The sequence below is a fragment of the Gopherus evgoodei genome, chromosome 2, assembly GCF_007399415.2.
Source record: "Gopherus evgoodei ecotype Sinaloan lineage chromosome 2, rGopEvg1_v1.p, whole genome shotgun sequence".
Classification (NCBI taxonomy): Eukaryota; Metazoa; Chordata; order Testudines; family Testudinidae; genus Gopherus; species Gopherus evgoodei.
In genome coordinates, this window is record NC_044323.1 from 62,811,226 (window position 1) to 62,866,957 (window position 55,732).

Sequence of the window (55,732 nt, forward strand, 5' to 3'; positions counted from 1 at the left end):
TAACAATACTAATTAACAACTATATAGAACTAGAGATAAGCGATAAACAAGCGATAGAAACTAGGAGAGCTAGGGACGTGGAGGACAGCTATGCCGCGCTCCACAGTTCCAACGACCGACACGGCGGTAAGAAGGAACTGAGGAGCGGGCGGGCCGGCAGGGATATATATTGGGCGCCATGGCGGCGCCACTCCAGGGGGCGACCTGCCGGCCCACTGGAGTTGCTAGGGTAAAAAGTTTCCGACGAACGTGCACGCGCGGCGCGCACACCTAACTGGAATGGATGTGAGCAATCACTCGAAGAAGAACAGAGTCATTGAGAACAAGGGGTAATACTGGAAAAAAATATTTTAGTAGCAGGAGTAAACAAAGGAAAAACTGGAACAAAAGAATCCTTGACCCAAAGTCCCTCCTGTACTAACCAATTCACAAACTGCTTTTGGGCAAGGAAAATCACTATGGATTTACCTATTTGACAGGCAGATTTTATATTAGCACAGCTAATAACCTTACCTACATTCAGCAACACCTTCCCCAAAATGCAGGACAGTAGGCACACACCAAACGCCATGCTTGCGGGTCAAATCACTAAACCCATCTGCAGTGGACCCCATGGAGAACCTTCCCACCCCACAAGGAAAAAGGGGAGTGTAACGGGGTCCACTGACCACTATGGCACCTCCTCATGACCGATACAGGAATTAGCTCTGGTAACCAGTGCATCCTGCTCTGGTGGTGTTCTGCCCATTACCTCTTCTACTCCTGGACCCACAGCGTTCTCTTCAGTGACAGAGCCCTCCAGATGTGCCACACACTGTACTCCCCCTTCCGGGGAACATCTCTGCAATACCTGTCCAGCCACTGCTCTCGGTTGCAATTGCAGTCTGTCTAGCCACTTCCCCAGGGACAAAGGAGGCAGGGAGGTGAGACCCTGTGGAAGGTCGCTGCTTGCTGCACCCCTTCTGATCCTCAGTAGATTTCTCTGAGCCACATCCCCACAGCCCCAGCACCCTTTTTGCCCTTGCCTTAGGGCCTTAGCCTGCAGATTCCTATAGCCCACCAGGAGCTACCTTTAGCTCCCTGGGTCTCTGTCTGTGGTACTGCTTTGTCCAGGGGTCCAGCTTTCCTCAGTCTGCAAGGCAGCCAGTCCTTCTCCCTCCTCAAGCTCCCGGGAGTAAGTGAAGCTGCTCTGCCCTGCAGCTCTTCTTATAGGAGTCTGCCAGGACCTGATTAGCAGCTTCCCATAGCCCTTCTCTGATTGGCTGGCTCCTGAGCAGCCCCCCTAAGGCTCTATTAACCCCTTAGAGCCCAGTCTGGGGCAGGCACCACATCACAGGGGGGGAACAACAACAGCCCGAAAACAAAAAGCAAGTTACAAAACAAGAAGACACACAGACTAACAGAAATCCAGCTAGTTAGTGCCCACAGCATGTACCAAACACAGCCTCACACCCAGGAACTCTCACAATCCCAAGAGAGAGAGAGAGACACCAGCATTCAAACACACAGTTAGCAACTTCAGTCACAAGTCACTCCATCAGCACTTCTTCATTATTATAATCATTGCTTATTACTTTATAGATCCACACCCAGGCTAAGAACTTCACAGAAACACAAAGAAGACAGGTCCCTACCCTGAGGAGCTTACAGCCTTCTAAGTGATGTATTTGGCAGTTCAGCGAGGATATAACATCCACTAAGACAGGTGGCATGCAGAAGGATGTGGGCTACAGAAGTATGATTCTGTGCTTACTCATTTTAGGCACACATACATTTTAGTGGTTGATCTATCATGTTTGTTTTTTAACGTACTCACTGTTTGCAGGCAGTCTGCAGAAGAGAGTTTTTAGGAGTGGTTTGAATTAGGCAAAGGTGGAGGCTTGGTGAACAGATCTGGAAAGGGCATTCCAATCATCAGGGATGGCTTGGAAGAAACAGGGAAGGCACCGAGATGTCTGTAAGAGACAAAGGGGGCAGGGCCAGCTTTAGGCCTATTCCACCAATTCCCCCAAATCAAGCCCCACGCCTAAGAGGGCCCCGCACCCAGTGAGAATCCCTTTCCTGGCTAGAGGCACCCTTTTAATTTTTACTCACCTGGAGGCACTTCGGGTCTTCAGCTGCACTTCGGTGGCAGGTCCTTCGCTTGCTCTGGGTCTTTGGCGGCATTTCGGCGGCGGGGTCCTTCAGTGCTGCCGAAGACCTGGAGTGAGTTAAGGACCCACCGCCAAAGTGCTGCCGAAGACTCGGAGCACCGCCCGGTGAGTGCAAGCCTCATGTGGTTTTTTACATGTGGTGCTTTTTTGTTTTCTTTTAGTCATCCCTGCAGGGGCCCCCTCGAAACTGTTCGAATTGGGCCCCGCACTTCCTAAAGCCAGCCCTGAAATGGGGTACTGATGCTGGCATTGTAAGAGCAGACAATGGAGACCATGCAAGAGGAGGCCAGGCCAGAAATATAGATAGAAACTGCTTTTCTCTGCAAACTGCCTTTTAGGAACCCAGATACTATGATGATGTGAGCCCTATAGATATGTACATACAAACATAGCACCAGTTTCCACACACACTCGTGGACATATAGAGTCCATTTCTCCTCTCATGGCAAGGCAGTCAGATGCTAAGATGATAGGTGTGCTTAAGAACCTAGATTGATAAGACAAACATTGATGTCATCATAGTCTACACTCTCTTTGCTAAAGTGCCTTGGTGGGTCATAGGGCCATACAAATAATTAGGATACTTTGACCCCCCCGGCACACAGCAATCAGACATGGGTGAACTGTGAGTCAGGGACTCAGATATCAATAAGGGGAAAGAGACAGAAATTAATATTAAAACTATAGGGAGGAAATATACTTTTTTAAAAAATGTATGTTCTAGAAGAAATCAAATAAATTACAAAAATTAGCATAGTAGTTTCAGAACAGTATAGCTCCCAGCTAAAATAAATAACCTCAGAGCTAAAATAAGCCTTTGTCCAGGACTCCAGACTAAACAAAATCTTTTCTGATTAGTTTAGCTTTCTGCCAGGCTACCAAGGCCCTCCAGAGCAAGACAAATGGCCTCCCAATGAAGGAGGAATAGTAAGATGGGTCCTGTCCAGGCAGACCATAAAGGAGACAATGTGTGAGGTCAGAGGTCCACTACTGTCAAGACTCATGTAAAGTAGGAAAAAGAACATCTTCCTGATTTTGAAAGGAATCTACTGGGTCTTTCTTTTCTTTTCCCCAGATGGCAGAGAGAAATTGGAGTTGGGTCACTGGAGAGGAAAATCTCAGGCTGTTCAGTTTCCTGCTGGAGGCAGCTGTGCATGAGAGCATGCATGGAGCACCAGAAGGGAGTTTTGAGGAGGGATTTGGAGACAGAGAGTAAGTTGATAGCTAGTCTGTCATTTGAGGATGAACTTGGGGATTGCCTTGCATAGTATAGGAGCATGACAGCTTTTTACTGTTCTATAAACTGGCTCCACACAGGGCCCATTGATCCTGTGGACAGTTGGCCTGGTGTGCAAGTGAGAGATCTCTCTATTTTTGAAGGAACTTCCTCTGCTGTAAGGGCAGCAAGCATGGCAAAGCAATTGCCTTCCCCTTCCCAATCCCTTAGCAGCCTGCTATGGCTATATATATCCCAGTTGATTACCTCCCTCCTGCTGGGGCAACAGGAATTACCATAGCCCTAGGGATCCATACACCATATAGGCCAGTCAGGCTTAGCAGGGTAACAGATAGGGGTAAGGATGGGAGGGTGAGTGGTCATATAAGCATCACATGGCTGCCTGTGGATAACCTAATGCCCCACTCCCTCATGATTTGCCTCCATCTCTATAGTTATGGAGCCCAGCAGCACTGTGCAGCAATTTCAAGTTCCACAGCCACAGGGGTAATTAAGGACTCTCTCCATCAAGGATTTATGAGGATCTAATCACTGAAATATCTGATACCTGACATACAGGAGGGCTGGCTCCAGTCACATGATAAGGGTCAAGATCCTAAACACACCATGACAGAAGTCAGCATCCTCCGATTCCAGTAACTGCAGTTACATCCTCCCTTTAAAAGAATCAAATTAAAATAAAGGGTAGAGCCAGATTTTGACAATACATTAATGAAGGAGATTATTATATTTTTGCATTTAGGAGTTTTGTTTTGATAACTGGCTGTGGCAGGAATGGGAAGTACTATAAGGACTTACATGGGAATGATTAAGGCCACGTCCAGACTACCCGCCGTATCGGCGGGTTAAAATCGATTGCTCGGGGATCGATATATCGCGTCTAATCTAGACGCGATATATCGATCCCCGAGCACGCTTATATCGATTCCGGAACTCCATCAACCCCAACGGAGTTCCAGAATTGACACGGAGAGCCGCGAACATCGATCCCGCTCCGTCTGGATGGGTGAGTAATCCATCTTAGATATTCGACTTCAGCTACGTTATTCACGTAGCTGAAGTTGTGTATCTAAGATCGATTTCCCCCCCCTAGTCTGGACCAGCCCTTACAAACAGTAGATGTGATAAGATCTCTTATGCTGGAAGAAGCTTAGGATCAACAAAAAGTAAGACAGTGGTGCCACAAGCACCAGGGGAGAGGGTTCTATAAAGTGTGCCAGTTAGTCAGAGTCAAGCTAATCAGCAGGACAGAAGTCAGTCAGCTAATAGGCTAGCAAAGCTAAGAGGCTAGCACAGCCCTGGAGACAAGTTTTTGAAATCTATAATCTTGTGAGTGTGAACACCTCTTTCCCAAACTGCTCTGAAATAAGTCCACACAGTGTATAGAACTGGAGGGAGGGATAGCTCAGTGGTTTGAGCATTGGCTTGCTAAACCCAGGGTTGTAAGCTCAATCCTTGAGAGAGCTATTTAGGGATCTGGGGATTAGTCCAGCTTTTTGAGCAGGGAGTTGAACTAGATGACCTCTTGAGGTCCCTTCCAACTCTGATACAAACACTTGCTCCCTTACTGGGGTTTGGCTTCAGTAACCTTGACTGCTGCAAAGGTTCCTACTTCAGTACTACTTATCTCACACCATAAATCTGCTTTCTCTAAAGAGCCACTCCCTGCCTCCTTTATATCTGGGTGAGGTAAAGTAGCATCTGAATGAGTCAGTAGAACCCACTTAACCCTTTACCAGCAGGATCAACAACTGATAACAGAGTGAGATGTTCGTTAACACTTCTCTGGGGGAACATTAGGCATTTCTAAACATCTTGATAGAAAAAAAGTATGCTTATGTTTATACAGAGGAATAAGGGACCAAATAATGGAGGTATAAAGCATAGGGAATTGCATTGAAGAAGATATGCTGATACGGTATTACAGAAAGTAAATGATGATCTGAATTTAGGAGCAGAAGAAATAGCAGAACTCTTTCTGATAATGATATGCATCAGATAAAACTAGACTGAAACTGTCAGCAAGTTTCTCTGGGGAAAAAAAAAAAGGCTGGCTTCAAAGAACTTAGATGTCTAGAGTCCATTTCTCCTTTGACTTGCACTGGTGTAAATCAAGGGAAACTCCGCTAAACTCAATGGAGTTACATCAGTACAAAATCAAAGAGGTGAATAAGATCCAAAGTATCAGCCTCCTTTGTTTACCTCATAAATGTTCACCAAGTAACTAAACTATTGACTCATTGGAACAATAATCTTCAAGCTCCCAAGACAGCAAGCGTTCAGTCAGAATCAAAGACAGATGTGCTCCCTGTGATAAATGAGCTCCTGGGAGCAGACAAACTGATATAAATGATCACTGTTATGCAGTCCTTGCTTAAGAGGCAATGAAACTGATTTATGGTACCAGAATCTCATATGAAGGGCTCTGCGGTGCCCTGGCAATGACCACACTTGCAGTTAACTTCCCCAGATAGACAAATGAAAGTGACACTTCAGTAATAGGCTCAATAACTGCTGAAATAACAAACCTTGGTGAGGATGACAGTGTTTTTTAACAGCTTGGGAGTCTTTCGTGAGAACATCATCTTTGTACCGGTCTTGGACTAGTTCACGAATCATATCTGTGCATAAACAAGAAAAAAAATGCTCAGTTGCCTAATAGATAATAATGAAGGGGGTAGGACTTACCATTGTAATAGGAGGTAGTAACAGACAGCCACCAGAGCTGCTGCACTGTTGGTTTAAGACAGAAAACCCAAACTTGTGGACACCAAAGCCTACCTTAGGTGTGATGCTGGCAGACCAGGTGCCAGGTCATGCCAGGGTCCCCAGGCCTCACTAAACACTGGCAAATGCATAGCTGGAAACCAGTCTGGCTTGCCTTTGTGAAAGTACTGTTAAAATAAGTATTAGATTTATAAAAATATACTCAGTGTTTAGGCTTCCTAAAATGCTTGAGAGTTGCTGCATGCATTCATCTCACTTATACTATCTGTATCCCACTTTATAAGACAGTATTTAAGTGTTTCCCCTGAAACTGTAAACTCCCTCTCCCCCCGCCCCCTCCAGTCAGGAGAGAAGCATTGGCCACGTCCAGACTAGGAATTAAAATCGATTTTAGATACGTAACTTCAGCTACGAGAATAACGTAGCTGAAGTCGAATTTCTAAAATCGAGGTACTCACCAGTTTGGACGGCGCTGCATCGATGTCCATGGCTCTCCGTGTCGATTCCGGAACTCCGTTCGGATTGATGGAGTTCCGGAATCGATGTAAGCGCGCTCGGGGATCGATACACTGCGTCCAGACTAGACGCGATATATCGATCCCCGAGCAATCGATTTTAACCCACCGATGCCGCGGGTTAGTCTGGACGAGGGCAGAGACACCAAACAAGCCACTGTGGAACATCAGAGGACAAAAGACTTTGTTGATTGCTTCCCTCCTCCCCACCCCACTCAAGAAGAGGAGATGTGCAGGTACACTCATACCATCATCTTGAACTGTGGGGGAGAGGAATAAAAATCCCTGACAAGAAGGAACTGTATCTCTTTATGCTGCTTCAGCTCTACGGGGCAAAGATTTACAAGCAAAAGCAAGGGGTCCCCAGCTGCTTAGCCTGGGTTAGTCCTAAAAGACACACAGAGCATACGTCACAGCAGCTTCTATCACCTTTTGAAACCTAAGGCTACGTCTAGACTACCCGCCGTATCAGCGGATTAAAATCGATTGCTCGGGGATCGATATATCACATCTCATCTAGACGCGATATATCGATCCCCGAGCACGCTTATATCGATTCCGGAACTCCACCAACCCCAACGGAGTTGCAGAATCGACAGGGGGAGCTGCGGACATCGATCCCGCGTGGTGAGGACGGGTGAGTAATGCGATATTAGATATTTGACTTCAGCTACGTTATTCACGTAGCTGAAGTTGCGTATCTAAGATCGATTTCCCCCCATAATGTAGACCAGCCCTAAGACTGTAACTCATTTGAGTGTGTATGTTTGTCCTTTAACCTTGTAAATAACTCATTTCTTTTTCTTACTTGATAAATCTTTAATTAATTTATTATTGGATTAGCTATGTCAAAGTTAGAATCAGGACTCACAATTTGTCAGACCACTCTGTTTTATTAGCACAGCGCTCCGCCAATAACACCCAGATAATGTGAGCGGCCATGCAAGGCCCAAACAGTCTTATTTATACAGATAAAAGAGCGGGAATTAGACAAAGGGACAAAGATATCAAAACAGTAAAATTCACCTGGGGCACAGCATGCATATCCTATTTCCTTACTAACTGTTATCGATCTAAGGCTAATGCTTCACCAATTGCCCTTAAACGGTGCAATTGTTCTATGTTAATGTCTGTATTCCTGACACCTGGTTGCAACATTCCAACAACTTTGCTTAAAGGTACAGACAACATTTCTTTAATCCTTTCTATTCTTACTATATAATTCATTCTACTTTCACAATCCCTCCTTTTGGTCAGGCGTACGCCATGACCAACCCTTACTGAGTTCCACAAATTAACCGTTCCTTATCTCTTAGTTCATCAGCGATATTCAAAATCATCATATTAGCACTCTGTTTTGGGGCAGTCATCTGTGTGGCATGTCTTACACCATTTTGGATGCAACAGGAGATTAACTGAAAGCATACAAAAATCACTAAGATTCCAAACAGGATAGTTAGGGCTCCCTGAAACAACCAGTTTCCTGTGCCAGAGAAATTGAACAGGTTACTTAGCCACTTCCATAAAGAATTCAGCTCTTCATGAGGAAGATATGCAATTTGTTCTAAGTGGCTAGCGTGATCTATTACCTCGTTGGTATTGTCAGGTATAAACACACAACATTCTTTTCCAATGAGAGCCCAGGTGCCTCCTTTGGCCGCCAGCACTATGTCTAATGCTTGACGGTTTTGGAGGGCAATCTGTCTGATCACCCCTGTTTCTTTGGCCAGGGCTCTTAAACTTTGTCTGGTTTTATTTGCCATTATTTAACTACTTAGGAGCCTTTTTGCCTGGTGTATTGCTCCCCCAAGTGGGGTAAAGGAACTGCCAATAGTCTCTTCCCAGGTGTCATTACTGTTCCATATTGTGTTAAATGGACAAGGTCCTCCAGTGAGGTCTGGGGAATTGAGTGGGATAGCCAGGACAGGAACACCAGTTTGAGATTGGGCTGGGATGTGGCTGCAGACCCAGCATTTAGAAATAATAAGGGTCTGAGCTATCCACACTTGCTGCTGGATAAAAGAATTGTCATTGTGGACTCCCCAGACCTTAAGACACCAGCAGCCGAAGAACGGGTACCACCAGAGGCGCATGTTGGAGGCAGGGCCCTTCTGGTTCTGACAACCTCAACTGGAACTGCAGTCACAGTTTTATGTCCACCAGGCAGCTTCTTCTTGGGCCTTGCTTTATGTAGTCATCTGCTTCTGGCAACCCTTACGAGAGCGTAGATTGTAAGGTATTGCAGGCTGTTCCTCTACGTCTTCTTCTAGAGCCAAAAAATTGACTCTGCGTGGTCCTGAGGTGATGATTGGTTCACTGGGGTCTGTGCATTCTTACACTGCGAAGCATGTATCCACTCTGAGGGCTTGTCTACATCAGAAAGTTGCAGCGCTGGTGAGGGAGTTACAGCGCTGCAACTTTGAAGGTGTACACATCTGCAGGGCATCACCAGCGCTGCAACTCCCTGTTTGCAGCGCTGGCCGTACTCCCGTTTTGTCTCGGGTGTAGAGGATCCAGCGCTGGTGATCCAGCGCTGGTAATCCAATGTAAACACTTACCAGCGCTTTTCTTGACCTCCGTGGAAGGAGGAAGCCTCTGGTAATCAAGCTGGTCTCCTTCCCCAGCTTGCTCTCGCGTTCCCGGAACCCCGAGCAAGCAGGTCTCCTTCCCTGCGGTTTGCAGGGGGTTCGGGAACGCGAGAGCAAACCGGGAAAGGAGACCAGCTTCGCCGCGGTTTGCTCTCCCGTCCCCCGAGCAAGCAGGTCTCCTTCCCTGCGGTTTGCAGGGGGTTCGGGAACGCGAGAGCAAACTGCGGCGAAGCTGGTCTCCTTTCCCGGTTTGCTCTCGCGTTCCCCGAACCCCGAGCAAGCAGGTCTCCTTCCCTGCGGTTTGCAGGGGGATTCGGGAACGCGAGAGCAAACCGCGGCGAAGCTGGTCTCCTTTCCCGGTTTGCTCTCGCGTTCCCCGAACCCCGAGCAAGCAGGTCTCCTTCCCTGCGGTTTGCAGAGGGGTTCCGGGAACGCGAGAGCAAACCGGGAAAGGAGACCAGCTTCGCCGCGGTTTGCTCTCCCGTTCCCCGAGCAAGCAGGTCTCCTTCCCTGCGGTTTGCAGGGGGTTCGGGAACGCGAGAGCAAACCGCGGCGAAGCTGGTCTCCTTTCCCGGTTTGCTCTCTCGTTCCCGGAACCCCGAACAAGCAGGTCTCCTTCCCTGCGGTTTGCAGGGGGTTCGGGAACGCGAGAGCAAACCGCGGCGAAGCTGGTCTCCTTTCCCGGTTTGCTCTCTCGTTCCCCGAACCCCGAGCAAGCTGGTCTCCTTCCCTGCGGTTTGCAGAGGGGTTCGGGGAACGCGAGAGCAAACCGCGGCGAAGCTGGTCTCCTTTCCCGGTTTGCTCTCGCGTTCCCCGAACCCCCCCTTGAAGCCGCCCAACAGCGCTGCAGTGTGGCCACATCTAACACCACTTGCAGCGCTGGTTGCTGTAAGTGTGGCCACTCTGCAGCGCTGGCCCTATACAGCTGTACTAATACAGCTGTAACAACCAGCGCTGCAAAATTGTAGATGTAGACATGGCCTGAGATGCCAGACAGTTTAACAGCTGTCCCTTGACTCTGGCTGTAACAATGGCCTTCACACCTTATCTTTTCCTGATGCATACATTCCTCCAAATAGATTGAGAATACAAACAGTAGTATTTTATATAGAACAAAAAGCATTGCAAATTAAACCTTGCTAAGTTTTACAATTGATAACTAAGACAATTTACATTGAGACCCAGGCCTTCAATGTTTCTCTAATTTACTTAACATAGACACAATAGAGAATCCTGTCTCTTACTACCTAAATCTTAAAACAAAGAGTTAGAGAGGGCCCAATTTGTAATGCATATGGGAAAACAGAATCTTATAGTCCCAGGGGGTCAGTTCTTTCTGCTATTTAAAAAAGGTGGCTAGCAGGATGAAATCAAATTATACTTTAATTCTTATGGGACTTTATAAAATCCTACTCCTACATATCCCCCTTTTGACACTAAGATTATTAATCGCCAGTGTCACTTCTTATTTAGTCCATGTAATAGAAAATACTGGGAGGTGATTTGGGCCTGTGGCTTTAGCTTTGTACACATTTGTTTTATCCACCAGTACATTTTAAACATTTCAATTACACACATACAATTTAAAACCAAAAACACAATTAGGGGTAGTAACATTAGTATGCCAGTAGTTGTGGGAAACCATCCAGAAAATATGTTATACCAATGGTAAGCTGTTATGTTTTTCTGTAGTGGCAATTCTTAACATGTCCCCATTTGTGTGTATAATATGAATGGTGCAGTTTTCCACATCTTTTTTTATTTTTTATTTATATATATATATATATATTTTTGGAACTATGTTACCTTTTTACCTTTTAACAGATGATTGGTAACTGTTTGCCATTCAATGCCAAGCTTGATAGAGAACTCAGCTAAATCAGTGTTTACAGTAAGCAGAGACTTTCTGTTGTTGTTGTGGCAAATAGTAAATGTGAGTATTGGTAAACACAGTACTTATATCATATTTACATTTGTCTTCTGGTGGGTTGCTAACACTTTTTAAACACTTTTCCCCAAGAATTAACACGTACACATAGTCCTTTATACAGTACTTTGGATTATCTGAAAGACAAAAATAACATTTTTCTACCCCTTTTGGAGTGGCATTGATTATTACTTAAAAGATTCCTTTCTTTTACAAATACCCTTGCTGACTGCAGGCAAAACAGAGGAATTACTGCCATATTTTCTTGTGTTTGTTTGTTCTATAGGCAGGCCAGGTTTTAATGGCTTCTACTTTTTAAGGGTTATGCGGAAATTATTCCACTGTTTAGTTATCAAATTCATGAGGTGGTGTACCTCAAGTTTTTCCTCTTATATAGCAGACCAAGTTTGTAATGTTTTCCCTGCTATGTTAAGCTTTAAGTTTATTCACAGGTAATAGCTGAGAAGCATCATTACCATATTACTTTAAAGGATTTTTCCAAAAATCATACACACTACAAGTTGTTACAGGGGTACTTACTAACATTAAAGTTATTTTAATGTTTAATATTAACAGTAACAGTAGCATCAAATCTATTAAAGGTATCTTGTTATACCATGCCTTTTATGTAGGCAATTTGTTTGTTTGCTGACCAGGTATGTTCTTTATTTGCAGCTTCTTTTGTGCTGGCAGTTCTCACCTTTCTTTATCAGTTAGGTAATTTGCATCAACACAGGCTAGGCTTTTGGATTCAAAGCCATCAGCAGAGCTCAGGCCATGTCTACATCTAAAATTTTGCAGCGCTGGTTGTTACAGCTGTAACCAGCAACCAGCGCTGCAAGTGGTGTTAGATGTGGCCACACTGCAGCGCTGTTGGGCGGCTTCAAGGGGGGTTCCGGGAACGCGAGAGCAAACCGGGAAAGGCGACCAGCTTCGCCGCGGTTTGCTCTCGTGTTCCCGGAGCCACCCAGCAAACCGCAGGGAAGGAGACCTGCTTGCTCGGAGTTCCGGGACCGAGAGAGCAAACCGGGGAAGGAGACCAGCTTCGCCGCGGTTTGCTCTCGCGTTCCCGGAGCCACCCAGCAAACCTCAGGGAAGGAGACCTGCTTGCTCGGGGTTCCGGGACCGAGAGAGCAAACCGGGGAAGGAGACCAGCTTCGCCGCGGTTTGCTCTCGCGTTCCCGGAGCCACCCAGCAAACCGCAGGGAAGGAGACCTGCTTGCTCGGGGTTCCGAGACCGAGAGAGCAAACCGGGGAAGGAGACCAGCTTCGCCGCGGTTTGCTCTCGCGTTCCCGGAGCCACCCAGCAAACCGCAGGGAAGGAGACCTGCTTGCTCGGGGTTCCGGGACCGAGAGAGCAAACCGGGGAAGGAGACCAGCTTCGCCGCGGTTTGCTCTCGCGTTCCCGGAGCCACCCAGCAAACCGCAGGGAAGGAGACCTGCTTGCTCGGGGTTCCGGGACCGAGAGAGCAAACCGGGGAAGGAGACCAGCTTCGCCGCGGTTTGCTCTCGCGTTCCCGGAGCCACCCAGCAAACCGCAGAGAAGGAGACCTGCTTGCTCGGGGTTCCGGGAACGAGAGAGCAAACCGGGAAAGGAGATCAGCTTGATTACCAGAGGCTTCCTCCTTCCACGGAGGTCAAGAAAAGCGCTGGTAAGTGTTTACATTGGATTACCAGCGCTGGATCACCAGCGCTGGATCCTCTACACCCGAGACAAAACGGGAGTACGGCCAGCGCTGCAAACAGGGAGTTGCAGCGCTGGTGATGCCCTGCAGATGTGTACACCTTCAAAGTTGCAGCGCTGTAACTCCCTCACCAGCGCTGCAACTTTCTGATGTAGACAAGCCCTCAGAGACTCTCTGTCTTAACATACAGGAATCTGAAAAAGAAAACACAGCCTATTGCGGCTCTTTTTGGAGCCCTATTAGGATTTTAATTCAGCAGCACATTTCATTTGCATTTTTTTTACCCCTTTCTACAATACAGGCACATGTCCGTGGGAAAATGCACCTTCCTTCTATACTGTAACGTTTTAAAAACATTAGCCATAACAATTTTTACATAAGGTGTAACTATTTCTTTTGTTCTTACAGAGTTTTCATGTATCCTCATCAAAGTGACAGTCTGATTACACAGAGCCATTTTAAGGCTCAGTGTTTTTAACATTGCTTCTTTTTGTTTTGTGCACCTCACCTCTGCTGTTGCTTCAAAGGGTCACTGTTAATTTCTTATTCTTTCATTACAGCTTTTATCTGCTATTGTTACAAAACAAACAAACAAACAAACAAACAAGAAGACTTCAGAATCTCTCCCTAGTCTCCTGATTTTGACTGCTCTATTGCAGCCATGACTTGGTCTTTATTTAAAAACATTTTAATTTTTGTAAACAATCAAGTTACCCCTTAAGGGTTAAATGCTAAATCCCAAAGCCAAACAACACTAATTACCTGTGTCTTCCAAAAATGTCTGTCAGTTTTGCAGCTTTGAATTAAAGAGTCAAATGAATTTGTAGTGTCATTAAAAACAAAATAAAAATCAATTTATCTTACACTTACAAAACAGGAGTTTTACAAACCAGATGTGTTGGTTTATTTTCTTAGAACTTTACAAATTTTCACAGACAAATAGATACATACACTTTTTTTTTAGCTGTATATATATATATATATATTATATATATATATATGGATTATTTACAGGCACTCTTCTGGAAAAGGGCCCATTTTCCCTTCAGAATGGCTGCAAAGAAACCAAGAATTCTCTCTCTTTAACATGGTCCTTTTTAACATTTTCCACAAAGTTTAACTGCTTAATTCTCTCCAGCCTCTATAGAGTTAACTTTTCACTCTCTTCCCTTAAATCACTTGTTTATGTCCCAAAATGACACCTTTATCACCTTAGATTTCAACATTTTAAGTATTGTTCCAGGGATTCATGCCTGCACTTATTGCTTTTCTTACTCCTGACATTATTCCCTTAGGGCTTTCAACCTGTTTCTTTATCTGTTGCTTGCCTGCTTGTCTGGACCCGATCCTGCTTTTTTTTTTTTTTTTTCCCAATGAACCGTTTGTGAGTGCTATTGTGGTCACTTCACAATTTTGAAAGAAGTGTTCAAGGAAAGGGACCAGGAAGGGTGGGGGCTAGTTGAGGAATCCCCCCGCCCCCAGCCTGGCTGAATTGGTAGTGAGACACTATAAAGAATCAGTTTCTGAGGCAGACAACAAAGGGGAACAGAACAAGGGGCTTTTTGTCCTTTTTACAATGAGATGGGAGTATGAAGGGGGTTGGATCGATCCGGGGTTTGGAGAACGGGGTAAAGGGGAGCGCTCGGTCTGGTGATGGGAGAGGAGGCTTTTAATAAAGCTTTTAACTTATTATTTGAATAACTGAGAAGCGAGTTTTGATTTTGTCCACCTCTGATTTGCCTCTCCCCACCACTGCATGAAACAATTAACCTCTCCTTTAGCCAATTTAGTTTTAGGTTGGCTGAGTTTGTCCTTTAAGACCTCCACTCAGTCTTTGTTCCAAGATTTTAACAGTGGCCACTGAGTTTTGGGATCCCCCTGAGTTAGCCTAGACCATTTCCCCAGAAATTTACAGGAGTCTGGACCCTTTTTACAGGAGTCCGGACCCATCCTAAATACATAAAATGAGCCGGCATTCATTTAGGGAACTGTCCCGACTTAGAAGTCTGTTTACCAATACAGGAGGACTTCACACACCAATCACACAAGAAGGAAATTCAGGTTCGTCAGAGCGATGCCCAGTGCAACACACAAAAGGAGCCCACAGACTACTGCCTCAATCGCCCTTGCTTTCACACCAGGGGTTTTACCCAAAGTGCGGTGCGGCTGCGATTGTGCAGATTCCACTCACTCAGACCGCGGGGACAGGAACCCCTTGGTCGGCCGATCCCCAGACAGAGACGGCACCCAGACTCAAACACTCCACAAGAGGACAGATAGACACAGAGACAGGACAGTCCTCAGTCCGGACAAAACACAGAAATAATTACCTGACCAGATTCTTGATGTCAGATCCCGGGATCCCTACCAGAACAGAGTGGGAACCAACAGGTTCGATGGCGTAGACCTCACTGTGGCTGTGCACCTTTCCGCTCTAGTGGGGGACCGCTTGGGCCAAATGCCCAGGTGCCGGCTGCCACGGTCATCCCACAAAAACAGTCAGGAATGACACAGCCCCAGTGAAGACGCTTGCCATCTCGGTGGGACCTCCAAATTGTCAAAGTTAGAATCAGGACTCACAATTTGTCAGACCACTCTGTTTTATTAGCGCAGCGCTCCGCCAATAACACCCAGATAATGTGAGCGGCCATGCAAGGCCCAAACAGTCTTATTTATACAGATAAAAGAGCGGGAATTAGACAAAGGGACAAAGATATCAAAACAGTAAAATTCACCTGAGGCACAGCATGGATATCCTATTTCCTTACTAACTGTTATCGATCTAAGGCTAATGCTTCACCAATTGCCCTTAAACGGTGCAATTGTTCTATGTTAATGTCTGTATTCCTGACACCTGGTTGCAACATTCCAACAACTTTGCTTAAAGGTACAGACAACATTTCCTTAATCCTTTTTATTCTTACTATATAATTCATTCTACTTTCACAGCTACAAGCGTTGTCTTTGGTGGAGGATCCAAGGTGCAACTCACCTGGGGTAAGTGGCTGGTCCTTTGGGACTGGCAGTAACCTGAATACTATTGTGATTTTTGGTGTAAGGAACCATTTATCATAGAGGCAAGCTTACCTAGGTGGCAAGATATACCAGAGCACCCAAAAGGACTTTCTGTGAATCTATGTTAAGGATGTTATATTGCTTGAGGAGTTTACACTTGGTGACATCTAAGCATAGGACTCATAACCAGCTTGGGGTTTGTGCACTGCTTCTTCACAATCTGCTCTGAGGTTGGTACTCACACTCGTGTGCCACTCCAGACAGTTTGACAGAGGGGGTCAAACTTACCTTTGTAATATGAGGAAGTAACAAAGACACCCACTATAGCAGCACTATTGGTTTAAGACAGGATGCCCAATCTTGTTGGTACCAAAGCCTATCTTGTGTCACTCCTAAAGGAGCATTTCCTGGTTTTCCAACAGTTGGGTTTCAGGGTCTGAAGTCCCACATTCTGGAGGGATTTGGGGAGCATAAGGCACTTGTGACAGCAACTTTAACTCCATTTTAATGAGTGGCTGGCAGGGGGCTCCAATTTCTCTCTCCACAATCTCCGTAGATTTACTCTCTCATAGCTAGGCCATTGCTTTGAGCCTCAGGGAGTTGAATTCAAGGGTCATCCTTGACAACAGTGCTCCAAAAACAGCAGCCACAAGAGAGTCTGTGCACAAAGAGAGTCTCTAAAGAGCTACCGTCTTGCCAAAGGAAAGAGATTAATCACTACTGAGAATTTAAAATATGCTACAGTAAGCACTGCACTGGCCCACATTTTCCCCAAACATACATTATTTCCTCTGGGGTGTGCAGTGATAAGATAACTATGGTGAGCAACACACAGAATGCTCAGGCACAGAAAATGCCACAAACCCTGCTGAGATTATGTTCCAAGTATTTCTGGAGCCGCACTCACTAGTGGCGATAAAAGAAAACATTACACAAAGCCTAACACTGGTTCGTAGTCCTAAAAGGTGTCCAAAACATCATCCCTACGGATGTTTCCCTAGGATTTACCAACCAGGACCTCCAGAGTGCCTGCCCCTTTCCCTCTGCCCCTCACAAGGCAGGGTTACTTGTGGCATCTTTGGAAGCCTCACAAGACTTCAAAGATCCAAAAAAGCCTATTGGGGCTCGTGGGGAAGGTCAGGGGTGTGCAATTAATGAGGCAAGGGCATCCTGATCACTGACATTGCTGCAGCCTGGAGAAGGTTGCAGGGATGGACGCCGATTCCATGGGTACTCTGGGGCTGAAGCACCCCTGGAGAAAAACGGTGGATGCTCAGCCTCCACAATCAGCTCCTCCTCCTCCATCCCAGCACCTCCCATCCGCCTCGATCAGCTGTTCAGCGATGTGCAGGAAGCTCTGGGGGGAGAGGGGAAGGAACAAGGGTGGAGCACACTGGGGGAGGGGGAGGAGGTGGAGCAGGAGCAAGAAAATGTGGGGCGGGTGGGGTCTTGGGGGAAGGGCCTCAGGTGGAGATCCCCAGTAACTCAGAAAGATGGCGCCTCTGGTAGTAGGCCCAGTACAGGTTAGGGGATGCCAACATTCCAGGATTGTCCTGGAGTGTCAAGGAATTAAAGACTAATCTTTAATTAAAGATTATGTCATGTTATGAAACCTCCAGGAATATGTCCAAGCAGAACTGTCAACCCAAAGTTGAGGTACACTTGAGGTACACATGAGTGACAATCACTGGGCTAACAAGCCATTTGGGGAGACTATAAGGGGAAAAAAACAGGAAGCAAGGACAGCACACGAGGGGCTTAGAAGGTGAGCCTGGGCTGGGGAGTGAGGGCTGCAGGGAAGCCTACCTTGTTGTAAGCCTGTATTGCATGGTATTTATTTAAGAGAGGAATAAGCACTCATCTTTCTGAAAGATAAACAGCCCAGTGTGTGTTTGGGAACTAGCTAGGTAGCACCAGAGGTGACATGGTCACGTAATTAAAGACTGTGTCATAATACATACACATCTCCTAACTTTTGAGGGCTGTTTGTAATGCAAAAAAGTTAACAGCAAATACTAATGTACAACGTAAGGAGCCATTATTTTCAATGTTCTATCTTTTCTGTGTTTACAGTCTGAACATAATGATAAAGTTCTTACTTTTGTTGTAATACTCTTGAACATTCTAGTTTACATGAGGCGTACAGGGCATATAACTATTATGAAGGAAAGCTATAAAGGTAGTTAAATGTGAATGCAGCCAATGACACTGAAGAATTTAGAGGAGTGGTGGGCAACCTGCGGCCCGTCAGGGTAATCCGCTGGCAGGCCGCAAGACAGTTTGTTTACACTGACTATCATCAGGCATACCCCCCTGCAGCTTCCAGTGGCCGTGGTTCGCCATTCCTGGCCAACGGGAGCTGCGGAAAGTGGCTTGGGCCACAGGGACATGCTGACTGCTGCTTCCCGCAGCTCCCATTGGCCGGGAACGGCTAACCACAGCCACTGGGAGCTATGGATGGCCATGCCTGCAGACAGTCAATGTAAACAAACTGTCTTGCAGCCCACCAGCGTATTACTCTGACAGGCCCCATGCGACCCGCGGGCCACAGGTTACACACCACTGCTCTAGAGACAATAAACTGGTTAAATGTTTTTTTTAGACAGCAACAACACATTATGCTGTCCAGAATGAGGACAGATTGCATTGCAATGAAGCTGGTTCTTTCAGCTTTGTATAGATCTTTCCATAATTTATTTCTTTGCAGCAACAATGTGAATCGTAGATGAACTTAAATGAACCTACTCGGGAGTGAAGTCATCAGTCTCATCATACCTAGAAAAACGTAATAGGTAGTAAGTACATGGTTCTATTAGATCAGGGGTTCTCAAACTGGGGGTTTTGGCCCCTCAGGGGGTCACAAGGTTATTACTTGGGGGTCACGAGCTGTCAGCCTCCATCCCAAACCCCGCTTCACCTCCAGCATTTATAATAGTGTTAAATATAAAAAAATGTGTAGGCTCGCTGTGTGAAAGGGGTCACCAGTACAAAAGTTTGAGAACCACTGTAGTAGATGGACTTTTTCTTTGGTTTACTGAAAAAAGTCAAGGACAACAGGGTATCAATAGTTATAGTGAGGATATTTTTAGATGCTTATGTTGAGTAATAGCATATAATTAGCAGAACTGAAAAAGGGAAATATCACCACTGCCAAAAGAAAAATGAGAAATATTACCCATTACCGGCAGAAATTTCTGTTTAGGAAATGTCACTTTCAGTGTCTGTCCAGCAAGGTATTGTCCCTCTTAGTGTCAAAACAACTGTTTGAGACATTTAGCTGATTTGGGGTGAGGAGAGATTCTGCAGAACGGGAGGGGGAAAGAACCTGTTCGGAAGACACAGAGAGTAGAAGCAAAGTAATTAAAAGGAAAAAACAAAAATAGCAAACTACTCTAAGCTATATAAATCCCAAAGTGAGTTAAAATTATGCAAAATAGATAGTTATTGAAATTATAGTCACATTAGGGGGAAATTTAAAATAATTGAGGATATTTAGGTACCAAATGAATTTTATTTAAAATCTGTGTCTATATACCATTAAGTTTCATTATTTTATTAGGGTTATTAATAATTGCCCTATAATCAATAGTAGAACAATGCAGCTCAGAGTCAAGCTGAGAATTTCTGTGTTTTTCCTGGTTAAAGTGGGATTATAATTTATCTGCTGTGGTTTGAATGACTGAAAACTGTTAACCCTGGGTGAAGGAAAGTAACCGTGTGCTGGGATGGGAGAAGTGCTTAGCTGGAGAGCCAAAGAAGAGTGACACACTATAGGATTTCCCCTTGGGGATATGCATGGAGTCCAGCTTTCAGGTCTAGCATTAAGAACAAAGTATTAGCATTAAAATGTAGCATAAGTAGGTGTTTCCTTATAATAAACATCTTTAGTAAAATCCAAGGACTTGATCCACCAAACTGCTGTACACAGGCAGACCCTTACAACTGCATAAAAGCCCAAGTGAATGAAGTGAGGCGTGGCATGGGCACAGGGGACTACCACATAGAGCAGATTCTAGGCCTAACATGCTACCATTATTAAGCACAGTCTCATTATTTTGTCCCTTGCTTTTGTAACCCTTCTGCCTGTCTGAGTTGGCAGCAACAGGGCCGGGTTCAGTATCCAGGGGTTCCGTTTCAATAACACAATGCAAAACCAGCTTGAGCCCCCACCCAGTGACCTGGGACAATTACATACTACCCCTCGGGCGCCTCTAAGAGGCAACACTTCCCCTCTTGTAAGCACAGAGTTTGAGTGTAGCAAAATCCTTTTAATAAAGGAGAGAAACAATCAGGACCGGCGCTAGGGGTTTGAGCGCCCTAGATGGACAGCAATTTCGCCGCCCCGCGCACTGGTCCCGCAGCTCCGGTGGGGCTGCCGCAGTGGTGCCTGCGGGAGGTCCACCGGAGCCCCGCGAGGAGCCGACCGTCCGCAGGGATGACTGCGGCAGCTCCACCGGAGCCGCGGACCAACGGACCCTCCGCAGGCACCACTGCGGCCGCTCCACTGGAGCTGCCTGCCACCCCCTCCGGCAAAATGCCGCCCACCAATTATTCTGGCGCCCTAGGCGATTGCCTAGGCTGCCTAAATGGTAGCGCTGGCCCTGGAAACAATGCGGCATTATGTTGAGGAAACACCACAAACAGGATTCATAACACAAACCATGAGCAAAAGATACGCCCTCCCCCCCCCCCCGAAGCAAGTTTGGCAGTATCCTTTTCCCTTCAGGGTCTCAAGTCCAGCAACCCAAAAAATCACCTGAAAATCCAACAACCCAAAAGTCTCTGTCCCTGGTCAGTGCAGCTCCAGAGTTGAAAAGTTTATCTGCAGAGTCTTACTTCCCAGCCCAGGGCAGGGGAGAACAGTGGTGTTAAGGGGCACCTTACGTGGTCTGAGGCTGACTGTCCAGCCTCTCTATGGGGTTCTGCTGCAGCCTTCTCCACAAGCCACTCCACCAACCATCCCACAAGCTATTCCAGTCATCCCACAAATCACTCTGCTCAACCAGCTGTCCTGCAAACTGCTTTGCTCCACCACCTGCCTAGCAACATATCTTCAGTCTGGCCCCCCCACCCAGTGATTTCAGCTTATAGCAGGGTAGCCTCACTGCTGATACACCACTAGCCTAAAGTGAATTCAGCTCAGCAGTCTATACCTAAACTCCTAATGAATTTAAGATTAGCTCAGATATACCATTGTAAATAGAAAAGACAATTACAATTGATATTTCACATCTTCAGACAGCACCCAAGCAATCAAATATAACTATCTCTCTCAATTCATTGGGTTTTGGAACCCATGTCCCTTGTCTAGCAAGTGCTCCTTAGTTGATGGTGAGTCCCTCTGTCATAAAACAGTTTCCTTGTCCTTGATTCACATAATCAGGGTAACAACACTTTATTCTTTCTGCCCCAATAACAGAGAAACTGGGTGAAAGTGACCATTTGGGCTCATGCTAGGCAGGGTAGGTGTGCCTATGCAAACAAGATCAGCCCCTGAAGTTCTTTTCCACAACTCACCACCAGATGTAAGGGTAGAGCTCATCCTGACTGCTTACTTTTAAAAACAGAAATGCAATGCATAAAATCCTTTAGTGCAATCTTAAGTGTGCAATCCTAGCATCTGTCAGAAAATGAAAGTGTTACACAACAAGAGTGGTCATTCTGTTTCATTAAATTCACACAGTGTTTGCTCTTCTTGGTTAAATCAGTGTGCATACAGCGCTATGAGTGTGGGTATGAATTCAACATGGAACATACAGAACCTGCAATACGGCTGAACCAATTAGCACTACCAATGGGAACTGGAAAAGTGACTTTTAGCCACGCCTTCTTAGACTGGCTCCTCTGTCTCTGTCCGATAATACAGGAAGTACAAGGACTGGGGGAGGTGACTGAGGCACACGAGCAGCGAGTAACTGGTGAAGATCGGCACCTGGGTCGCTGCTGAAGGGGCGATGCAGAGTAAGAAGGGGAGGGGGAACTTCAATCCCCAGAAAGCTTTGCGCGTCTCTCCCCGATCGCCGACCTGTTCCGGCTCCTCCTTTTATTAGAATATGCAGACAGGAGGCACGTTTATTTCCCCCCCCCAGCTCCTCCAGAGCCCCACCCGTTTAATCCGCCCCGGGTGCTAGCTTGCTCCTGGAGCCGTGCCAGCAAGGCGGAGTTAAAGTGACAGGAGAACAACAAAGCGCCCGACTGCGGAATAGCCTCTCGTGCGAAGTCGTGGAGCCCGGCCTGGAAAATGGCTGGGACCGGCCGAGGGCCGCCTGGCTCTTGGCAGCGCGCTGCGGGGGCCAGAATGACTGAGTGCCGCTGCTGCGGGGCTGGCCGGCCGTGGGCGGGGCACGTCCCGTCCCCACTTCTGAGCACGTGCTCCCGGGCGCCAAGGGCCGGGAGGCTCCACCTCGCTCTCCGGCTGCCTCTCTCCGCGGCCAGGGCTGGAGGCTGGGACCCAGGGGCAGGTGGCCCGGCCCAGCTCGCTGTAGCGGCGGGCGGACATAGGGGGGCGGCAGCACCCCAGCAGCGGGTGCCCCCGGCCCGCCCCCTAGCACTCGCCGCCCTAGGGAAGGGCCGGTCCCTTCGTGACTCGCTGCGGGAGCCGGAGCGGCAGCGGCGCGCTGGGCTCTTTGGTTTCTCCTTCCCTTCCCGGCACAGACACACACACGTGCTGCCCGGCCTCCCGGGGGCGCGTCGTGGGCGGCGGGAGCCAGAGGCCGGCTGCTGGCGAGCCGCGGTGGGAGCTGCGTGAGCGGAGATGAAGCCCCTGACGAGGCGCTGCTGCTCCGAGGAGGGGCTGTTGCTGCAGGTCACCCTCCTGCTCAGCCTGGCGGGGCTGCGGCTGGACCTGGATCTCCGCCGGTGTAACGACAGAAACAGTGACCGCTCCAGATTCCCGTGCATCCTCATGGACCAGACGGCAGCAATTCCTGAGCAGGAGCACAGATGGTTTCCTTATGTGGCAGAAACTGAAGCTAGTTGGAAAACGGGAGGGTTGCTCAAAGTGACGTTACACCGGCGGAGATGGCCTCAGCAAGAGTGGTCCCCAAGAGGGCCCCGGCCACCCCCTCTCCGCCCGCGGGAGCAGCCTGCAGCAGCAGGCCCAGGAGGAAGGGGATGGAGGAGTTGCAGCGGCCCCCGGAGCCGAGCCCAGCCCTGGGGGGAGTGACTGCCCTACCCTAGAGGTGAGGGGCAGGGGAGGACACAAGATCATCGGTCCCGCCTGGGGTTTGGAGTCCGGAGGTAGCTTGGGGACCCACAGGGTTGGGGAGGTGGGGAGAAGACCTGCCTCCCCTTCACGCACCTTCTGCAGGTGAAAGCGGGTATCTGCAGATCGGAGAGGAGGAGGAGTCTCGCATGCCAAGGGGATACCCCAAGCATGGAGGGGGGGAGATTCACACATGCCCACCCTGCCTTGAGGATGCATCCAGGGCGAGATGCTCCTCACACTTTCCCCTTTTCTGGGTCAAAATTCAAAATGATCTGGACAAATTGGAGAAATGGTCTGAGGTAAACAGGATGAAGTTCAATAAAGATAAATGCAAAGTGCTCCACTTAGGAAGGAACAATCAGTTTCACACATACAGAATGGGAAGAGACTGTCTAGGAAGGAGTATGGCAGAAAGAGATCTAGGGGTCATAGTGGACCACAAGCTTAATATGAGTGAACAGTGTGATACTGTTGCAAAAAAAGCAAACGTGATTCTGGGATGCATTAACAGGTGTGTTGTAAACAAGACACGAGAAGTCATTCTTCCGCTTTACTCTGCGCTGGTTAGGCCTCAACTGGAGTATTGTGTCCAGTTCTGGGCACCGCATTTCAAGAAAGATGTGGAGAAATTGGAGAGGGTCCAGAGAAGAGCAACATGAATGATTAAAGGTCTTGAGAACATGACCTATGAAGGAAGGCTGAAGGAACTGGGTTTGTTTAGTTTGGAAAAGAGAAGACTGAGAGGGAACCTGATAGCAGTTTTCAGGTATCTAAAAGGGTGTCATCAGGAGGAGGGAGAAAACTTGTTCACCTTAGCCTCCAATGGTAGAACAAGAAGCAATGGACTTAAACTGCAGCAAGGGAGATTTAGGTTGGACATTAGGAAAAAGTTCAGGGTAGTTAAACACTGGAATAGATTGCCTAGGGAAGTTGTGGAATCTCCATCGCTGGAGATATTTAAGAGTACGTTAGATAAACGTCTATCAGGGATGGTCTAGACAGTATTTGGTCCTGCCACGAAGGCAGGGGACTGGACTCGATGACCTCTCGAGGTCCCTTCCAGTCCTAGAGTCTATGAGTTATGAAATAACTGGGTGTTACACCGTGTTGCAGAACTACAGGGGACAGGCCGGGAATGCTGGGACCAGCTGGCCTCCCCACCCCCTGCCACAAAACAAAAGTTTGGCAAAAGGAGATTCAGGATTGGATCTGAATTCCCCAACTTGCACCTGTCCCTGTAATGGGACAAATCCTAAATGTCGAGCGGCTGACATACCCATGCCGAACTTCCAGGAAGCTTGGATCTCAAAACACTGCTTTCTTTCATGATTCCCCGGCTGAGGAGGACGCAGATGCTGCCCTCATTCCTTGGAGACAGAGTTTTAATCCGAACCTATTACTGTGTATCCTGTAACAAAAGGAGGAATGGGAAGGAAAAGGAGGCAGCTTAAACTGTCAGAGCTTCTTCAAGAAGTGAGGACACAGCTTGACTTTTCTGCTGTCTGTAAAAAGACCTCCAAAACCAAATGATTTCATCTTGGGTGTGTGCTAAAAAAGTCTATACAGATAACAAGGTGCCATTATCTATTTTATTCACTCTAGCACCATAACTGTACTCGCTGATTATAAGTAATGTAGACCAAATAAATAAGTAATTTTGGCTCTGAAGAGGTTATAATCTAACAAAAGCAGGTGAACAACTGGGTCATCAAGCAGACTACAGTTTTTGATTAACTAAGCAGGGACACATGACTATAGGACCCAATCCTGCAGAGATTTAACTATGTGTTTAACTTTACTCATTTTAAATTCTGTTGAAATCAGGGTTGCACGATTAAGCCTTAGCTGTAAGTATTTTCTTAATGTGTGCACAAGGGCACTTTTAAAAAGTAATTTATCCATGATCCATCAAATTGGGACTGCACAACATCGAGCTACTTGTGGTAGACCTGCTATCTGACACCATGTTGTCGGTGATACATAGATGAATAATAACATTGAGTTGTGCAAACGTACACCTCTACCTCTATATAACGCCGTCCTTGAGAGCCAAAAAATCTTACTGTGTTATAGGTGAAACTGTGTTATATCGAACTTGCTTTGATCCACCGGAATGCGCAGCCCCGCCCCTTCAGAACTCTACCGCGTTATATCCAAATTCGTGTTATATTGGGTGGCATTATATCAAGGTAGTGGTGTATTTGACATATTTGGAAATCTAAAGTAAAATAATACTTAGATGACCATACTTTTGCATACTAGATTGTAATCTCTGAGGGCTAAGATTTTTTCAATAACACGTTCAGTGATCAGCTGCAACTGATGCTGTCTAATTATTAAGAATACTTATTGTAAAAAACATCTTCTCATTTTTCTTAATATTAGGATTTTGCACAAGGATTAGCTTGGTTATGATTCTGTACTGTATTGATATTATTTGTGTAGGTAGTTGCAGAACTAGTTTCTCCACCCTAACCAAAAAGGATTGCTGTACTGGAGCGAGGACTGATTCATTTTCTGTGCTAATTTAGCTCTGGACCTCTCTGGAGCCCTACTTCCCTAAAGTATAGAATATGAGACAAAGACAGAGAGAGACAAGTATGTGAAATCCCAAATCTCAATACTCTTGAGCTGAAACATAAATGGATCCCTAGAATGAAAAAAATCCCATGTCTTCTCCAACAAATTATCTAGCTTCCTTATAAATTAACAGGCATAAAATGCATTGTAGTTTGAAACTCATAGCATTGAAGACCCTTTCTTTTTATATTTATTCTATTATGATAGTTACCTTACCAAACAGACAGATCTGGGGGATAATCTCACATATTGAAAATAGTTTGTATGGTTATTTTCTCTTTTGTTAATGTGTTTTAGTGTAATCCTCTAGGGAAATTCCTGCTGCCTTTTCAAGGCCAGAACTTGTGCACAAGGTGAAAGACAGAAGGGAAGTTTCAGCCTTTTTAAAAAAGATGATCTCCATACCGTTAAAGGCCACCTGATTTGTAAAAATGTGTCTGCAGTAATAAATAAGATTACAAGGCACTTCAGCTAATTTGTAGCTTTTACTTCTGCCTTTCATGAAAAGTAGTCCAGTGCTATTGCCAGCTTCCCACTCTTAGGTTGTGTCTACGCTGCCCACATTACAGTGTGGCTGTGGCACTGTAAATGAAAAGTACAGCGGCTGGTGTGTCCTATCTGAGCATTTACAATTACAATAGTTTGACCTGTTTTTCTCTTTAGTTCTCTGAGAGAAGACACAGTAGTGTTACGAAAGCTTGTCAGTCTTTAAGAACAAGAAGAGCTATATAGGTGTTTCTGCATTCGATTGTTACACAACAATAGCCTTGGTATTTACTGTGGTGGAACCAGCCTGTCATTAAATGGATTTTTGAAATAAAATGTAGGCTTCACAATAATGTTTTGTTGCCTTACTAATCAAACCAATCAAATATTAGCCCTAGTGAAAATATGGCTTGTAAAGTTAAAAAATGGTATACATGACTAGTAGCCTTGTACAATTAATGGAACTATGTTTAGCATGTTAAAAGTGACATTATTTATGTGAGTAGGCTGTTCACTGCATAATGCTACTCACATGAGTAAAGTTAAACGTGTACATCTTTTTTTCCTGGATCACGCACACAAGATTATATTATATAGGCAGAAGACTTGAAATTGTAGCAATGCAAAAATTATAAATTGATGTCCCATGGATTCTTACTGAAAATTGCTCAAGAAATAAGTAAGGAGGTGTTTGAATGCAGAGAGGGAGAAAAGTCAATGTTGGAAAAGTGACCAAGACAAGGGTAGAAAAAGAATATAATATTTTACGTTGTGCTAGATATAGCGAATGAGTGGGACCTGTTTTCTTAAAACACCTTAAAAGGTGTGACTATGGAGTTTTAAAGATCTCAACACTGTAACCATGCCTTTGTGGGTCACAACTGAGAATACCAAATTCAGGACAAACTGCTGAGAAATACACCCCAGAACTGGTGGTTATTCCCCCATAAGATATACCAAACCAGCAACAAAAGTAAACTTCTGTTTCACCACACTGGCTAACAAGAAATCAGAAAAACAGTTTCCCTAGGCATTCCAGTTCTTGTATTACCACCAAAGAAACTGGATTTAAAGATGAGTGGTTCTTTACAATGAATCTCATCAGATAAAAGGTTCTTCTGATCCCAAAGGACCAGACACACATCCAGGTGAGTATATAACTCAGATCTTACCCAAAAATCACACTGATGCCAATCCTTGAATATCTAAAATCTAAAGATTTATTTATAAAAAGAAAAAAAGGTGAGAGTTAAATTGGTTAAAGGAATCAAATACATAAAATAAATGCAAAGTTCTTGCATCAGGCTTGTAGCAGTGATGGAATAAACTGCGGGCTTGATAAGTCTCTGGTTGCTTCCAAATCCTTGGAAAGACCTCAGTCCCTTGGTTAGAATGCTCCCGTTTGTATAAGTCCATAGTTCAGAGGTTTGAGCAGGAAAGAGACAAAAGGAGGTGTTTGCTGGGCCTTTTATAGCTTCTGCCATGTGAAGGGATACCCATTGTTTCAAACAAAGCCCTCAGCAGCTAGTGGAAAATTACAGGTAAAAGATGGGGTTTGGAGTCACATGGGCAAGTCACATGTCCATGCATAATTTTGCTTAGTTTTTGCAGGAAACTATCACATATACTTCAAATGGAAAGTTCACAGAAAAGTCCATTCAGTGTAGATGGGTGTCTCCCATGGTCCATTGTGAGTTGTGTCCTTTTGATAGGCCACCTAATTTACATAGTCCCACCAAGATGTGCAGCTAACTACCTTATGGGCGTTACCCCAGGAGCAAACATTTGAAATCCAGATATAGAGCCAATATTCATAACTTCAAATACAAAAACAATACATGCATACAGATAGCATAATCATAACCAGCAAATCATAACCCGGGGTAGGCAACCTATGGCACGTATGCCGCCTTCAGCACGCGAGCTGATTTTCAGTGGCACTGACACTGCCCAGGTCCTGGCCACCGGTCCGGGGGGCTCTGCATTTTAATTTAATTTTAAATTAAGCTTCTTAAACATTTTTAAAACCTTATTTACTTTACATACAACAATAGTTTAGTTATATATTATAGACTTATAGAAAGAGACCTTTTAAAAATGTTAAAATGTATTACTGGCACGCGAAACCTTAAATTAGAGTGAACAAATGAAAACTTGGCACACCACTTCTGAAAGGTTGCCGGTCCCTTTATAACCTTTTTATAGACATCTTACATGCCACGTTTTGTATAAGATTTGTTGCAAATATATAACAGTGGTTTCAACAAAGATCTATATGGTCATATTTTAATCAGATAACGTCACAGACCCGTTTTTCAAAAACAACTTAAAAGGTGTGAATATGGAGTTTTAAAGATCTTAGCACAGCACATTATGATTTTATTCTTATTATTCATGTTGCAATAGCATCTGTCCTCCAACACACAGGAAGACACAATCCTTGCCTCAAGGAGCTTACAGTCCAAGAAAGAAGTTCACAGTCTAAGGCCCTGTTCTGCAAAGATTTATGCGAGAGAGTTGTCCCATTGAATTCAGTGGGGACTGTGTACATTCATAAGGTACTTACGTGTAAGTATTTGCTGGAGTGGGATGTAAGAATTGGAGTAGAACTTTCCTTTCAGAGGCATTGGGGTTTGCTGCTTTTCATTCAAGAGAAACAGTTGGGGACTGCTTGGGTCAGAAGACTAGTAATGGGATATGGAGCCTTGTGATGGCTGCATTACTTGCTTATGTGGTCAACATCACAGCAACCAGTATTACAGCTGGCATTAATCAGCACCTGGCTGGCAGTCTTGGCCAAAATGCCAAAGACCTGAGTGAGCATTGAAGCTGAACTCCTGACTCTGTCCAACTCAGGAGTGAGACACATTGGCAGTGCTGAGGAAAGCTATGTCCCTCACCCAAGCTGGATTTGCTGTGTAGCTTAGCTCCATTTTCCAGGGCTGTGTTTGTCTGGTACCTTGTGCAAGTACTGAATTCACACACACAACTACAAAATGCCTGCTTTAATTATTAATTTAATTACATTGTTTATAAATCATGAAAGTCAGGGAAGCAAGGGCGCATTCAATAATGTTATTGTTTGTTTTCATAACTGTCTACAAGTCCATGGTTGGGGATCTTATTTTAGGGGAGTTATATACGGCCTGTGAATAGTGCCCAGTAAATTCTGCTATCTTTTTTTAAGGCAAGAGCAGTTGAGGGAGCTAAGATACTATAAGGATATAACCTGACCCCTAATTTTAAACTTGTTGAAAGTCTTTACATGGAATTAGAACTATTTGAATTGTACAGTATAATTGCTTTTTCCAATGAGTGTTGTCTTTTCAGTGAAGTAATGCAGATTTAGTTTTTGTAATGCAATTCTTAAACTCATACTGCTGGTAACAATATATGATCATAGAAATGTAGGGCTGGAAGGGACTCAAGAGGTCATCAAGTCCAGCCCACTGCACCAAGTAAACTTAGGCCATCCCTGACAGGTGTTTGTCCAGCTGGTTCTTGAAAACCTCCAATGATGGGGATTTCACGACCTCCTTTGCAAGCCTATTCCAGAGTTTAACTACCCTTGTAGTTAGATATTAGGAAAAATGTTCTAACTTAAATCTCCCTTGCTGCAGATTTGGCTCATTACTTTTTGTCCTACCTTCAGTGGGCATGGAGAACAGGTGAGTGTCATCTTCTTTATAGCAGCCTTTAACATATTTGAAGACTGTTTTCGCCCCCCCATTTCCCCTCCCCTCCCAGTCCTCCTTTCTCAAGACTAACATACCATTTTTTAATCTTTCCTCATAGGTCAGATTTTGCTGAACTTTTTATCATTTTCATTGCTCTCCTCTGGACTCTCTTCAGTTTGTCCACATCTTTCCTAAAGTATGGCACCCAGAATTGGACACAGAACTTCACCTGTGCTGAGTGGAGCAGGACAGTTACCTCCCCTGTCTTACATATGACACTCCTGTTAATACACCTCAGAATATTCGCTGTTTTACAACTGCATCACATTGTTGGCTCATATTCAATTTGTGTTCCACTATAACCCCTAGATCCTTTTCAGCAGAACTACAGCCTAGCCAGCTATTCCCCATTTTGTAGCTGTGCATTTGATGTTTCCCCCCAAGTGAAGTACTTTGCATTTTCTTTATTGAATTTCATCTTGTTGAATTCAGACCAATTCTCCAGTTTGTCAAGGTTCTTTTGAATTCTAATCCTGTCCTCCAAAGTGCTTGCAACCCTCTGTTAGCTTAGTGTCATCTGCAGATTTTATAAGCATGCTCTCCATGCCATGAATGAAAATATTGACTAATGCTGGACCCTAAACTGAGTGATGTGTGTTCTGATTGTGTGTCTTACAGCATGCTGCAGTGTGCCTAGGGTTTGAAAGAGCCAAGTGAAGCAAGAAGGCCAGAACAATAGAGTGTGGGTCAGACTTGGACGGCTAAACCTTGAGAAGCGTCTTGACATGTGCAATGCAATCTCAAACATGTGGGAGGGCACTCTGGGTGTAGGATGTGCATAAGAGGCATTTATGGGAGAGAGTCAGAGGCATGCCAGGGAGGCAGAGGCTAGGAGGTGAATTGCAGGAAATGAAAGGCAGACAGGAGCAAAGGTGAGGTCAAAGAAGTCTGAATTTGGTGTAGAAGCAGATCAGCAGTCAGGAACAGTGATTCAAAGAGAAAGTGACCCAGTCAGAGCAGTGGTCAGGGAAGAAGACTTTTCTACAGCAAGTTAGATGGACTTGGGAGGATACAATGCTAATTGGGAAGGATCAAAAGAAAGAGACTTCAGTAGAGGACATGAGAAATTACCAGGGTTTTAGCAGTAGGGATGGTAAGGACAGATGTTTTTCTAATAGAGAAAGTACTGGCAGGATGAGAGTAGTGGAAAAGGAGAGAGAGGAGTCAAATATAGCACCAAGGTTGTGTGATTTACCAACTGTGAGAACAGGGGCATTGTTGACCATGATAAAGAGGGGAGTGATGAGATGGGTATTTTTGGGGAGGAGGACAGGTGAAAGAGAAAAGGAGTTCCTTGTTCACTATGGTCAGCCTGAGGGAGGGACTATATTTCTTCCTGGATATCTAGAGACACTTGCAGATGTAAGACTGAACAGAGAGGGAGAGGATAGGGAACAGAGATAGGTATGGGAGTTGTCAGCATAGAGACTTTAATTAACACCATGACAATGGATGAGGTTGCCCAGGGGTATGGTGGTGTAGGAGAAGAAGAAGAGGAGGGAGCCCTGGAGACTCTATAAGAGAGGAGAAGCTACCAAGGGGAATCCTGTCAAGAACAGAATTACAAAAGCTCAAAGAGGCAGGAATAACTGATAGTCAAAGGCAGCAGACAGCTTGAGCAGGATGAGGCTAGAGAAAAGACCCTTGAACTTGGCAGAGAACTTAGTGAGAATGGCCGTAGACAAGTCAACAGGATGGAAGTCAAAGTGCAGATTGATGAGAAAGATGGAGGAGAGGAAACTGAGGAAATGGGAGAAGACCCAACTTGCAGAAGGAGTGTGGAGGTGGAGAGAGGAGAGCGATGGGGCTGTAGGTAGGAAAGTGGGAGGAGGGATAGCTCAGTGGTTTGAGTATTGGCCTGCTAAACCCAAGGTTGTGAGCCCAGACCTTGAGGGGACCACCTAGGGATCTGAGGCAAAATCAACACTTGGTCCTGCTACTGAAGGCAGGGGGCTGTATTCAATGACTTCAGGGTCCCTTCGAGTTCTATGAGATAGGTATATCTCCAAATATGTATATAATGATCTACACTAGAAATGTAGACACAGCTTATGCTGGCAAAAAAGTCCGTGTAGAAGCCTGTATAACTTAAACCAGCTTGGTGAGCAAAATAAGCTATAGCCACAAAAGCACTCTTATGCTGGTATAACTGCAACTACATGAGAGCTTTTGTTAGTATAGAAATGTTGTAAAAAATCAACACCTTAACTGACAGTGCTATACTAGCAAAAGTTTCTATTGTAGATTTGGTCATAGGTAGTGGATGAAGAGAACTCAGGAGGGAATACAGTTCAAAGGGAATAAGGAAGAGAATAGTAAATAAACAAGCTGCTGTGTTGTACAGTTCACAAGGTTTATTATTTAGTATTTGTATTAATGTAGCACCTGGCTTCCTGGCCCATGACTCCTATTGGGCTAGGCACTGCACAAACACAGAACAAAATCCATTTTACAAATCACTTTGTCCTTTCTATTAATAGTTCTTCCTTCAGGAAGAAATTAACTCCTGGTGTAGAGGGCCAATGCAAGGCCAAACACTTTGACTGAAAACCTAAAGGTCTATTAAATATTTTCTAGAAATGCTTTAAAAGGCTATTTTTTGAATGTTTTAAAGGGATGTCAGTGATTTTTCAAGTTATGAACTATACAGTAGTTGAACCTGTGTAGTTTCCACATCTGTAGTAAGTTAATAAAAATAGCATAGCACTGTGTATTTTGCTTCTAATTCTATCCATCACTACTTGCATTCTAAGGGAAGAGTCATATGTATAAATGCGTGTGATATATTGCATGCACACACTTAACAGCGTGTTTTCAAGTAAACATGATGGTTGAGATAGTAGACCCAGTGCTGTGTAAATACTTCCCCCCGCCATCCCGTGTCTGTTTGATCCAATAGGCTGTCATGACTGTTCTGAAGCCAACAACGGTATCTTCAATAGTATGTGCCTATTTGCAACCCAGAGTAAATGTTCAGGATTGAGATATTGGAAATAATAATAGATGTTAGACAGGTGCAGCATTTGAAGCCACAGATATAATATTCAGTTAACCTAAATAACTAACTTGACTAATTTTAGCAATCTTAATAAAATGCCTAGACATGGCATTACATAAAATATGTAATCCAAAGCAGCCTGATTGTCATAATTCTGATACTTCCAGTTCTACTGTTTTATCTTCCAAACTTTTTAAATTGTGATTATATTTCAAAGGATAATGGCCCTTTCAGAGGACTTTAAATGTCTGTCTGAGGGGAAAAAAGGATGTTTTGTTTCATTAAGAATGAAGAGGACTGACTTGATACATGTTCCTTTTTAGTCCAGATTAAGCAGATGTCAAACAATTTGTAGAATTAATTATATGTAGCTTTATTTAGTTATTTGTTTTTGGTTTTGTTTTTGATAAAGTTGTCTATAGTTTTACAAAGGAAAAGGGACAAAAAACCCATAGCAAAGCAACACACAGATTAACAGCAACAATGTAGTGAGTATTTCTAGTCCAGGCTTAAAACTAAATATAATGGAAAGTGAATAACCAGCAATAAAAACAATGTCCACACCTAACCAAGGGTCAAATTTGGAGCATCTGACTCACTGTGAAATGCATGCTCTGAAGCAATGATGGGTAGAAAGGCAGCAAATGCTGGTTTGTAATGTCTGCTCCTTCTAGAGATGAGACCTCTTTCCCACCTGTGTCTTAATACTTTGCACTCTTTAAACATTAGTTATGAACTAAGTCCATATCGTTACTTCAGTGTTAGAGATTGGTAAACTGAAGCTGAGAGTTAAGTGATTTGTCCTAGATTGCACACGAAGCAAATGCCGTAACCAGGATTAAGAACCCAGACCTCCTAGATGCAAGGTTGGTGCCTAATCTACTAACCAGATTTACTCCCAAATGCTATTGTCTAGTGCAGGGGTAGGCAAACTATGGCACACAAGCTGATTTTAAGTGGCACTCACACTGCCTGGGTCCTGGCCACCGGTCCAGGGGGCTCTGCATGTTAATTTAATTTTAAATGAAGCTTCTTAAACATTTAAAAAACCTTATTTACTTTACATACCACCATAATTTAGTTATATATTATAGATTTATAGAACGAGACCTTCTAAAAATGTTAAAATGTATTACTGGCATGTGAAACCTTAAATTAGAATAAATGAAGACTCAGCACACGACTTCTGAAAGGTTGCCGACTCCTGTTCTAGTGTAATTAAAATCAACAAGTGTCAGAGGTGAGAATAGAATTTGGGATTCCCTGGCTCTCAGCATTGTGCTTCGTGCACTAATCCAGAGTTGTCAAACACGCAGCCTGTTCAACATGATGCGGCATTTTCAGAACCTACAGATCTTACGTTTTTTTGTTTGTTTGTTTTATTTTTTTAGAGTAAGTCTCTACATAAGAACGGTCACTCTGGGTCAGATCATGGTCTATCTAGCCCAAATGGTTCTCAACCCGCAGCCTGTGGGCCACTTACAGCCCAATCAGTACACACTGCAGCCCATGTGACATCCTCAGGGCCGTAGTATATGTATTGTGTAGATGCAGCCTAATAATACACAGAGAGCTGCATATGTTGCCCACAATGGTAAATAGGATCAGAACCACTGATCTTGCCAAGTATCCTATCTTCTGACAGTGGCCAATGTCAGGTGCTTCAGATGGAATGAACAGAACAGGTAATGATCAAGTGATCCAACCCCTGTCTCCCATTTCCAGATTCTGGCAAACAGAGGCTAAGAACACTTTAGGTTTTGCATCCCTGCCCATCCTGGCTAATAGCCATCGATGGCCCTATCCTCCATGAACTTTAGTTCTTTTTTGAACCCTGTTATAGTCTTGGCCTTCACAACATCCTCTGGCAAAGAGTTCCACAGGTTGACTGTGAGTAGTGTAAAGAAATACTGCTTTTTGTTTGTTTTAAATCTGCTGCCTATGAATTTCATTTGGTGACCCCTAGTTCTTGTGTTATGTGAAGGCGTAACTAACACTTCCTTATTTACTTTCTCCACAACAGTCATGATTTTATAGACCTTAATCATATCCCTCCTTAGTTGTCTCTTTTCCAAGCTGAAAAAAGCCAGTCTTATTAATCTCTCCTCATATGGAAGATGTTCTGTACCCCAAATCATTTGTGTTGCCCTTTTCTGAACCTTTTCCAATTCCAATATATCTTTTTTGAGATGGAGCGACCACATCTTCACGCAGTATTCAAGATGTGGGTGTACCATGAATTGATAGGCAATATGCTATGGCTCTAGCCCTTAAGGTTATATAGAAAATCTAAATATGACTTCTGCAGAGTTGTCTTCCTGAGTCTGTGGACAATCTGAAACAATGGCTCTGAGAAGTGTGAACTACCCTACCCCATTGATTTCATTGGATGTGAATGCTAAAGCCTATGCGGGTCCTGGCCTCCTGAAGCGCTAGGAAAGGATCTGAAAGCTATCTTTGAATTGGTGGTGGCAGGAAAGACATGAAAACCACTGACTTTTGTAGACTGTAGAAATATTTGACCACTGGTTTTGCCCTTATAAAGGAACTAACCATTCTGAAGCATCAGAAAAGCGTTTGTCTTCCTGATGATGGAACAGCTGTTAGAGGCTAGCCTAACTACACAATAGGCTTATAGCAGGCTATCAGCTGGTGCATATGTCCATTGTAGCTAATGCAATTTCAAAAGCTTTGCATTATCTGCACTTTAAACATGTGTTCATTACTGTTCACAAAGCTGCTGCAGCCCAATCCCCCCATCCCCCAGAGGTGGGATGAGGTTGCGCCCTTTACATTTCTGCTAGGAATCTTGAGGATGCTGTCTGTATTGCCTCCCCATTCATAATTTTCTATTTATGCTAATCCTTTGGGACACCACATTGAGGCTGTTATCCTACAAGCTAAAGATTCCTTCACGCCACTCCTCGGTCATCCAGAAAGGTTGCTCTTGAGGGGTGGATTTGCTCTTCTATGCTGGGCTGAACACACTGTATTGCTTTCAGCATGCTGTACACCTACTAGCCAGGGGGAGCTGCTGCAGGGTTTTTATACATATTATCCATGACTTTATATCTCAGTTTTTGATTGAGATAGTAATGCATTATATTAATTTTTGTCAAATATAGGCCAGCTTTTCTAGAATTAAAGACTTAGCTGTGATTGTACAAACACTTCTGTGTGTGAATAACTGTATGCACAGATGTAGCCCTACTGAACTCACATAAGCATGTGCAGGAACATGACCTTCGTTATTGCAGACTAAAAATCTCACATCCTAAACTGCCTTCCACTGGTATTCTACTGCGGAGGGGGGGAAATTATATTTAATAAATTTGCAGGTGTTTAGAAAAACAAATTGCTTCCTGATTTTTGTTCATAACAAGCACATTCTCTGATCAGTTCAACATATCTGACTATTTTCTCAGTTGCAGTTATATTGGAATCTCGTTATTAGTTACAGGGCTGCCCGGGAGGGAGGCGCAAGTGGGGCAATTTGCCCCAGGCCCCGCAGGGGCCCCCACAAGAATGCAATATTCTATAGTATTGCAACTTTTTTTATGGAAGGGGCCCCCGAAATTACTTTGCCTTGGGCCCCCTGAATCCTCTGGGCAGCCCTGTATTAGTATCTGGGAATTGAATATTATATATATGTTATATATTGGATAAAGACTTTCATCAGAGGAATTGATTAATGCACTTGATGGCTGTTTACCATTGGAAAAGACTATTTTTAAAATTAAGGGTTCCTTTATGACTTTTGAAAAAGTGGTATAATAAAATTAGGGTCCTAAGTTACTTTGTTTCCCAAGAACCTTTAGTACATTTTAAAATACTTTGTCTATGTTTTTAGCTTTATTGACAATTCAAATAGTTTTGAGTCTGTGTTTTGTATCAAGTTGTACTTAAAAAAAACAGACACTTTTTGAAGTTCAGAAAAAGCTTTATATAGGAGAAAAACTGATACAAGCTGGAGAATGTATACAGTTCATGTTGGGGGATCAACAAAAGTCTTAAACCTAAATTCATGGTGCTCCAACATACAATTTTGGAACAGAGATGTAACACTTGGTATTCAGTTGGAACCTACCTTTTCTGGTGTTGCAGAACATTCCATTCTAGAGAATGGAGTTAGCCATTGTAGACATTGCCTTTTTAGTTCTCGTTTGAAAGTTCCAGTATGTACGCTTCTGCTACCCGTTCTTCTCAAACATCAGACACAACATTATTCTGATTTCAGTGTCTTCTGGATGTCATTCCACAATAATGCACTGAGATGGAATATAGTCACAATGTATCCACCATGCAATGAAGTTTTAAGTTATATACAGACAATTACAAAAGTAACTATTCTGACCCCCTCATCCCTGACTGCCTACATGGAAACAATTACTCTAATATCCTTCCTGCCATATCACAATGAGCACAATTTCATGTAAGTTGTGTGTCACTGCTTAGCATGTTTGTATATTAAAAACTTATGGTAGTGTCTGCTTTTATGTCCAACACAATTGTGGGTCATCGTTTGCAGCCCTATACAATTCAACTACCTTCTGATGGTGAGTGAAGCAGAAGACTGTCTAGGTATACCATAGGGAGGGTCAGTATCTCCATATAAAACTGGAGATGCAGAGCATACATTAGTGTATTACACATGCAGGATTCTGTCCTACTTTAGTCCTAGTCTCAGCTTGTCATGACATTTATATATGATCAGATATATGTTTCACTGGAAATTATATAATATGGCTGAATTAAGCGGGGGTGTCTTTTTAAAGATTACTTTTGACATTAATATACTTTTTCTGACACTTCAGGATGTAGACTTGAAAACTGGTCAGGAAGCTTTGGATTACTATTATCCGCATAAAGGAAGTGAACAATCAGAATCGCAAGAGGGGGAGGAGAAGATAAAGCAGGTGAATGAAGAAGAAAATGAACAAAAGGCTAAAACTGAGGGGGAAGAGAGAGAAAATACAGATTCTAGCACTGAGGTAAGTGTAATGATACAAAAAAACCACACAACCCCTGGGTAAATGGTTTATCATTCGTTCTGTGAGTGCCAGCGGTGTATTATTACCTAGGCCAACAAGGCTGGCCCAGGCCAACAAGGCCTAGGCCTAGGGCAGCAAATTTGCAGGGGCAGCAAATTTGCTTGTGACCCCTCCCCAACTCTGCCCCTTCCCCAAATCCCCAGCCCACTTTCTCCCTCAGGTGTGCCATGCTTCCCTCCTTCCACCTCTCTCCTAGGCTTGCTGCGCGAAAGCGCTGGGAGGGAGGGAGAAGCGAGTAGTGGCACGATCGGAGGAGGCAGCGCAAAGGTGAGCTGGGGCTGGCAAGTGCAGGGAGTGACTCTTGGGGGTAGCGGGAGGGAACCGCTCCCTGCCCCAGCTCACCACCACTCCACCGCTGCCATCTCCCGAGCGCACCACAACTCCCCTTCTCCCCCCCTCCCTCCCAGGCTTACTGCGGGGGAGCAGAGGTGAGCTGGGGGGGAAGGGGCTGCAAATTTTTGAGGGCCTAGGGATGCCAAATTTGTTAATCCGCCACTGGTGAGTGCTATTAGGAAAATTAGTAAAGAGGCAATGTCTGGATGCTATTCTGTAAATATGATATTCCCAATCTCTTTCTAAAAATTAGGCCCCCTTTACAAATATGGTTTCACCTTGAAACATTAGAATCCTTCCAAAATCAGTCATCTTAAAATTAGTTTTTATTTTATTCTGTTCATTCTAATTCTGAAGACAGCAGACCTTCCCTCTCCAAACTTTCAAAGTTAGCCACATAAATATTTGAGTCAAGGATGCTAAATTATGCTGATTTCACCTTTACTATGGTTTATCGCAGTATAAATGGTGCTTTATGCTCACAGGATTCAATGTTATGTAGGATTGGTCCCTAAAGGATTAAATTTTGGGCAACTTGGTTGCCAATACCCAAGCGTTGCTGTATATTGAAGGGAGGGAATTACACTAAGGTTGCCACATTTTACACTTACACTAAAGCATGGACTTAAAATCAAGTAGGCGCTTTTGGCCTATGTCTCTTTGCAATCTGCCATAAAGAGATTGCTCCTTCTTTTCCACATGAGAGCTGAGAATTTAATTTCCAGTCATTTCGCCAGCAGCCCTGCCTGTTAGTACGCAATCTGTTTTCAACCTTTACTGGACTGAGAGGCTTGAAACGTGTTTCTACTGTTTGTCAGGACAGCAGGTGCAGCTTCATTGAGGAGGAAAGCATAAATGCTCCATTTGTGGGGCAGTTGTGATGCTTTTAGTTGTAGGATCATTCTGCCCCTCCTAACAGCATAGCATTTCCTCTTCCAGATTAAGGTTCTATGCAGGGTCAACAGCTCCAGTGCATCTCACTATATTGTGCTGTTCCATAGCAGCAGCAAGTTAAGGAGAGCACCTGTGCTCTTTTGTACTTCTGGCAGCCCCATCGGGGGCTTGAGGGACACCTTACATTTTAATGTGATTACAGTGTTCCACCTAAAACTTCATCCTAAAGATGCCACTGACTGGTAGTGTGGCATCTGCGTGGTGGTGAAGATGTGATAGAAAGCCAAGATTTGCTTAGGTTTTTGTATATTTCAGACCCTTGCTCAAAATTACAAATCATTGAATCTGCATTAGCTGATTTTCACTCCTTTGTGTCTGATGGTTAGAGGTAACTGGACTGAAACCAGAGTGGGAGGAGAGGGAGCGCTCCCTCTGTTTTTAGCAAAGAAGGGACTGTGCTCCCTTCCCCCACAACCCTTACTTTACCCACTTGTTTGTCTCTAAATAATTGTTCTTTTCAAAATGTGTTTGTTTCCTCCACTACAGAGCAACAGAAATTCCATAGATTCCTTTCCCTTCTTGAAGGACTGTTTGCTGCTGCAGTCATTACAGACAGAAAATGCACTAGAGGTAAATGTGAAATCTCACAGCTGTATTAGCAATGGATTATAACTGGTATAGCTGGATAACTGGGATAGTCCATTTAATTTAATTAAAGAGTAAACAGAGAGTATGTCACCAAGTCAGTTCAGTAATTTATCTGAAAACTGTTGTAAAAAGCTAGTCTGGTCATTACCTTTTAGCATAAAAGACGGTTACTCACCTTTGTAACTGTTGTTCTTCGAGATGTGTTGCTCACATCCATTCCAGTTAGGTGTGCGCGCCGCGCGTGCACGTTCGTCGGAAACTTTTTACCCTAGCAACTCCAGTGGGCCGGCAGGTCGCCCCCTGGAGTGGCGCCGCCATGGCGCCCAATATATATCCCTGCCGGCCCGCCTGCTCCTCAGTTCCTTCTTGCCGGCTACTCCGACAGTGGGGAAGGAGGGCGGGTGTGGAATGGATGTGAGCAACACATCTCGAAGAACAACAGTTACAAAGGTGAGTAACCGTCTTTTCTTCTTCGAGTGATTGCTCACATCCATTCCAGTTAGGTGACTCCCAAGCCATACCTAGGCGGTGGGGTCGGAGTGAGAAGTCGCGGCATGGAGCACTGCAGTTCCGAAGGCCGCATCCTCTCTCGACTGCTGTACCAGGGCGTAGTGGGAAGCAAAGGTGTGGACCGATGACCAGGTCGCTGCCCGACAGATTTCCTGGATGGGCACACGGGCCAGGAAAGCCAGCGACGACGCCTGCGCCCTGGTAGAATGCGCAGTCACACGGCCCGTAGGGACATGGGCCAAGTCATAACAGGTCCTGATACAGGACGTAACCCACGAGGATAACCTCTGGGAGGAGATAGGAAGCCCTTTCATACGGTCCGCTACCGCCACGAAAAGCTGGGGGGATTTGCGGAAGGGTTTGGTCCTCTCTATGTAGAACGCGAGAGCTCTACGGACATCCAGCGAGTGGAGCTGCTGCTCCCTGCCTGAGGAGTGAGGTTTTGGGAAAAAAACCGGGAGGAAAATCTCTTGGTTGACGTGGAAGGCTGAGACCACCTTGGGTAGAAAGGCAGGGTGTGGTCTAAGCTGCACCTTGTCTTTGTGGAAGACCGTGTATGGGGGGTCCACCACAAGGGCTCGGAGTTCCGACACCCGTCTAGCTGAGGTGATAGCTACTAGAAAGGCAGCCTTCCAAGAGAGGTAAAGCAGGGAGCAAGTAGCTAACGGCTCAAAGGGGGGCCCCATGAGCCGGGACAACACCAGGTTAAGATCCCAGGTTGGAGCAGGGGGACGGACGTTAGGGAATAACCGTTCCAGCCCCTTAAGGAATCTCGACACCGTCGGGTGAGAAAAAACGGAGCGACCGTCCGCACCCGGGTGAAAGGTGGAGATAGCTGCCAGATGGACTCGCAACGACGATAAGGCCAGACCATGTTCTTTGAGGGACCAAACATAATCTAAGATTTCGGATACCGAAACTTCCATAGGGCGGAGATTTCTCTCTACGCACCAACAGGAGAAGCGTTTCCATTTTGCCGAATATGTGGCTCTTGTGGATGGTTTCCTGCTGCTCAAGAGCACCTCTCTCACAGGCGTGGAGCAGCGCAGCTCGGAACCAGTTAGCCACGCAGGAGCCACGCCGCTAGGTGCAGCGACTGCAGGTCTGGGTGACAGAGGGACCCGTGGTCCTGGGTAATCAGGTCCGGATGAAGGGGCAGGGGAACTGGGTCGGCTACGGCCAAGTCTAGCAGCATGGTGTACCAGTGCTGTCTGGGCCATGCCGGGGCCACCATGATAACACGAGCCCTGTCTCTGCGCACCTTCAGGAGGACCTTGTGAACCAGAGGGAACGGAGGAAACGCATAGTACAGGTGGGTCGACCACTGGATGAGGAAGGCATCCGCTATCGACCCCGGCTCCCTGCCCTGAAAGGAGCAGAACGCTTGGCACTTCCTGTTCCCCTTGGACGCAAAGAGGTCCACCCGGGGATAACCCCACCTCCGGAAAATGGAGAGAGCGACGTCCGGTCGAAGGGACCACTCATGTGACAGGAAGGATCTGCTCAATCGATCCGCCAGCGTGTTCCGTACTCCGGGAAGGAAGGAAGCCTTGAGGTGAATGGAGTGGGCTACGCAAAAGTCCCAGAGTCGTATCGCCTCGAGGCACAGGGAGGAGGACCTGGTGCCGCCCTGCTTGTTGATATAATACATGGTCGTCGTGTTGTCCGTGAACACGGCTACACAACGACCCTGAAGCTGATGACAAAACGTTTGGCAAGCAAGGCGGACCGCTCTCAACTCCCTCATGTTGATATGTAGCCCCACCTCCTCCTGGGACCATAGGCCCTGCGTCCGCAGGGTCCCTAGGTGGGCCCCCCAGCCTAGATCTGAGGCATCCGTTGTCAGGGATACCGAGGGCTGAGACGGGTGAAAGGGAAGACCCGCACACAATACGGACTGGTCCACCCACCAGCCGAGGGAATCTAAGACCTTCTGGGGGACTGTGATTAACATGTCTAGCGGTTGCCTTGGTCTGTAATGACTGATAAGCCACAGCTGGAGAGGCCTCATGCGGAGCCGAGCGTAGTCGGTCACAAAAGTGCACGCCGCCATGTGGCCTAACAGGGTTAGACATGTCCTCACTGACGTCAACGGGGCTGACCGCAAGCGTTGAACGATCGCCGCCATGGTCTGGAACCGCTGCCGAGGCAGCGAGGCCCTGCCCACAGTGGCGTCCAGGACGGCCCCGATAAATTCCACCTTCTGAGTGGGCCTCAGGGTGGACTTGTCTGTGTTTATCAAGAGGCCCAGACTCGCAAACATGCCGGTGATCACGCGGACATGACTGTACACCTGCTGTTCCGACGTGCCCCGAATCAACCAATCGTCCAGATAAGGGAACACGTGGACACGGTTGCGCCGAAGATGCGCCACGACAACTGCCATGCATTTTGTAAACACCCTCGGGGCCGTGGACAGGCCAAACGGGAGGACCGCAAATTGATAATGACGAGCCCCCACAACGAAGCGGAGGAAGCGTCTGTGGCGTGGCCAAATGGCAACGTGGAAATACGCGTCCTGCATGTCGAGGGCGGCGTACCAGTCTCCCGGATCCAGGGATGGAATAATGGTCCCCAGGGATACCATGCGGAACTTCAACTTCACGAGGTATTTGTTGAGTTCTCGCAGGTCGAGGATAGGCCTGAGGCCCCCCTTGGCCTTGGGGATCAGAAAATAGCGGGAATAAAACCCCTTGCCTTTCTCGTTTTCGGGAACCGCCTCTATAGCTCCTTTGCTGAGGAGCGTCTGCACCTCCTGCCGAAGAAATTGCTCGTGAGAGGGGTCCCTGAAGAGGGACGAGGAAGGAGGGCGGGAAGGAGGGAACGAAACAAACTGCAGGCGGTACCCCGTCTGCACCACGCTCAAGACCCAGCGGTCCGATGTTATTTGGGACCACGCCGGGAGGAAAAACGAAAGGCGGTTGGAAAACGGAGGGGAAGGATCCGTAGGGGAAACTGTTACTGCGCCCTCGAGCGCACCTTCAAAATGAAGGCTTAGGACCAGGCGGGGGTTTTGAGGAGCCTTGGTTCTGCCCCCCTTGGTTCCCCGACTGCCTGCGCCTCCCGTTCCTGCCGCGGCGCCTGTAAGGGTCCTGCCGCTGGCGGAACTGGGAAAACGGCCGACGGTGCTGCTGTTGTTGCGGCCTAAAGGGTCTACGCTGTGTCACGGGGGTGTGCATCCCGAGGGACCGCGCAATGACCCGGTTGTCCTTTAAACTCTTAAGTCTGGGGTCTGTCTTATCGGAAAACAGGCCCTGGCCTTCGAAAGGAAGGTCCTGTATCGTGTGCTGGAGCTCTGGCGGAAGGCCGGAAACCTGCAGCCAGGAGATGCGACGCATCGTAACTCCTGACGCGAGGGTACGGGCAGCCGAGTCCGCAGCGTCCAAGGAGGCTTGCAAGGCCGTGCGCGCGACCTTCTTGCCTTCGTCCAAGATGGCCGTGAACTCTTGGCGAGCATCCTGTGGCAGCAGCTCCTTAAATTTGTCCACTGCCACCCAGGAGTTAAAGGCGTATCTGCTCAGCAGGGCCTGTTGGTTAGAGACCCTGAGCTGCAGCGCCCCAGCCGAATACACCTTACGGCCAAGGAGGTCCATCCGCCTGGCTTCTCTGGATTTGGGGGCCGGAGCCTCCTGGCCGTGACGCTCCCTATCGTTCACCGATTGCACTACCAGTGAACCGGGAGTCGGGTGAACATGTAAATATTCGTACCCCTTAGAAGGGGCCATGTACTTCCTCTCGACTCCTTTCGCTGTCGGAGGGATGGAGGCCGGGGACTGCCAGATAGTATTGGCATTGGCCTGAATGGTCCGTATAAACGGCAGGGCGACCCTGGTGGGAGCATCGGAAGAGAGGATGGTGACAATTGGGTCCTCTATCTCCGAGACCTCCTCTGCCTGCAGACTCAGGTTTTGAGCCAATCGCCTGAGGAGGTCCTGGTGCGCCCTGAGATCCAGCGGGGGGGGACTGTTGGAGGAGGTACCCGCCACCGCCTCATCCGGGGAGGAGGATGATGAGACCCCAGGCACAATAGTGTCCAACTGAGGGTCTTCCTCAGCCCTCGCCTCTGTCTCCGGAGCCCCAGCGGAGTCCTGCTGTTTGGACCCTTCGTCCCCTTCCGGGGAGGGAGGGGGGCGAGACAAGGAGGCTTCAGGGGCCCTACGCTCCGCAGTCGCCGGCCTAGCAGGGAGCTGCTGGGGGCCCTGGGCCTGATGGTACGCCCAGGGTGTCCAGAATCCCCACTGTGGGGGGCCTTGGTCCTGCAGCGGCGGATCAGCAAACAGCGCCGCCTGCCGGTCGGTGCCCAGCGCATAGCCGCTGTCCGTCTGGGAGGACACGGACGGCTGCCTGGAGGGCCACGGCGGGGCCGACCCTGGATGGTACGGGTCTGCGCGGGCCGGCACGGAGGATCGTCTCGGTGCCGGGGACCGGTGTCGGGAGTCATAACGGTGCCGGGATCGGGACCGGGATCTGTCACGGTGCCGGGCGCTGCTTCAGGACCGGGATCTGTCACGGTGCCGGGCGCTGCTTCGGGACCGGGATCTGTCACGGTGCCAGGCGCTACTTCGGGACCGGGATCTGTCACGGTGCCGGGCGCCGCTTCGGTGCCGGGACCTACTACCAGCTCGGTGCCGGGAGATCGACCGGGACCGGGACCTGCCACCAGCTCGGTGCCGGGAGGTCGAGCGAGATCGGGACCGGGACCTGCCACCAGCTCGGTGCCGGGAGGTCGACCGGTGCGGCGAGTAGCGTCGGGACCTGCTCCTGGAGTCGCGGTGCCGGTGTCGACTGGAGCCTGACCGCGACCGTCTCGATGCCGACCGGTGCCGCGAGTGCGACCGGTACCGCTGAGGGGAGCGGTGCCGGGACTGCGAGCGGCGTCGGGATCTGGAGCGCCCAAGACGTCGGGGCCTGGATGGCGAACGACTGTCCGTGGGCGGTGCCGACATCATGGGCTTGCCTCTGGACGTGACCCGCACCGGAGGAACCGGGGGTGGCAGCCGAGTAGGCTCCGTCAGGGCAATAAGGTCCCGAGCCGAGGCGAAGGTCTCCGGTGTGGATGGGACCATTATCTCAACCCCAGATCTCATGGGGGAGCTCGGCGGCACTGGACTCAACAGACCCGCCGGGCCCGGAGTCAACGGTGCTGACGGTGCCGGCGGCGCCACGGCCGATGTCGAGGCCGGGCGTTCAAGCCGGGTCTGCCTGGCCGGAGTATTAGACTTCGACGGCCTAGGCTCTGATTCCGGTGCCGGAGAAGGTCGGTGCCGAGGAGTCTTCTCGGTGCCGGAGCGATCCGGTGCCGGTGCCGAAACCACGGTCTGCGAAGTCGACGGGTCAAGTGCCGCCTCCATTAGGAGAGTTCGGAGCCTCTGATCCCTCTCCTTTTTTGTCCTCGGCTTAAAAGCCTTACAGATGCGGCACTTGTCCGATCTGTGCGATTCCCCGAGGCACTTCAGGCACGCTTCGTGGGGATCGCTGGTAGGCATGGGCTTCTTGCAGGCCGCACACTGCTTGAAGCCTGGCGAAACAGGCATGAGCCTGGCGCCCGGTGCCGGGAAGGGCTAAGCCCCCGGCAAGAAACTACTTAACAGCTATTTACTAAACTATCTACTTAACAATACTAATTAACAACTATATATAGAACTAGAGATAAGCGATAAACAAGCGATAGAAACTAGGAGAGCTAGGGACGTGGAGGACAGCTATGCCGCGCTCCACAGTTCCAACGACCGACACGGCGGTAAGAAGGAACTGAGGAGCGGGCGGGCCGGCAGGGATATATATTGGGCGCCATGGCGGCGCCACTCCAGGGGGCGACCTGCCGGCCCACTGGAGTTGCTAGGGTAAAAAGTTTCCGACGAACGTGCACGCGCGGCGCGCACACCTAACTGGAATGGATGTGAGCAATCACTCGAAGAAGAATCATGATTTACCAGCTTCCTGAATCTGTAAAATTACATAACTTATTATTTGAAAACTGTTTAAAAATTCCAGTTCTTCCCAGTGCCCCTCGATGATATTCAACCAAGCAGTTTGTCTAAGTGAAATAGATAAAATCATGCTTTTATTACCAAACGTTGACAGTATTTTCACAGTCTGTGTTTAGCAACCATGGGCCTTTTAATTGCTAGCAGTTTAAAAAAAACAACAACAGATCTTGAAAAATGTCTGTGTTTCTTTTCAGAGCAGAATTGAAAACACCAGCTCTACCTCCCAGTCTACAGCGGGGCTAGTACGTGATAACTCCATAGAAGAAGTATGGCAAGACTTTCTTCTGTCACCTGAGCTACAGGTAAGTGTAGTAGAGAACTTTAGGTATATATATCATTCTTCTAAAAATATACACACATCTGACTTGTGCAAGTGCATCTGAGATTATTTGCTTAATGAGCTGCAATCTGATAAACCCATTTGGAAGTGAAAATATGTAGGATTTAACTATGTGGACATCTTGCCATACACTTTACAGTTGGTGAGGCAGAGAACATTGTTGGCTCCCTCTAGATGATGGAGCCAAGTATATGTCATCTGACTTTAAACAAATCCTTCCTGCCATCCCCCTAAATAACCGTTGGACAGAACTTCATAACCTAACATTTTTCTGTTCTGATAGAGATGACGTGTTATATGCTCGTTGGTTTATTCATAATACTCTTCTGTTTCAAATTCAGCTTCTGGCTCCAGACTTGGTTCTGTAACTGGACCGGTCGGTAGGTCTAATTTTGCTCTGTTATGTGTTTGTAAATCCCACTGTTTGCAAAGGGGGTTGCAGTTGCATAACTGAAAGCAGAAATAGGCCCTCACAATATGCAAAATATTGGGACAAGCATAGTTTCAGAATATAAACAGATAAATCTGAATATCGGATTACATAAATCTGCAAAATAGTAAAACCTTATTATTTGATAAAGGGTCTCTCCCCACTTCCTAGCTCATTTTGAATGCTTTAGAAATCCTATGTTACTAAAGTGTTATCTTTATGTACTGTGATATATTCACAATGAAGCATTGTACATAAACTAAGCTGTAAAGGAATCAGAGTTTATCTAAATTCTCAAACCTTACTTTATATTTCAAAGTATGTTTTGTGTCTAACTTTCCATAAATGTTACTAACATTTGGTACATCACAGGAATTAAAGGGGGAAAATATTTCTTCTTTTTTTAATTTGTGCATTTGATAATATTTTGAGTGCAGTGAGGTCTTTTGTCTGTTTGCCCTAGTCTTTTGCGCAGCAATTTTTTTTTCTTTCCAAAAGTAAGAAAATGTGGCTTAAAATGACATTTTCCAGATTTTGTCAGGGGCACATATAATACTTGAAACTACTTCACTAAAAAAAAAAAAAAAAAAAAAAAAAAAAAAGACCAGCTTCTAGTTAGTCTTAAGACTATTTTTTGAACATTGGACTTGATAGGAATCAGAGCAGCTACACTGAGTGCTAGAGACTGAGTCAACAATTGACATTACAATCTGTTGTAATTATTTTGTACTGTTAAGAGCTACAAAATATAACCAAGGCCTGTGTACTCTGCAACAGAGTGGATCTAAATGCCATGACAAGGTCCCTGGATTCTTTAATACTCTAGCACTTGGAAATTGGAGGTTATGCTAGCAGCTTCATTTATATTGAAAGATAAAATAATAATAATGAATTCAATATGATAAAGAATAATACAATCTTGCTTCCCCATATTTTGTGTTAGCTGGAAATGCTAGAAGTTTTATAAATAAATGTTGAAGGTGTTGATGGAGATAGTAACCTGGAGATTTTGACAGCAGGAGAGAGAACAGTTGGTGGTTTTAGTGGATGAGAAGAAGGCAGTTTAAAGGTGTGTCTTTACTGTACAGTTAATCCATGCTGTTACTCAGGTGTTGCCCCTAGCACCTTTCCAATCCACACACAAATATCTGACCCGAGTGTGATGGTGTTTTCAAACCAGGCTAGCTGTCCATCCTTCTGTATAGGCTAAAGTCCAAGTGACACTTTCACTTAGGCTGCTCCCCTGCCCAGGGAGGACTCAGGCTAACCACTAGAATCCTGGTAGTCCTTCAGTGCCTTCTCACAACTCCCCTCATCTTCCCAGAATGGCAGACATGTTCTCCCACCATGCACTGGGAATGACTCAGAGTAGCTCAGCTTGGTAAAGCACAAAGAACTATGGGACATGTCCCCAGAAGTCCTAGCAACACACATGGGTGAGTGCAGCACCAGTAAGGACACAGTAATTTGATTAAAGCTTTGCAGTGTGGCTGCTCTTGCCTGGGCTAGGCTATATTGGGTACTAATCATGAATTATCTCTGCAGTGAGGACATACCCTGAGAAGCACATTGACTGGATAGGTCTTCCAGAACGAGCAGTAGAATAGCTAATGTTGACATCCTTAAATGGACAATTTATCAAGCCATTACGCTGAATGTGGTAGTTCATAACTTGCATAGCTTGTTTCAAGCTGTCAGCAGATTTGGGAAGACAGCACTGTAGTGGTTGGACTCTGCTTATGTTTTTAAATGGTTAGTTTCACAATGATGAGGGCTAAAAACATTTGTTTTTAATCTCTTAAATTTTAGAGGACAATTCTGTGCTAAGGGATGAAGGCTATGAGAAATTCTACAGTCGTAGACTAGATAGACCCTATGTGTAAGTAGGAAATAGTTCTTCCAGACCAGGTAATATAGAAAAGTTTAGTGCTACTGTGGATTATAATAGGAGGGAGAATATTGAAAGAAGAAAGAAAAAAGTGTGTATATGTATGGGTAAGGAATTTAGAAGTATTTAATTAGAAAAGTTGCTGATTCTGTGTATTTTTTTCCATTTCCTTTTAGGAGATTTCACTAGGAGATACTCAACCTGTAGCTAGTAGTAGCAGAGGCATGAATTCATTATCATCTCACTACACTGTAAATTTGACCCACGCTATTAGCCATAATGTTTGCCTCCATGAAGCTATGTTACTGAGATCAAACCACAGCACTAGAGTAAATCCAGAAATAAGGAGTGTACAGAGACAAGAGTCCTTTCTGCAGTTAAATTCTAGCATCACAAACCCCGAATCATTACTTAATGGGACTAATTTGGGGTTATTTCCATCTGTTGACATTAGGAACCTAACACACCAAGATCTTCTTTCAGACCTTGATGAGAACATCTTTGATGAGGTAAATCTAATGGCATTAGCATTGGAGGAAGGTTTTGATCCTATATAAGTCTCTCATAGCTTTTTCAAGAACCTGACTCAGTTTCTGGACTTTCTTTAAATTCAAGCCAGAGCACAACCTCTTCAAACAATTCTGATTCATCATCTGTTTCAACCTGCAGTGAAGGTGCCATTGGATACAGTAGTGATATAGAATATACTTCCCACAATGGCTTAGGAGGTGTAGGGGGTCATTACCCAGAGCGTAGTAAACACTGCCATGTGGACTATCAAAGCGATTCAGACTATTGCGAGGAATCCACACTTCAATATATTCTTCATAATCACACTTACAATCACCTGCCAAATGAATTAGCATCCACTTCTAAGCATCATTCTTCATCATCTGAGAAATCAAACAAAGTAAAGGGCAGGTGCCTCAATAGCACAGATAATCTTAGCCACGATGAACGCCATGTGAAAGCCCTGAGAATTCTGTTTTCTGTACATTAAATTGTGAGCATGCCTATTGATATGTTCAGCAACATGTTATCAAAGATCTGACAGATATTCAAATATCACTTATACGTGACATAAGGCGAAGAGGGAGAAACAAGGTTGCTGCTCAGAACTGCTGCAAACGTAAACTAGATGTGATCCAGAGCTTGGAAGATGATGTGTGTAAGCTTCAAGCCCAAAAAGAAAGCCTTAAGAAGCAGAAATCTCAGTGCAATAAATCAATTAGCCTTTTGAAGCAAAAACTAAATGACCTTTATTATGTAATTTTTAGTAGGTTAAGGGATGACCAGGGCAGACCTGTTAATCCAAGCCAGTATGCTCTTCATTGCAGGAGTAATGGCAGTGTTTTGAGAATACCTAAGAGACTGGTCACATCAGAACAGAAACAAAAATAAATAATATTAAAATCACTACATTATTTAGAACTCATTCTGCTGACAGTGTGGTCAATATAGTGGCATAAATGCTGGAGGCTAAGAATGCTTATGAACATGTTAAAGACCCAAACAGTAGTATTTTGAGACTTGTGCGTATGGCCTGCATCCTTAATTATTGGGATGGTTTTTTATATATAAATATAGTAAATTGTCAACACATAGAAGCTACAGCAGTAAAAACCTACTAGTTTGACTGAGCTGCTGAAATTTAATTGGAGTTATTGGAGGATGCCAGGCCACAAGCAGAAGTAAAATTTCTACTTAGTGTGGAGTTATTGCCTTTAAATGAGTTTGCGCACAGTATTTGCAAATAAATATTTCACTGATATAATTGTATGGAAAAAGGGTTAGAGGGAGCAGACAGGTATATAAGTTGTCACACATGGAATTAGGAGACTTCTCCCTATTTTGTAGAGAAATTGAAGGATCAATGCAAAAAAAAAAAAAATTGAGACCAGATGGAGAGGAAAAAAGTATTTCCTTCCTAACTACAAAACTCTTGGAAGGTAAAGTGGCCTTAAATTTTGATTTAGTCTGTTAGCACTGGCATAATTTTATAAAAAGCAAAAAAAGGTTTGGCTTAAATTCCAGGTGGTTTTATGTATTTTTCTCTTTTTAGGGATGTAAATTATTATTTTTGTACTAGTTTTCTGAAGAGGTCCTGGAGTAGGGTGACCAGATGTCCTGATTTGATAGGGACAGTCCTGATTTTTAGGTCCATTTCTTATTACCTCCCACCCCATCCCAATTTTTCACACTTGCTTTGACATTTTTTCCTCTAAATACATATTGAAATAGATTGTATCTGCTTCAACACTGTATTACACTATAGTCTTATGCCACTGACTTTTCTATGTAAACATGAAAGAATGCAGTGGTGAATCAGACACTTCCTATGATTTGTATGTTTTCAAATATGTGATGTACTATCTACTGTCTTTTTTCAGTCTAAATAACAATTTTCCTTTGGATAAAAGAGAAAAGTTGCTTATTTTTCTTACTTTTTAGGTTGTTTTAATCTTTTGTAAGCAAGCACCTTTAATTTGTTTTTAAACAGAATTTTTAAAGTCTGATTTGCCAAGAGTTCTCAAATGTTCCAGGTAAAATCAACTGTACTATATTAGTTGCCTTATGATTGCTTAGAGTGAAGATATACTAGCTTTAGCTTAGGATGTGGATTTATATGTGCCATGAAATCTGCAAAGGCATTTACATCCTTATTTACAATAGATCATTTTCTCTCTTTTATACATATCCTAAAATAGCTCTGAAAAGATATAAGAAATAAGTATGTAATGATGAGAAGAACTTACACCAAAATATGTTCCCTTTTAAGTATTATAAGCATCAGATACAGAATGTAGTTATGTGGATATCTGGTATCCTAACACAAAAATTGGGACGTGGTTAAAAAAAAAAATAGCTTTAGTATAAGCACACCACAGCAGCACTGTCCAGTAACTCAGAAAAGTGCTATACGAAACATGTAAGATGTTGTACACACAAAGGAAATGCCAAGATGACTTGTATTTCAAAGAAAAATTGGATGAAATATGCCATTTATCATGGCATGAGTTAAATTTGCTGCACCTATGTTTACAGTAATTAGAGCAGCAGATGCAAGACTATATTTTGTATAACCAAGTACCTACTTTCCTCATAATGCAAAAAGTTACCTGACAGAGTAATAGTCTGCTCCTATACAATACTCCATTCGCACTGTGTTTGTACATTAAAAGATTTCTTTCTATATATGTCCAAGTTTTTTTAGTAGTCACATCTCCTAGAACAGTGATTTTCAAACTTTTTCCCTGGGGACCCAGTTGAAGAAAATTGTTGATGCCTGTGACTCAACGGAGCTGGGGATGAGGTGTTGGGTGTGGGAGGGGCTCTGGGGTTGTGCCAGGAATGAGGGGGCCAGGGCTCTGGGCTAGGGGTGCAAGTTTTGGGATGAGGGGTTTGGGGTGGGCTCAACGCTGGGGGTGAGGGCTCTGGGGTGGGGCCATGGATGAGGGGTTTTGGGGGGCTCAAAGTGGTGCAGGGGATTGGGGCTCTCCCTTACCTCCAGGGCTCCCCAGTCAGCAACACAGCCAGGGTGCAGAGGCAGGCTTAGCACCTGTCCTGGCACTACAGACCGTGCTGTGCCCTGGAAGCAGCCAGCAGCAGGTTCAGCTCTTAGGCAAGATCTAACATTAAAGACAAAACAAGCCTCTTCCTCCTATGTAAGTATTTTCCATTTCTCAAAAGGTGACTTATTAGCTGAGTCCCATTCTGCATCTCTGATGGAATGATTAAGATTTGATCCAGTGTTTAAGACAAAAAACTTTGGAGAATTGAAATATGTTAGGAAGATTAAATCTTACTCTCTGCTAATCACTGACATTGATCACAGCAAAACGAGCTTAATTCGCACCCCGTCCAATTTAATAGTAGCTGTATGCAGACTCACAACTTTTACCCTTTTAGATCTTTACATTTGCCATTCTAGTCTGGAACCCATATGAACATTTAAGAGGATAGATGACTGAAGTCTCTCAAGGTTTTTTATTTCATACCACATATACGAAACTCTCTGGGCTTCAACTACTTGCACTGAGAACTACCTTTTCCCCTAGTATAATTCAATAGAATACCACAAAAAAAAAAGCAAACGCCAAGCTCACTACAAAATACAAACATCAGTAACCCTGTGACAATTACTTTGCCAAGTTCATTGTTTATTACTTGGTTTCTCTTTTTAAAGAGTTATCAGTAGTACTTATAAAAACTACAATATTGTCTTACTTGCCCTTTGGAAAACACTTATTACTGGAGAGGGGAGGGAAGGCAGGCAAAGGATGACAGAGAAGGCAAGGCAATTTACAAGTTACTCAGGTGGCGAAGCCTGTGCTGAAGTAAGTAAAGGGGCAGGGGGAAGAGGAGAGAATCACTCATTTCAGATGAAAATCAAAGCAAGAGTGTATAGATTAGTTTCTCCACTGTTACTAGTGGTAACATATAGATGAAATCACTGTAGGACTAATTCCTTTTAATAGCTGTTCAAAAAAGTACCCGTTGAAGGCTACTGCTAGTTCAGAAAATAGTTTATTGATAACAGACATCAGTGTGTAAGGAACAATAGTGCGTATAAAAGATGAACTTCAATGTTATGGGTTTCACTACAATTGCATAAGGCTTTATTTTGTTAACAATGGCATCTCATTATATAATCACATAATACATATGCACTTCTAATGAATATAGTCAACAGTGTTTTAGTATTGTGCTATTTGAAGAGTGTTTGTGTAGAACAGGTTTATAGGTCCCACAAGTTTACAGAACAAACCAACAAGGTCCTGCCCCAAAGAGCTTACAATCTAGTTTTAGAGCAGACAGAGAAAATATGAGTAACAACATTAGAAGAAACACAGCAACTTCAGGAGGATCAAGAAGTTAATTCAGTTTAGGCATTTTCCTAACTTGGTGGCTCCATTACCTTTTAAAATAAAGTTAAATTCACTTGTAGACACCCAAAAAGAAAAAAATCTTAATAAAAGGGAGAATTTAGTTGCTTGCCAAACTCAGACTGGCAGGTATTCTATACCTGGGAGTTTTATGGAAAATGGCAAGGCCATTAAGTTCTAAAATAGCTTATTTGACCAGACCCACTGCTGTTTAAGAAAAAGTGCAAGCAAGCTTCTGTAAAAGTTTGCCCTTGCACCTCAAATCTAACTAACTTGCTTCTCCCTACCCCATAAATCTTTAACCCCTTCTTGACCAGGTAGTGACATCTCTTGTGGTAGATAACTGATGCATTTGGTAGCTATGATTTAATCTAGGTTAGTATGGTTATTTGAAATCATCTGTTTTTACAAGTATATTACAGTGATCAGAGATTCCATGTCCTCACCTTCCCACTGTTTCTAGCCTATTCCCTTATAGCTCCTCTCCCTCTAGTGCCCATCTTGGATGCCTCATTTGTTCACTTCTGCAACAAGGGAGTATTGAGTTGAAGAGGTCATACAGATATTTGAAATAAAGTGCTGACTACCTATATCACTTTTAGAAGAGGTTAATCTTAGGGTATGTCTTTGCTACCGGCCGGATCGGTGGGCAGTGATCGATGCCCAAGCACTCTCCCATTGACTCCTGTACTCCAGCTCAGCAAGAGGTGCAGGCAGTCGACAGGGAAGAGCAGCAGCAGTTGACTCACCATAGTGAAGACACCACAGTAAGTCGATCTTCACATAGCTGAAGTTGCGTAACTTAGATCAGTGGTTCCCAAACTGCGGTTCACGAAATGTTATAGGGGGTTCTCTGCAAAAACTACCTAATGGCAGACAGAGCTGTCCCTGCGGACCCTGGGCAGCATGGGGCTAGCAACCAAGCCCCTGCCCTTCCAAGAGCTAAGCAGATCAAAGCAAGCATAATCTATCACACTGAGATTTACGCTTCAAGGACCCCTTATAAGAAATGGAAAGGGAGGTGGATATATTTTGCTGTTTTAGAAAAATTAAATAGGCAATTAAGCTTTGTTATAATGTGTGTTTGCCTGGACTGCTCAAGATTTGAATGCTTGTGTAGAAGGAACTCTGAATACCTTCATGCTGTTTTACATCTGATACTCCTTGATAAAACATAGGAGCCTTGTCTTATAACAGGCTTATTCAAAGTGATACAAGCTACCAAAGTGAGATCTTGGAAGAGTGTTGCCATTTTCATAATGTAATACAAATACTGTAATGATAAATAATTAATAAAGTGTGTAGTAAGCATGTCATAAAAACAAATTTTATATTTCCAAGATCACTGCTTTTATCATTTATACTCAGGTAAAGGAGAAAATCCCTGGAAATATTCATTCATGAGGCAACATTTTAGTGAAAGGGATTCACAGGTTGTTAAAGTTTGGGAACCACTAATTTAGATCGATCCCCACCCCCTGCAGTGCAGACCAGGCCTTAGCCCCTTTCTTAAATTTCAACTTTAGTAATTTCTTTTCCCTACTTAGTACCTTCAGGTTCAGTTTATAGTAATAGTCACTGATTTGACAAAATGAAGGTATGTTGAGTCTCTAATGGGGAACAGCATTTCAAATATCAGTGTGATAATTTTATAGTGAAGTACATGACTTATTTCCATCCCAAAGTACACTGGAAGTGCCTCTACTCGCAGACACTTTGCTCCACACTTTAAGAACAGTTTACAGAGCACCTGCTGCCTCACTGCATTTTCATCCAATATCTGCCTCTCCTGATCAATCAGGTTGCCAGAATATTAGCCTAGATAGAAATGTAGTGCACCTAAAAAGGAACAGGTGTGAAATCTGAGTTGTCACTAACATATTCCAATGCGCATATGCCATACATAG

General features: G+C 45.2%; 1 protein-coding gene across 1 annotated transcript; it reads left to right on the plus strand.

The window, feature by feature from the left end:
- Window positions 1–21,734: 21,734 nt before the first annotated feature.
- NFE2L3 (nuclear factor, erythroid 2 like 3) lies at window positions 21,735–51,048 on the plus strand. Its single transcript, XM_030550835.1, is given in 8 exon segments — window positions 21,735–22,862; window positions 22,864–23,028; window positions 37,670–37,846; window positions 39,680–39,763; window positions 46,476–46,583; window positions 49,116–49,505; window positions 49,508–49,982; window positions 49,985–51,048. Coding segments are annotated over 8 exon segments (2,016 nt in total). The 5' UTR covers window positions 21,735–22,601; the 3' UTR covers window positions 50,341–51,048.
- The last annotated feature ends 4,684 nt before the right edge of the window (window positions 51,049–55,732 follow it).